Source organism: Haematobia irritans, chromosome 5 (assembly GCF_050003625.1).
Source record: "Haematobia irritans isolate KBUSLIRL chromosome 5, ASM5000362v1, whole genome shotgun sequence".
Classification (NCBI taxonomy): Eukaryota; Metazoa; Arthropoda; class Insecta; order Diptera; family Muscidae; genus Haematobia; species Haematobia irritans.
In genome coordinates this window covers 167,635,977-167,708,065 of record NC_134401.1, presented here as the reverse complement: position 1 = coordinate 167,708,065, position 72,089 = coordinate 167,635,977, and the positions used below count along the sequence as shown (strand labels likewise).

The 72,089-nt window shown below is 34.5% G+C and overlaps 1 protein-coding gene across 1 annotated transcript; it reads right to left on the bottom strand.

Annotated features, from left to right (window-relative positions):
• Nucleotides 1–35,274: 35,274 nt before the first annotated feature.
• On the bottom strand, nt 35,275–37,432 carry LOC142240163 (uncharacterized). Its single transcript, XM_075311867.1, has 2 exons — nt 37,340–37,432; nt 35,275–37,308 (listed from the first exon to the last, which is right to left on the bottom strand). Exons 1-2 carry the CDS (start codon nt 37,430–37,432, stop codon nt 35,275–35,277), a joined length of 2,127 nt encoding a protein of 708 aa, XP_075167982.1.
• Between the last annotated feature and the right edge of the window lie 34,657 nt (nt 37,433–72,089).

Here is a 72,089-nt window from a genome sequence, read left to right as displayed (position 1 = left end):
CGATGTGTATTTATATGGCTACAGAAGCCAGCATTTTACCCAAATTTTTGTACTCTCCACCATAGGATGGGGGTATATTAACTTTCATTCCGTTTGTATCACATCGTATACATCGTACACATGTAATAATGGTCTTAGACACCATAAAGTATATATATATTCTGGGCCGATATAGTGATGTCCGACAAGCTATTGACTTGAAATTTGACACAATTAGTGACACAATGGGCCATATCGGACCACTCTTACTTATAGCCCCCATATAAACCCCAAATTTGGCCCGAACCCGTTGAAATGTGGTACGTGGAGTTTACATATGACATTTAACACCAATTGGTCCATATCGGTCTATAATATATAGCCCCCATATAAACCGATCCCCAGATTTAATCTCCGGAGTCTCTTGGAGCAGCAAATTTCATCCGATTCGGTTGAAATTTGCTAAATGCACTGAAAAAACAGTGAACCCACCAGGAAGAAAACTTTTGATTAATTTTAGAAAATTTTGAATATTTTTAGAAATTTTTAACTAAACAGTATTACAAGCGCTGGTCGTCGCGCCGATATCACAAAAATTTCGACAAATTCAAGAAAATTTATTAGACATAAATAATTTTTTTCACTTTTTAAAGAAAATTTTGTAGTTTGAAGGAAAAAATTGGAGTTCAAAATTGCAAGAATGTCTTTAGTGACATACGAAGTTCATCATGGACGCTTTTGTAGTAAAATTTACAAATTTGAAGAAATAATGAACTATTTTATGGCAAATACGAATTTGGTAAATCTCTATCCTTAACTTGTGTATAATTTTTATACCCACCACCATAGGATGGGGGGTATATTAACTTTGTCATTCCGTTTGTAACACATCGAAATATTGCTCTACGACCCCATAAAGTATATATATTCTGGGTCGTGGTGAAATTCTGAGTCGATCTGAGCACGTCCGTCCGTCCGTCCGTCCGTCCGTCTGTTGAAATCACGCTAACTTCCGAACGAAACAAGCTATCGACTTGAAACTTGTCACAAGTAGTTGTTATTGATGTAGGTCAGATGGTATTGCAAATGGGCCATATCGGTCCACTTTTACGTATAGCCCCCATATAAACGGACCCTAAAATTTGGCTTGCGAGGCCTTTAAGAGAAGCAAATTTCATCCGATCCGGCTGAAATTTGGTACATGGCGTTAGTATATGGTCTCTAACAACCATGCCATAACTGGTCCACATCGGTCCATAATTATATATAGCCCCCATATAAACCGATCCCCCGATTTGGCTTGCGAGGCCTCTAAGAGAGGCAAATTTCATCCGATCTGGCTGAAATTTGGTACATGGTGTTAGTATATGGTCTCTAACAACCATGCAAAAATTGGTCGACATCGGTTCATAATTATATATAGCCCCCATATAAACCGATCCCCCGATTTGGCTTGCGAGGCCTCTAAGAGAAGCAAATTTCAACCGATCCGGCTGAAATTTGGTACGTGATGTTAGTATATGGTCTCTAACAACCATGCAAAAATTGGTCCACATCGGTTCATAATTATATATAGCCCCCATATAAACCGATCACCAGATTTGACCTCCGGAACCTCTTGGAAGACAAAATTCATCTGATTCAGTTGAAATTTGGTACGTGGTGTTAATATATGGCCTCAAACTCCCATGCAGAAATTGGTCGATATCGGTCCATAATTATATATAGGCCCCATATAAACCGATCCCCAGATTTGACCTCCAGAGAAGAGCATGTTAGTATATGGTATCCAACAACCATGCAGGAATTGGTTCCTATCAGTCCATAATTATATATAGCTCCCATATAAACCGATCCCCAGATTTGACCTCCGGTGCCTTTTGGAGAAGCAAAATTCATCCGATCTGCTTGAAATTTGGTACGTGGTGGTAGTATATGATATTTAACAACCATGCCAAAAGTGGTCCATATCAGTCCATAATCGTACATAGCCCCATATAATCCGATCCCGAGATTTGGTTTTGGAACCTCTTGGAGGAGCAAATTTCATCCGAGTGAGTTGAAATTTGGTACATTGTGCTAGTATATGGTCGTTAACAACCATGCCTAACTAGGTCCATATCGGTCTATAGTTATACATGGCCCTCAGATAAATCGATCCCCAATTACACAAAAATTGGTCCATATCAAGTTCATAATTGTATATAGCCCCCATATAACCGATCCCCATATTTCAATTCTGGCTCTCTACGTACAAAAAGTCCATATCGATTCGTAATTATTTGTAGACTTAACTATACATAACTTTTTTTGTCTAATATATACCATGTATGGACTAAATCACAATTTAGAAAACGATGTTAAGAAGTTTTAAGATACCACAACCCAAGTAATTCGATTGTGGATGATAGTCTTTCGTAGAAGTTTCTACGCAATCCATGGTGGTGGGTACATAAGATTCGGCCTGGCCGAACTTGCGGCCGTATATACTTGTTTCCTCTCTTTTAGTTCATTTAACTAACGTACGCAAAAAATTATTAGAGTAAATGAAACTTTCACCAAATATAACAAGTTCATGAACTAAAATATAGTTAAATTGGCTTCAGTGAAATAGTGAGTTCACTTTTTTTTGAGTGTGGTATTAGCATATGGCCCCTAACATTGAGAAAAAAATTGGTCCATATCGGTCTATAATATATATAGCCCCAATTTAAACCGATTCCTAGATTTATCTTTCAGACCTCTTAGAGAAGAAAATTTCATCCGATTTGGTTAAAATGTGGTACATGGTGTTTATATATGACCCTTAAAACCTGTGCACAAATTGGTCCATATCGGTCCATAATTATATATAGCCTCCATATAAATCGATCTCCAGATTTTACCGCCAGAAATTCAGATTTGACCGCCAGAACCTCTTGAAAGAGCAAATTTCTTGGGGGAGTTAAATCTATTTACGAATAAGTTCACTAAATTAAATTCAATTAAATCACAATTTATAATCTGTTTGTAATAGTGAGAGCAGTATTCGGTGAAGGTATCATTAAGTCATTCCACTAGCCTGAAGCGATCACATCTTAAGAGCTTTCAAGTTTTATAGACACTGACAATGTAGTATTAAAGTAATAAAGTCTCGAAGAAATAAAAAAAAAATCTTAACTCATGTTTTATAACCCCAAAATCTCCATTATCTTTGAAGAAGCCCTTGAACTTTAAGACATAATTTTTTCTGATCCCCCAAAAACCTCCTCTTCAATTGTCCATAATGTGTGTCAGTTAGCATCCAATGACATCGTCAAAACATTTGCCCAGCACGACATGTCGGAGATTGTTCATCAACTGTCTTGGAAAGTTGGTTTTTCTTTTCGTTTCTTTAATGCTGTCGAATTCATTCCACTTTTAGTTCACTGCTTTTGCAGGGCGCCTCGTTAACTTGAAGCAATGAAATTCAACTTTTTTTTTTTTTATTTGGGGGGATTCTTCACCAAAGTCACAATTACCAAGATGTTGAGTATAGATTTGATCTGATTAATGATGGCAAATTTTCACAAACATTTATTATAATTTCTTTGGCTCAGCAGGCCTCATCATTGGAAAATTTGATATTGGTGAAAAGAGTAGCCATTAAAATTAGACCTTATTCGCCATAACTTTGAAATTGGCCCAGCAGGAGCATCAGATAGAAGTAGGGCATTAAATATAGATGAAAAGAATGAGTACGTTGTTATTCCCTAAACAACTGGCCAACTTAGAGAAGAACGAAACAAAAATAGTGAAAAGGATAAGAATGTTTATGATTTTCAAGAGTTTTCTTCGCAAAAGGTTATTTTTGAGTTGCATTGTCACTTTAGTCCCTATATCATTTTGAGCAATTTTGATGGTCCCAATAAAAAAAAAAAAAAACAAAAAAATAGATCAGAAATTCGTCAAACCAAAACGAAGAGTTAATTTTTTTAAGGTAATAGTCTGGCATGTTTTTGTGTCTGGTGTCTGGTCAACAAGTTTCTTTTTTATAAGTTTTAGTGTCTACACGTGTCTGTATAAACTTTGTTATCTATAGAAAACTGATGTTTGTTGAGTAACAAGTGATATTAACGAATAAATTCTGCTGAATACCCCCTACCATGAATGACAGAGATAAAATATTGTCAAAGACAATACATAAGGAGTTGTGGAATAATATTAAACTGCAATACAATGCGCAATATTTGCGGGTATATAAGATATCGTTTTGCATTGGAAATTTTTTTAACGATTATTTTTAATAAGGTCGACGGAAATCAGATGAAAACTGAAAGCTGGAGGCAAGAAATTGTGGAAATTATTCCCAATTTATTACTTCTAAAGTACATCCAGAAAACTTTTTTCAATATAATGCCTTAATTTCAGGTCTCAAAAAAAATGGGAAATATATAAAATTATACGGTGTGCCGATTATGCAATAAATTTAGTTTTTCTGAATTTTTTCTAAGTTTTAAACTAAATTTATTGTAAAATCGGCATACCATATAATTTTATATTATAGTTTAAAACTTAGAAAAAATTCAGAAAAGCTAAATTTATTGCAAAATCGGTACACCATATAATTTTATATTTTTCCCATTTTTTGTGACAAGGAAAAGTTCGAAGACGATATAACCATGTCCTCTGCATGTCTGTTGTAATCACACTACAGCATTCAATGATGTCCATCGCTGCTTTCCCCATCTTTCTGGCAACGGATATCGCAACGACAAAACGACTACTCTTTTGATCCAATTCACGAATCGTCCCAATTTTTGGGCTTCCTCACAAGAACGAAAATGCTGACCAGTCAGTTCATAGGTTATCGATCAGAACCAGGATCAATATCTGGGCTACACAGAAGGTGGATTAGTACTTGTCATTTGCGTGTTTCCAAATAAGTTTTTACGGATTTTGAACGTTGTCGTGCTGCAAAATTGCTTTGTCCTGACTTTCCATATATTGAGGCCGCATCAATTATAAGTTATCCAGCAAAAAAATTTGGAAGTTCTTCCACAGGCACAACTTTAAAAGCACTTCCAGAAGATGCACTCCCAATGATGTTCTTTATTTTAAGTACCCAGGAAGTTCTTTTAATTCAATTTTTTATTACTTAGTTTTTTCATACTTTTAATGGGTAATTTTAATTTTTTTGTTTCAAATAGGTTAAAAACAGAGTAAGAATTCATAAAATGGTACAAATCATTAAAATTTTGTCGAAAAACATGTTAAACCCAATTTTGAAAATATTTGGGTCAAACGTTTGCGACAAGCGTTAGAATCCATTAAAAAGAATAAAAAATTATAAAAATTATTTATTTGACAAAATATCACAGAACTTTTTAATTTACATCCAAAACATTGAATTCGGATCACACCTAAAGAAATGATGCAAATTCAGTGCAATGGCTGTTGAAATGGAGGACTTCCGTCCTACGACAAGAACATGTTAAATTCATCGCTTCTGCGTCAATTTTGCACCACTTCCGGATCCAAAAAGAACATTTTCATTACTTTTTTGGCGACGCTTTTTTTGCTGGGTAGTGCATATGTTTGAAACCCCCACAAGGAGATCACAATCTAGGTCGCACTTCAAATTTGCAAATTTGGCCAAGTACGTTTTTTTGGGTCAGAACCCTATTGATTTTAGAAAAAAAAAAAACAGTTCAGATTTAGATGTATATCCCATATATATTTTTCGCCCGATATGCTCATGTACAACCACACAGGCAGATTACCGATTTACATGAAATTTTGCACAGTTTTAGTCCAATCGAATTCAAATATGGCACAAAAATATGTTAAGGGTCTGAATAGAACACTATGCATTTTCAAAGATATCGGTTCAGATTCATATATATAGCTTCCATATATATTTTCCTCGATATACGTTAAATGTTTGCGTTAAATTTTACATAATGAGTTCAATTGATAGTGTCGTAAAATGTGCCAAATAAAAGTTTAATTTCGTATATTTTGAAATTTTTAATAGAGAGTACAATTAACATTTTAGCTAAGTGCGGTAAACTTGGTCGAAAATGGATCAGAATGGGCAAATATGACCAATATACCAAAATTTTCCTAAATCGAATACTTTGAAAAATGACTCAAATTTTTCTACACCTCTAAAGCATATCTATCGACCGATAAATGCACTTTTGCGAAATTGCATGACAATGGTTTTAGATCTAAATATTTACCCTATTTTTATACCCTCCACCATAGTATTGGGGGGTAGGTTAGGTTAGGTGGCAGTCCGATGTATCAGACTCACTTAGACTATTCAGTATTTCGTGATACCACATTGCTGAACTTCTCTCTTATCACTGAGTGCTGCCCGATTCTATGTTAAGCTCAATGACAAGGGACCTCCTTTTTATAGCCGAGTCCGAACGGCGTTCCACATTGCAATGAAACCACACCCAGAGAAGGAATATGATCACCTCAAACATGTTTTAAGAGCAAAATTTTATTTTTGGGTGGTGACCACTTAACATGGTTTTCGCAACCATGTTATTTTCTCAGAAATCATGTACCTGATTTCGGCAAGCAGGTTATATTTGACGAGAAAATAACATTTTAGTGACAAACATGTTACATGGTCACCATACAAAAATAACATTTTGCTCTTGAAACATGTTTGAGGTGATCATATTCCTTCTCTGAGTGCACTTAGAGAAGCTTTGAAACCCTCAGAAATGTCACCAGCATTACTGAGGTGGAATAATCCACCGCTGAAAAACTGTTTGGTGTTCGGTCGAAGCAGGAATCGAACCCTCGACTTTGTGTATGCAAGGCGGGCATGCTGACCATTATTCAGGGTCGTGGTGAAATTCTAAGTCGATTTAGCCACGTCCGTCCGTCTGTTGCAATCACGCTAACTTCCGAACGAAATAAGCTATTGACTTGAAACTTGGCACAAGTAGTTGTTATTGATGTAGGTTGGATGGTATTTTAAATAGACCATATCAGGTCACTTTTACGTATAGTTCCCATATAAACCGAACCCCAGATTTGGCTTGCCCAGCCTCTTGGAGAAGCAAAATTTATCCGATCCGGTTAAAATTTCGTACATGGCGTAAGTATATGGTCTCTTATAACCATGCAAAAATGGGTTTATATCGGTCCATAATTATATATAGCCCCATATAAACCGATCCCTAGATTTGACCTTCGGAGCCTCTGGGAAGAGCAAAATTTATCCGATCCGTTTGAAATTTGATACGTGATGTTAGTAAAGGGTGGTTAAAATTTCAAGGGCCGATGTTGATTTTGAATAAAACACAAACTATTTAGGAAATTATTGTAATTTTATTTTTTTATGATATATTGGTATTACTCAATTATGTATGGAACAAAATATCGGCCAAATGGGCGCCGCGACCTCGGTGGCACACCTTCATCCTATGGTCCAAATTTTCGATGACGCTGAGGCATAATGGAGGTTCTATGCCGTTAATGTGCCGAATTATCTCATCCTTTAGCTGTTGAATTGTTGCTGACTTATCGATTCTATTCTTTCAAATAACCCCAAAGAAAAAAGTCCGAGGGTGTCAAATCACATGATCTTGGCGGCCAATTGACATCGCCATTGCGTGAGATAACACGGCCATTTAATTTGTTGCGCAAAAGAGCCATTGTTTCGTTAGCTGTGCGGCAAGTGGCACCGTCCTGCTGAAACCACATATCGTCCACATCCATATCTTCTAATTCGGGCCATAAAAAGTTCGTTATCAACTCACGATAGCGAACACCATTCACAGTAACTGTTTGACCGGCCTCATTTTGGAAAAAATACGGCCTGACGATGCCGCCAGCCCATAAACCGCACCAAACAGTCACTCTTTGTGGGTGCATTGGTTTTTCGAAAATCACTCTTGCATTCTCATTTGCCCAAATGCGGCAATTCTGTTTATTGACGAATCCACTGAGGTGAAAATGTGCCTTATCACTGTAGATGATTTTCTTCGAAAATTGATCATCCAATGTTGCCATTTCTTGGAAACATTTAACACGTTGTTCAATTGTGTATCTCTCCATCGTTCAAATTGAGTAAGTCTGAAATAGAGAAATGTCAAATAAAATTCGGAAAAAAAACTTGGCGTTTAGGTGTGGTTCACATTCAACATCGGCCCTTACAATTTAACCCTTTATATGGTCTCTAACATCCATGCAAAAATTGGTCCATATCGGTTTATAATTATATATAGCCCCCATGTAAACCGATCCCCAGATTTGAACTCCGAAGCCTCTTGGAAGAACAAAATTCTTCCTATCCATTTGAAATTCGATACGTGATGTTAGTATATGGTCATGCAAAACTTTGTCTATATCGGTCTATAATTATATAAAGCCCCCATATAAACCGATCCCCAGATTGGGTTTTGGATCCTTTTGGAGGAGAAAATTTCATCCGATTCAGTTGAAATATTATATTTTGTGTAAGTATATGGACACTAACAACCATGCAAAAATTGGTCTATATCGGTCCATAATTATATGTAGCCCCATATAAACCGATCCCCACATTTGACCAACGGAGCCCGCCCGAATTCAGTCTTTCCTTACTTGCTTTCGTTTGGGGTTGTCGTAGTTGATCCGCTTTTCAATACCTTTTTACCTTTGGAGCAGCTGTTCGCAAGCTTCCCGGAAATTCTATTTTTGTGGGAACAACACTAAACTTTTAATTTTTGATGGCGCAATTATATGCCGTTAATTATTTTGCCGTTAGTCCTTTTACGAAAGCCACAACGGTATTAACGAAGACACTGAGATGAAAGTGTGGATAAAGGTGGATTTCATTAAAAATTGCACATCCGCAGTAAAATACAAATCAAATATTTAATAATTCATCGCCAATTTGTCGAAATTTTTTTTATTTAATTAGAATTTATTATTACCATTTATTTTAAATATTTACTCTGTTCGGACGTTGTTAAAAAAGTTTTAAAAAATTACCCCCTCACTCTAGAAACTCAAACACGTGTTACAAGTGGTCGTTCGAAATATCAATGAGTTTGAATATGAGAAAAAAAACATAATTGGCTCTTGAAGGTCCTTATTATAGTCTTACGCCTTTGGAAAGTGTATACTGGTATTTGTGGTATCCTCCCAATATTGAATAATGCTGAGCTGTGTTCGTAGAAACTGAAACCACTTGAACTTTCTACCTACAACCTAACAACCTAATTGACTAAAGGTATTTTAATAAAATTCTTAACATTTGAGTGTTTGAAAAAAAAAACTTGTTGACCTGCTGTTGGTACTTTAAGAAGAAAAATCCAATATTTTTATTACATGTGATATAATTAGAAACCAAACAAAAAAGAAGACGTAAAGCACACGTGTCCTTGTTGAGAGATATGCAGTCATTATCCTTAAAGAAATAAAATTCCAAAGGGTTTTCTCTGAAGAGAATCTTGCCGCAAAAAAAAGGGACACGCATCGTAAAAGAAATTTGAACATTTCAAACGTTGACAAGTATATATTTCAAAATGACAACGAATTTACTCACTCGCGTATACCATCAAATCCTCGTATAGACCAAAAAAGAGCACATGTCAAGTGATGTGCTCTTTTTTGGTAAAAACGAAATCCTGCAGTTTGTGTACAAAGGCCGAAAAAAACTAAACTAAAACTTGAAACATCAACATTCATTTGTCAATTGATGACAACGGCAAGGACAAACGACATTGCCAGTTAGCCATCACCTTAGTCTGAAATGACTATGCCTTGTAGATTTGACCTAAACCAAGGACTTAGTCAGCCTGTCCTGTCATTTGACGACAATGAATGATGCTAGAGTAAGATCTCATCGAAAAAAACTAAAAAACTAAAGTTATAAATTCCAAAACAATGACATATCACAATGAAGGAGTTTTTATTGAAAATGATAAATAAAAAGTAGTGAATGCGATCGATAATTTTGGGCGGAGATCATAGGTCCATGCTATTGTAGAGTTTACACAGAACGGAACGAAAATCTTACTGTCTTAATTTCTGAAAGCAAACTAAAGTCACCACGAGGGAACACGCAAAAAAAGTAGTTTCTTCCGAAATTTGAGACCAAGCCTTTTAAGTTGCTGTAACAACACAAATAGCCAAAGCATTCTGTATACGTTTAACCTCAAAAATGTCTACCAAATAAAAAATCATATTTTGCAGTGTTTGATTAAATTTCTATGGTTATTATGGCACAAAAAATGCTTCTTCAAAAGAATGGTTTTATTATTTTATTTTAGAAGCCCATTTATTAGTTTTTTGATCACATGTAATAGAGACAATTTATTTGAGTGTATAAATATCCCTGGAATTGTAAATGTGTCGAAATTTTAAATATTTTTTTTAATTGCACCAACAAGAGAAAGATACTAGTACTACGAAATGGATGAAAAGGAGACTGCCATGGTATGGCCTAAAACAAAAATCAAAATTTTTAAAGTCATTGACTTAATGAAAAATTTAGTTAAAATTTTAATATAGAAAAAAATTAAATTTTGTTTCTATAGAAAATTTTCTTTTATAGAAAGTTTTTTCGAAATTTATTTCCATAGCAAATTTTTTTTTTCAAAATTTTATTTCAATAGAAAATTATGTAAAAATATTATTTCTATAGAAATTTTTGTCAAAATTATATTTCTATAGAAAATTTTGTCAAAATTAATAATAAAAATGTTATATAGAAAATTTGGTCAAAATTCTATTTTTAGAGAAAATTTGTCAAAATTTAATTCCATAAAAAAGTTTCTCAAAATTTTATTTCTATAAACAATTTTGTCAAAATTTTATTTCTATAGAAAATTTTGTCAAAATTTTATTTCTATAGAAAATTTTGTCAAAATTTTATTTCTATAGAAAATTTTGTCAAAATTAATAATTAACAATGCTATTTCTATAGAAAAATTGATCAAAATTCTATTTTTATAGACAATTTTGTCAAAATTTAATTCTATAAAAAAGTTTCTAAAATTTTTTTTCTATACAAAATTTTGTCAAAATTACTAATCAAAATGTCATTTCTATAGAAAATCTTGTCAAATAATAATCAAAATGTTATTTTTTAGCAAATTTTGTCAAAATTTTATTTCTAAAAAATCAAAAATTTTATTTCTATGGAAAATGTGGTCAAAATTTGATTTCAATAAAAATAAAATTTTTGTCAAAATATTATTTCTATAGAAATTTTTGTCAAAATTTTATTTCTATAGAAACATTTTTCACGATTTTATTTCTATAGAAAATTTTGTCAAAATTTTATTTCTATAGAAAATTTTGTCAAAATTTTATTTCTATAGAAAATTTTGTCAAAATTTTAACAAAATTTTCTATAGATTCAATTTTGATAAAATTTTCTATAGAAAATTTAGTCAAAATTAATAATCAAAATTTTATTTATATAGACAATTTTGTCAAAATTTTATTTCTATAGAAAAAATTTATCAAAATTTTATTTCTATAGAAAATGTGGTCAACATTTAATTTCTATAAAAATTCTTGTCAATATTTTATTTCTATAGAAAATATTGTCAAAATTTTATTTCTATAGAAAATTTTATCAAAATTTTATTTCAATAGAAACTTTTGTCAAAATTAATAATCAAAATGTTATTTCTATAGAAAATTTGGTCAACATTTTATTTCTATAGAAAATTTTGTCGAAATTTTATTTCTATAAAAAAGTTTGTCAACATTTTATTTCTATACAAAATTTTGTCAAAATGAATAATCAAAATGACATTTCTATAAAAAAAATTCAATTAATAATCAGAATGTTACTTTTATAGCAAATTTTATCAAAATTTTATTTCTAAAAAAAATTTTATCAAAATTTTATTTCTATAGAAAATGTGCTCAAAATTTGATTTCGATAAAAATTTTTGTCAAAATTTTATTTCTATAGAAATTTTTGTCAACATTTTATTTCTATAGAAATTTTTGTCAAAATGTTATTTCTATAGAACATTTTATCAAGATTTTATTGCTATAGAAAATTTTGTCAAAATTTTATTTCTATAAAAAAATTTTTGTCAACATTTTATTTCTATAAAAAAAATTTTTGCCAAATTTTATTTCTATAGAATATTTTGTCAAAATTAATAATCAAAATGTTATTTATATAGACAATTTTGTCAAAATTTCATTTCTATAGAAAATTTTATTTTGACAAAATGTTATTTTTATAGCAAATTTTGTCAAAAATTTATTTCTATAGAAAATGTGGTTAAAATTTAATTTTTATAAAAAATTTTGTCAAAATTTTATTTCTATAGAAAGTTTTGTCAAGATTTTATTTCTATAGGGAATTTTATCAAAATTTTATTCCTATAGAAAATTTTTTCAAAATTTTATTTCTGTAAATAAGTCTGTCAAAATTTTATTTCTACGGAACATTTTTTTCAAAATTTGATATCTTAAGAAAATTTTGTCAAAATTTTATTTCAATAGAAAATTTTAGCAAGATTTTTTTCTAAAGAAAATTTTGTCAAAATTTCTATAGAAAATTTTATCAAAAGTTGAATCTATAGAAAATTTTGTTAAAATTTTATTTCTATAGCAAATTTTGTCCAAATTTTTTTTGTGAAGAAAATTGTGTCAAATTTGTATTTCTATAGAATATTTTGTCATGATTTAAAAAAAAAAATTATCAACATTTTATTTCTATCGAAAACGTGGTCAAAATTTGATTTCGATAAAAATGTTTGTCAAAATTTTATTTCTATAGAAATTTTTGTCAAAAATTTTTTTTTTCTATAGAACATTTTATCAAGATTTTATTTCTATAGAAAATTTTGTAAAAATTTTATTTATATAATTTTTTTTTTAATTTTATTTTTATAGAAAATTTTGTCAAAATTAATAATCAAAATGTTATTTATATAGACAATTTAGTCAAAATTTCATTTCTAAAGAAAATTTTATTTTGAAAAAATGTTATTTTTATAGCAAATTTCAAAAATTTATTTCTATAGAAAATGTGGTTAAAATTTAATTTTTATAAAAAACTTTTGTCAAAATTTTATTTCTTTAGAAAATGTTGTCAAGATTTTGTTTCTATTGAGAATTTTGTCAACATTTTATTCCTATAGAAAATTTTGTCAAAATTAATAATCAGAACTTTATTTCAATAGAAGATTTTTTCAAAATTTTATTTCTACGGAACATTTCTTCAAAATTTGATATCTTAAGAAAATTTTGTCAAAATTTCTTTCTATAGAAAATTTTAGCAAGATTTTATTTCTTAAGAAAATTTTGTCAAAATTTCTATAGAAATTTTTATCAAAAGTTGAATCTATAGAAAATTTTGTTAAAATTTTATTTCTATAGCAAATGTTGTCCAAATTTATTTCTAAAGAAAATTTTGTCAAATTTGTATTTCTATAGAATATTTTGTCATGATTTTATTTCTGGAGGAAATGTCTGAAGTACCTCTTAGATGGAGAGAAGTATGTTATAAAATCCACCAAATCATCAAGAATTCTAGCAATCTACCAAACAGTAAAATATCCCCTATTTTAGGTAGAATTCTGCCATCTGTGGCAACCGTAATGGCTGCACTAAGGTTGCCCAAAACCGCCAAATAAAGGGAATCCTCGTAATATTTGTTTACGTTAAATTGTTCCCTGCAATAATATTTTTTTCTCCTTGTATAGTTACGCCAATGCCATTCATGACGGGATACCCAAACTTGATTGTTGTCATAATCCATTGGTAAAATGAAAAATCATGTTTGTTTTCACTTGCATTGTTCCTGTAGCCTATTGTTTGGCGTTGCCTAACTTTTTCTCGATGTATACACTGGACCAGGTATTAATCAAAAGGCAAAGTCATTATTGGTTCTTACGCTTCAAATTGAATGTCCTCAGTATCATCAAACATGCCATTGTTTGGCAGGCTCCCACTTCTGATATTGATTGCGAATTAGGGATTGCCATTCGGAATTGATTGTAACAACAGGGAATCGAAATTTTTAAATAAATAAATAAATAAAATTAAAATAAATGAGAAAGAGCTAATAGCATAATGAATTTTTGATATTCGGAATTAGATATTGTTTTCAAAATTAGGTCGAAAACCTTAGTTGTTAGTGCCTTCATTTTTTTTTGTATTTATTTTCATAATTTATTATGATTTTAAATAAACTAATAATAATAATAATATTGTTTTCAAATTTTTAATATTATTTTTTTTTCAATATTAGTGATTTTGTGGATGGTGAAAGCAAAACTAGATCGCATTCAATACTTCTATCGTGTAACAATATTAAATTTCGAAGCATCTTCTTCAATAATTTCAATCGTTTCCTTTTTATTTCTCCATAACGACATTACAAGCTTTGCTTTCATGCCGCAAAACTCTGAAAAAAATTAAATGATTAAAAAAAAACAATGAACCCACCAGAAAGGAAAATTTTGGTTAACTTTTGAAATGTTGAGATAAACTGTATTACAAACGCAGATGTCGAGTCCATTTCACAAAATTAAGTAAAGATTTTTCAACAAATTCAAGAAAATTTGTTAGACATAATTATTTTTTTTTTTTTTGCTTGTTAAAGAAATTTTCGAAGTTTGAAAAAACATGGAGTTCACAATTGGAAAAATGTCTTTAGTAACGAAGTTCATGATGGCGCATGGACTGAAATTTCATATTTTCAAACGTGTCTCCAATTGGAATTTCCTATTTTTCAAAATTTCTCTTAAGCTTATCAAGTTTATGCAACTGCTAGCTTAAATTCTGAATCCATTATAATGAATCCTGTAGTCATTCCACATATTTTCCTCCGAATTGGAAACCCTAATGAGTATCAATGGTCGATGATGGACTAGCAAGAATTGTTTTAGTTTTTTTTTTTTTTTTTGGGAAAATGAAGAAAAAACTCTTAAGTAAAATTGAACATGCCTATCATGTAGTACGTCATGCTTTTCTGTTCTAGTTCCTCTTGCTTTGATTTAATGTCCTTCAAACTTCCCACACAATTCATGGCATGCCTACCTTCCTTCCTCTTGACACTGATGAAGTGTCAATGATATTGGGATTAGTCTGAACGATGGTACTCGTAATGTTGGCTCTGTGGCAGAGAATTGTTTTCTATTGAAAATTTTTGCGTGCTGATCATTCGTCATCATAAAACCAGAAGATAGTGACGTTTACAAATTATGATTGATTATCTCAGGCACAGTGGGGTACAATGGGAATAGTAGGTAAAGGTGTATCATCATGCGATTCCAATATGCCTCTCCCTTTGACTTTTCATGACTCTCCCATTCATTTAGAAATTACAAAAAAAACCGTTTGTTAATACATCAAAATGGCAATTGTCAGTGGATGTAGATGTAATGGAGATAATATCCAATGAATGGAGCAATTCAATTTCAATTCGCCCAATAAAACAAATGACTGGATACAAAGGCTATGACAGCCCTATTGTATGCTATGATAATTGTTTAGATAAGAGCATAACCCTTAAGGTATGCCATTGTTGCCAATGTAAAACTAATTGTGTTTTTTTTATCAGTGACATTTTATTACCTACGGTAATTTATTTTGACTTGTAGAACTCCTGTAAGTGGGCCTAGTAGTAGTGGAAAGGCAGACAAAAGGAAATATTAATTTTTCATTAGGTAACTCTAATCAGATGAAAATTCCATTAATTCAATGACTATTCTCATTATTAATATACATTCGATTAATGAAAATATGAAATATTGATAAGTAAGAACAATGAATTATTATTCTTTTGTATTGATTTCTATAGGTTTCATCACATGACTGGGTACATTTGGAAAAATCCATTCATCTATTCAGTTTTAGTAGAATTCTAAAAAAATATTGACTTAATATGAAAGGGTATGCAAGCCAAATTTTGTGTCACGAAATTTTAGAAGATAAATTAAATATATAATTTTTAAATAATGATATTTCAATAAACAGAAAGTTTATGCAATTTTGCTTCAAAAAATTTTTCGTTAAATTTGGGACAAGAATCTTGTAAATATTTATCTTTCTGTTAAGATCGTATGTCTACCAACTATGAAAATTCCTTAAATTTGAGGAAAAAAGAAATCGTATTTAAATTTATTGGTATAAAGGGTGATACGGTCAAAATTTGTTCAATATAAACTTGACGTATTTCTTTCAATTTTGCATTTAAAAAACCTGAACACCCCTCATTTTGAAGGTGTGTGTGTGTAGAATGTTGCTCCTATTTTGATTTTGGAATTCACTCTTCAGTTGTCAAAATGCCGTCCAACCAAGAAGAGCAGCGTATCAAAATTTTGCTCGCGCATCGCGAAAATCCGAGCTACTCGCACGCAAAGCTGGCAAAATCGATAAAAGTTGCCAAATCAACCGTTACGAATGTAATTAAAGTGTTTGGGAAACGTTTGTCGACAGCCAGGAAGTCTGGATCGGGGGGAAATCGAAAACCGGAAGCCGCAGAGACGACAAAGAAAGTTTCCGGTAGTTTCAAGCGAAACCCTAACCTCTCTATCCGAGATGCCGCAAATAAGCTGGGTGTATCGTCTACAACCGTGCACCGAGCCAAAAATCGAGCCGGACTATCGACTTACAAAAAGGTAGTGACTCCAAATCGCGATGATAAATACAATACGACGGCCAAAGCGCGATCTCGGAGGCTGTACACGACGATGCTGACGAAGTTTGACTGCGTGGTAATGGACGACGAAACCTACGTCAAAGCCGACTACAAGCAGCTTCCGGGACAGGAGTTTTATACGGCAAAAGGAAGGGGAAAGTAGCAGATATTTTCAAGCACATAAAACTGTCACAGTTCGCAAAGAAATATCTGGTTTGGCAAGCCATCTGTACCTGTGGCTTGAAAAGCAGCATTTTCATAGCTTCCGGGACTGTCAACCAAGAAATTTACGTGAAAGAGTGTTTGAATAAACGTCTGCTGCCTTTCCTGAAGAAACACGGATGTTCCGTACTGTTTCGGCCGGATTTGACATCTTGCCATTACGGTAAAAAGGCCATGGAGTGGTACCCCGCCAACAACGTGCAGGTGGTTCCCAAGGACAAGAACCCTCCCAACACGCCAGAGCTCCGCCCAATTGAGAAATACTGGGCTATTGTCAAGCGGAACCTAAAGAAGACAAAAAAAAGTGCTAAGGACGAGCAGCAGTTCAAGGCAAACTGGCTTTCTGCGACGAAGAAGGTGGACAAGGCAGGTGTCAAGCGTGAGGCCCGGCAATTCGGATTTGGAAAAGCGAAAGCCTAACTGAATATTTTTCCTGAATTTTATACTAATTGAACTTGAAAAAGAAATTTAATTTGATTTTTTAAATAAACGATATCACCGATTTACACGCGTTTTCCCGATATTCAGAATCGGACAATTTTCGTTTCGTTTCTTAAACCTAAATCATACAAATTTAAATTTTGGCTACATAGTCCTCTCTGATAAGAAGTAAAAGTACAAAGTGAATTTATGGTATCTCCATTTTTTCTCTATAAGAGAAATAACTTCTTGTAATTTGGGATTTCGAATATCGGAGCATGGGGGAGTGAATTACTCCTTCATATAAAGTATTTTCTTTAAAAGCAAATAAACCCAAATTTATGATAAGTGATTCAATGATTATCTCTGATCTTTTTTATTTGTTGTTAAAGAAAATTTTATAGCGATAAAAGAAATGTTTCTTGTCTACAATTTCACCATGTCCATCCGTCCGTCCTTACTGGTGAAATCAAGCCAACATTCGAAAGATTTGAGACGGGCATAAAGACTTCCTACACCGATGAAAAAGACTGTTCCTCACGTGTTTGGGTGCAAAAATTATATGTTTGGAACTCAAATTTTTTAACACAATATTTTTAAGTGCAAGCATATAATGTTCGTAAACTAGCATAACATGTTTGGGACATATATGTTAATATGTTAGAACATATTATGTTTGGGACATAAAATGTTTGTAAATATGAAATGCTCAGATGCAAACATATGTTAATTTCGAAATAGCCTATAAACATATATATGTTTAGAAAGAGAGACCTAGGGAGTATGGTGCAAGTAAAATAATGGAAGTAACCAATTGGCGCCTTAAAAAAATATCCACACAAAGAAAATTTCATTAAAATTTTTTCTACCAGTGTATGCCCTAAGGTGAAACATAATATATTTGAACAATACAAACAATATTATTATTTTTTTTTTTTTTTGACTAATCCTGAAAATATATATGCTTGAAGCAAAATGTGTTTGGGGTGTAGGTTACAGAAGCGATTTTTTGAGGTTGTATTGGCTTTTGTAGGTCGCTGCATATTGCAAAAGGGGCATGTCGGACTCTACACTAATTACGTTCCAAATCGTAAATGGACGGCAACAAAATGTAAAGGAAACATTCACGAAAAATCAAAACGGAATTTTCACGGTTTCATCCACGGCCGTTCAATATTTCATGAACGACTTTTGTTATTCTTTGGCCATGAAAAGTCTCAAAATATTTGTTAGACGTTCTTATGGTAACTCCGTCCGCGGTGCAATGTGCTAAGGCGGTGTCATTTTATTGTAGTCAGATTGACACCGTCGGTTCACCGTATGATATAATTAGATGTAGCAATGCAGTTATGACTGGCCGGATTTAGTAGAATTTTGCGCGCAATGTACGGTGGTGGGCATATAAAATTCGAACAGAGCAAATTTTCAGCAATATACACTTTCAAAACTTTAGTTATCTGGATGAAATATTAAGTCGATATGTATGTGTCAATATTTGTAATCACGCTATAATATAATCATAATAAATCACGAAATGGAGCTAACGTGCGTAAAGTTCGGAATATAATTTCGTTGGCTACAGAGATGTTTTATACACAGATAGCCCTTTGGGAGAGAGAGAGAAATACTGGCTCAATTGCATAATGCCACTAAACCTAACCTAGGTTAGGTTAGGTGGCAGACCGATGTATCAGGATCACTTAGACTATTCAGTCCATTGTGATACCACATTGGTGAACTTCTCTCTTATCACTGAGTGCTGCCTGATTCCATCTTAAGCTCAATGACAAGCCGAGTCCGAAGCAGGAATCGAACCCACGACCATGTGTATGCAAGGCGGGCATGCTAACCATTGCACCACGGTGGCTCCCAAACCTAACCTAACCTAGCCCTTTAAATATCTTTCACCATAGACATAGTTTAGGTTAGGTTAGTGGTAGCCTGATATTTTTGGCTCATTAGACTATTCAATATCTCACTTCCAGAATATTTTAAATGTATTTTACAAAAATCTCCTAAAATTAGGCAACAGATTTTTTTTTTCAGATAACTTGCTGCCTCAATATTACATTACAAAGTAAACAAATAAAATAAAAACAAGTATATACAGCCGCAAGTTCGGCCAGGCCGAATCTTATGTACCCACCACCATGGATTGCGTAGAAACTTTTACGAAAGACTGCCATCCACAATCGAATTACTTGGGTTGTGGTATCTTAAAACTTCTTATTCCTGCATGGTTGTTGGATACCATATATTAACATCACGTACCAAATTTCAACCGAATGGGAAGTATTTTGCTCTTCCAAGGGGCTCTGGAGGTCAAATCTGGGGATCGGTTTATATGGGGCCTATATATAATTATGGACAGATATCGACCAATTTTTGCATGGGAGTTTGAGGCCATATATTAACACCACGTACCAAATTTCAACTGAATCAGATGAATTTGGTCTTCCAAGAGGTTCCGGAGGTTAAATCTGGTGATCGGTTTATATGGGGGCTACATATAATTATGAGCCGATGTGGACCAATTTTTGCATGGTTGTTAGAGACCACATACTAACATCACGTACCAAATTTCAGCCATATCAGATGAAATTTGCTTCTCTTAGAGGCCTCGCAAGCCAAATCGGGGGATCGGTTTATATGGGGGATATATATAATTATGGACCGATGTGGTCCACTTTTTGCATGGTTGTTCGAGACCATATACTAACACCATGTACCAAATTTCAGCCGGATCGGATGAAATTTGCTTCTCTTAGAGGCCTCGCAAGCCAAATCGGGGGATCGGTTTATATGGGGGCTATATATAATTATGGACCGATGTGGACCAATTTTTGCATGGTTGTTAGAGACCATATACTGACACCATGTACCAAATTTCAGCCGGATCGGATGAAATTTGCTTCTCTTAGGGGCCTCGCAAGCCAAATCGGGGGATCGGTTTATATGGGGGCTATATATAATTATGTACCGATGTGGGCCAATTTTTGCATGGTTGTTAGAGACCATATACTAACACCATGTACCAAATTTCAGCCGGATCGGATGAAATTTGCTTCTCTTAGGGGCCTCGCAAGCCAAATCGGGGGATCGGTTTATATGGGGGCTATATATAATTATGGACCGATGTGGACCAATTTTTGTATGGTTGTTAGAGACCATATACTAACACCATGTACCAAATTTCAGCCGGATCGGATGAAATTTGCTTCTCTTAGAGGCCTCGCAAGCCAAATTTTGGGGTCCGTTTATATGGGGGCTATACGTAAAAGTGGACCGATATGGCCCATTTGCAATACCATCCGACCTACATCAATAACAACTACTTGTGCCAAGTTTCAAGTCGATAGCTTGTTTCGTTCGGAAGTTAGCGTGATTTCAACAGACGGACGGACGGACGGACGGACATGCTCAGATCGACTCAGAATTTCACCACGACCCAGAATATATATACTTTATGGGGTCTTAGAGCAATATTTCGATGTGTTACAAACGGAATGACAAAGTTAATATACCCCCCATCCTATGGTGGTGGGTATAAAAACGTATTGAAAACACACTATGTTTTCCATTCTTTTTTATTTTGGATCCTCCTTTTTTTTCATTTCACAATCCAAAGGGAAATAGAAACATTTGGTAGCTACCATTAATCATTTTTAATGGCCCTAGGTTCGTCTAGCAAATCAAAACCAAACGAAGAGAATCACTTATTCTGTCCAAACATGTACACTCCATAAAACTTCATGGAGTACATTTCAGAGGCTAAACACAATGACAGTCGGGGAATCACTTCTGGTGTTAGTTTCATAGGCCTCTTGCTTTGGCCACCAATTTTAGTTTAGTGTTAATAAAGCAGTAAAAAAACTGGAATGAAATTCTTTGCCAGCCATGGAAGGAAGAGGCAAGAAATTTGTAGGAAACGGATGTCGAAGAGGGCCACATAAAAGAAATGAAGGAAAACCCCTGCAATAGGGAATGAAGCAATAAAAAAACCGCCATGTCAGCCTGTGTTGTAAATATGTGACACGGAAGTAAATCAAATTTGACATACTATCAGTTTGGTGATCCATGGATGCTGCCCCATGCTACCGTTTTCTACCGTTCGTGGACACTACACTGGATATTACTCAATTTCATTGCCCAGCCATTTAATCAAAGTCGCACATCGAACCATTTTCACAGACTTTGCAGAAGTGGCTTTGTTTGCTTTGGTCTTGGCCAAAATCTCTACTTGGCCAAGCAATTTTGTCAAATGTGACCATCTAAAGTTCATTGACTACCACCAAAAAGTCAGCGCAGAGAGTGGATGTAGACAATAATGAAATTTATGGTCTTTGGATAATACGACTTGGGTACAATTTAGTGTTTGCTCAAGATGGGAGCTGATTGATTTCGTGCTAGCGATTGTGGAATATTTATCAAAATTTTGTGAAATACATATATCTGTGGATGTAGTTGAAATGGGCAGTAAAGTGATAAAGATAAAATGTGTCTGATGTCCTTTGTCGGGCTGAAGTATGTCTGGATTCATAATGGCGATGAGAAATCTAAACAATAGCCTTAAAATATGCAATGATTTTTGGGCGCCCATAGCTATTACGAAATCCTTGAACTAGGCTGTAAATTTCATTTAGAATTTCCAATTACGTTGTGAATTTTATAAAATATTTGGTAAATGTAAATTTGATGAATATTAAAATATCGATTATAAATGAATACAAAAAAGACAATGTGCAAACAGACCCGTCTATGGTTATCTCTATTAGAATACTATTGAAAAATAATTTTTCAAATACCCTGACGGTATGCAATTTATTTTTGATACTATCATTAAAAAATTAATTTCGCGATTGAATAAAAAAAATGTTTGTGTGCATATTAAATTCATCATCCAAAAATAACATTTTTAGTACTTTTTTGGCGACGCTTTTTTGCTGGGATGTTGGTGGAAGGCAGAAGAAGGCTCTGCCATTAAATAGGATACTCCATTATTTGAATGGTCAAATCCTCTTTACATACCATTTGCTTAATCACATACCCAGCAAAAAACATTTGCACTGAAAAAAATATTGTCGTGAGGTCAAAGATTTCATGTCTTTAAAATACGAATACAAATTTTGCTTAGCATAGAAGACGCATTTCTCTAAAATAGAGTTATTTTCCTTGTCCAAAAGTCGATAAACTTTTCAATGAAGTCGTATTGTCCTTATAATTAAGTGGTTAAGGTTAGCTTGGGTGGCAGCCCGATGTATCAGGCTCAGTTAGACTATTCAGTCCATTGTGATACCACATTGGTGAACTTCTCTCTTATCACTGAGTGCTGCCCGATTCCATGTTAAGCTCAATGACAAGGGACCTCCTTTTTATAGCCGAATCCGAACGGCGTTCCACATTGCAGTGAAACCACTTAGAGAAGCTTTGAAACCCTCAGAAATGTCACCAGCATTACTGAGGTGGGATAATCCACCGCTGAAAAACTTTTTGGTGTTCGGTCGAAGCAGGAATCGAACCCACGACCTTGTGTATGCAAGGCGGGCATGCTAACCATTGCACCACGGTGGTGTTAACTCGTAATACACCCGAGTTTTTTCGTCGATATGTAACAACGGATGAAACATGGCTCCATCACTACACTCCTGAGTCCAATCGACAATCGGCTGTGTTGACAGCGACCGGTGAACCGTCTCCGAAGTGTGGAAAGACTCAAAAGTCCACTGGCAAAGTAATGGCCTCTGTTTTTTGGGATGCGCATGGAATAATTTTTATCGATTATCTTTAGAAGGGAACAAGTATATACGGCAGTAAGTTCGGCCAGGCCGAAGCTTATGTACCTATATAAATTTATTCTATAGAAATAAAATTTTCACAAAATTTTCTATAGAAATAAAATTTTCACAAAATTTTCTATAGAAAGAAAATTTTGACAAAATTTTCTACAGAAATGAAATTTTAACAAACTTTTCTATAGAAATAAAATTTTAACAAAATTTTCTATAGAAATAAAATTTTGACAAAATTTTCTATAGAAATAAAATTTTGGTAGATTATTTTTGGCTCGAGTGGCAACCATGATTATGAACCGAATAAGATTTTAACAAAATTTTCTACAGAAATAAAATTTTGACAATGATGAAAATTTGATTATGAACCGAATAAAATTTTAACAAAATTTTCTATAGAAATAAAATTTTGACAAAATTTTCTATAGAAATAAAATTTTGACAAAATTTTCTGTAGAAATAAAATTTTTAAAAAATTTTCAGTAGAAATAAAATTTTGGTAAATTATTTTTGGCTCGAGCGGCAATCATGATTATGAACCGATATGGACCAATTTTTGTGTGATTGGAGATCGGCTATATATAACTATAGACCGATATGGACCAATTTTGGTATGGTTGTTAGCGGCCATATACTAACACCAAGTTCTAAATTTGAACCGGATCGGATGAATTTTGCCCCTCCAAGGGGCAAATCTGGAGAACGTTTTATATGGGGGCTATATATAATTATGGACCGATGTGGACTAATTTTTGCATGGTTGTTAGAGACCATATACCAACATTATGTACCAAATTTCAGGCTGATCGGATGAAATTTGCTTCTCTTTGAGGCTCCACAAGCCAAATCAGGGGATCGGTTTATATGGGGGCTATATATAATTATGGACCGATGTGGACCAATTTTTCATGGTTGTAAGAGACCATATACCAACACCATGTACCAAATTTCAACCGGATGGGATGAAATATGCTTCTGTTAGAGGCTCCACAAGCCAAATCTGGGGATGGATGGGTTTATAGGGGGGCTATATATAATTATGGACCGATGTGGACGAATTTTTGCATGGTTGTTAAGGACCATATACAAAGACCATGTACCAAATTTCAGCCGGATCGGATGCTTCTCTTTGAGGCTCCGAAATCCAAATCGGGGGATCGGTTTATATGGGGGCTATATAAAATTATGGACCGATGTGGACCAATTCTGTCCAGATCGAGTGATATGCAAATATATGTATTTGGGAGAAACCTTTATATATAGCCCCCAACACATTTGACGGATGTGATATGGTATAATATAAATTTAGACCTACAAAGTGGTGCAGGGTATAATATAGTCGGCCCCGCCCGACTTTAGAATTTCCTTACTTGTTTTTTTTTTTGCAAAGTTTCAAAATTTTCTTTTGACTCCAATAAAATTTCTTTAAATGCAAATAAAAAATTAGGGACAAGCGTTACAATGTTTTCTCATTAATTCGGGTTACTTGAATCTCAAAGAAAACCTCTCAGAAATTAACAGTCACCAACATTTCATTTACATTCGAGAGGTTCCCTTTTATGAGAGCTTCATTTTAATGTAATACTATAGCAAACGTCTCACGAAAATGATCCACTTTTGTGAGGTATCTACTTTTCAGAGTTTCCAAGTTAAAGATATTTCACTGTACTTTACAAAAAAAGGAAATTTCGTATGACTAAATTTTCGTTACGAATGAAAAAAATTCTTTGGGTGTACTATGTATCATAAAACTATAGTATGCATCATAAATCCTTGAACGTAACCCAACGAAGTGTAAAGTGAATATACCACCGATTTATAAATTATTCTACTTGCTAATATGATTCTCGTTATAATATGGAAAATTAATTAACAATAAAGTGTCATGTAAAATGTCATATGAAGGAAATCGAATATTAATTAATAGCCTACATTGTGAATGCAAAAGGCATTGTTCAATAAACATATATTATCGAGCAATTAAATCTATAATAAAATCAAAGCTAACAAATGTCAAATTGTAATATTTTTCTCTAATTGGATAATATCTACACAAACACAGCATACACAAACCTAAAAATATGCAACACATTTAATTATGCATGCCCATGAGCATATGCTTCAAGTTGTGATAAGCTTCAATACTAATATGTTTTTTTTCTGGAATTTTGCTATTTTTTTTTCAAATTGCTATTCAGTTTATTTTGCTTTAGTGTAAAAAAATATATTTAGTTATAATGCCAAATGATTTATGTTAGATTTGACTGCATTTTTATAACATCCATCCCATCCCTTCCCATACCATATTCTATAATTTTTTCTACATTAACTTTCTTTGGATAATTTCACATTGCTTCCCAACCTACATCAGTACCAGAGTTACCATTTCGTTTTATTCATGTGGCTGTGTGTGTGTCTGTGTAGATGTTAAAATTGAATTTTAATTTTGTTTAAATATTGCAAATATTGCATAATTAATCATGCTGCATAAAAAAGTGTCATCCATTGTAGAACACAGTACCAGAAGCAGTGGCACATAGCTTTGCTAGAATCTACGCGAAACTGGAATTTGCTACAACCAACGAATGCGGAACAAGAAAAAGGCCACAAATAAAAATGTTCTGTGTAAAATGTTCGTTTGTCACCATCACTTGTGAGGATGCAGCTGTTGCCATGGCTTGAGGACAAAAGTAAAGTGAAAATGAAAATAAAAAGAAATACAAAATATTCCGGATAAAAAATGAGCGCCGTTAAGAGAAGGCAAAGTGCTGATAAGAAATGTGACCAACTATAAAGATATAATTTTATTTACCGCAAATGTCCAAAGTATGTCATCCTTTTGGGAAACCCATTATTAATTATAACAAAATTTTATCAAATTTATACGGTGAAGTTTTTAGTTTAAGTCACCTAGGTTGGGTCCTTGTGAAAGAGTTTTCCCGAAAAATAATTATAGTATTTTCATAATAGAACTTCATGATGAACTAAAGTAAAAAAAAATATACACTCAGAAAAAAGTGAACCCTGTATTTCACTAACTTTATTTTAGTTCTTTAGTTCAATTTAACTTTAGTTCAATTTAACTTTATTTTAGTTCATGCAATTATAATGTTTGGAGAATGTTTCCTTTACTCTAATAATTTTTTGAGTACGATAGTTAAAACTCTAATTAAACAAGTAAGGAAAGTCTAAAGTCGAGCGGGCCGACTATATTATACCCTGCACCACTTTGTAGATCTAAATTTTCGATACCATATCACATCCGTCAAATGTGTTGGGTGCTATATATAAAGGTTTGTCCCAAATACATACATTTAAATATCACTCGATTTGGACAGAATTTGATAGACTTTTGCAAAATCTATAGACTCAAAATTTAAGTTGGCTAATACACTAGGGTGGAACACAATGTTTGTAAAAAAATATGGGAAACATTTAAATCTGAAGCAATTTCAAGGAAACTACGTAAAAGCTTATTTATGATTTATCGCTCGATATACATGTATTAGAAGTTCAGGAAAATTATAGTCATTTTTACAACTTTTCGACTAAGCAGTGGCGATTTAACAAGGAAAATGTTGGTATTTTGACCATTTTTGTCGAAATCAGAAAAACATATATATGGGAGCTATATCTAAATCTAGACCGATTTCAATCAAATTTGGTACACATAACTATATTACTAATTGTACTCCTAGTGAAAAATTTCAACCAAATTGAGCCAAAACTCTGGCTTCTGGGGCCATTTAAGTCCATATCGGGCGAAAAATATATATGGAAGCTATATCTAAATCTGAATCGATTTCAATCAAATTTGACACACATGACTGTACTACCAATTGTACTCCTTGTGCAAAATTTCAAGCTAATCGGGATAAAACTCTGGCTTCTGGGTCCATATAAGTGCATTTCGGGCGAAAGATATATATGGGAGCTATATCTAAATCTGAATCGATTTCAACCAAATTTGGCACGCTTAGCTACAAGCTAAATCTACTCCCTGTGCAAAATTTCAACCAAATTGGGCCAAAACTCTGGCTTTTAGGACCATATTAGTCCATATTGGGCGAAAGATATATATGGGAGCTATATCTAAATCGGAACCGATTTCAATCAAATTTCACACACTTGACTATACGACTAAGTGTTATGTTTGTACAAAATTTCAAGCAAATCGGTATAAAACTCTGGCTGCTGGGTCCATATTAGTGCATATCGGGCGAAAGATATATATGGGAGCTATATCTAAATCTGAACCGATTTCTTTCAAAATCAATAGGGTTCTATTCTGACCCAAATTAGGAACATGTGCCAAATTTGAAGGCGATTGGACTTAAATTGCGACCTAGACTTTGATCACAAAAATGTATTGACAGACAGAGGGACGGACGGACGGACATGGTTATATCGACTCAGGGACCCATCCTGAGTATTATTGCCAAAGACACCATATGTCTATCTCGTCTCCTTCTGGGTGTTACAAACATATGCACTAACTTATAATACCCTGTTCCACAGTGTGGCGCAGGGTATAAAAACGGGGAAAAAGTTATACACAAGCACAAAGATTTACTAAATTCGTATTTTTCACAAAATAGTTAATTTTTTCTTTAGATTTGTAAATTTAAATTTAAAATATAGCTGATGGCCTTAGCAGCCAATGCTACTTTTCCCTTTTCTTTTTTATCATACATTTACTGTATGATTAAAATAAACAATAAAATAAAAAATAAATAAATAAAATTTTAAATAAATAAATAAATTTTGTAAATCCGTCCATCATGAACTTCGTATGTCACTAAAGACATTCTTGCAATTTTGAACTCCAATTTTTTCCTTCAAAGTACAAAATTTTCTTTATCAAGCGAAAAAAAATTACTTATGTCTAATAAATTTTCTTGAATTTGTCAAAAAAATATTTACTTAATTTTGTGATATTGGCGTAATGCCAGCGTTTGTAATAAAATTTTCTAAAATTATTAAAAATTTTCTAAAATTTACCAAAAGTTTTCTTCCTAATAAGTTCACTGTTTTTTCAGTATAACATAAAGTATGGATTTGCAAATTACATCAATAGCCCAAAGTTTTTTCAGCCATTGCGGTCATGACGGCCACTGAAAATATGGCTCCCATGGAAAAGAAAAATACTTTTTCAAATATCACATATTCGATATATTCTCCTTTCGTTCATCAAATAAATTCCACGACTCTGATGTAAATTATTGGATTTGCAATTCGAAAAACTGAAACTGTAATCTTAGCTTTCAAAAGCGATATAACTATGCGATATAAGAGACAAACAAAAATATATAAAACACTTATTCTCTATATGAATTTATTGCATTTACACACAGTCACACGCATACATAAGTATGAGTGAGTGTGTGTGTTGGCTCAGAAGCGTGTGAATGTCAAAACAAAACATTCGCAACAAATCAAATTTACATCAGAATTTCATTTATCTCTCAGATGAGTGTTCCTTAGTGACACTTGCTGCGAAAAAATTTTCTCTCGTTTTGTTTTTTTTTTTTTATGGAAATTCCCATTTTATCCGTTTTCCTTTTTCTCAATCCCCAGAACATAAGCTTGCAGCAATTTTTACAAGTAAAGTAAAAGCGAAATGTTTATAAACAAGCAAACAAACAAAGCTTGTGATTATGAGATTTTATGAGAAAAAGGAAAACCCAGATAAATATCACAAACCAAAGCCAGCGATATCCTCTAGTGGTGAACCACAGAAAAATTGCAAAATAAATGCAGGCTATTTGCATGCGAATGGATGGGGACATGTTCGATTGTATTGGAAACAGTTTAAATACACTCAAGAAAAAAGTTTATTGAATTCAAAGATGTTAAGCTTCCTTTAAGGGTTTTGGTATTGATTCCGAGCCAAAGATTCTGATAGAAGATAGAGCCTAGGCTCTATAAATTTAAAATTAGGATACAGATCTCATTTATCGAATTGTCTTTAAGCTCTCTTCGAAATTCTAAAAAAAGTGTTCTTAATTAAAACAAGTAAGAAAAGTCTAAATTCGGGCGAAGCCGACTTTATTATACCCTTCACCCCAACGTAGACAAATATTTGTGTTACCATCTCAACTACTTCAAATTTGCTGGGAGCAATATAAAGGTTTGCATATCCAGACACAAATACTTTTAATGGAGACAATTTTTTGTACTTTTACAAAAACTCTAGAATTAAAATTTAAATCGTCTAACGCCCTGGAATGAAACACAATGTTAGTAATAAAAAAATATGGGAAGTATGAAGCGAGAGAAATTTTAATGCATTAAATATATTCTCTATGGACACTATCCAGTCGATTGGAGGAAAATTCCTTTGAAAATGGGTTTAAAATAAGAAACAGTCTACCATATTTCCACAAATATGGTGTATATATATATATATTGAAGCTATATCTAAATCTGAACCGATTTTGACTAAATTTGGCATGCATAGGTAGAATATTAATTCTGCTATCTCTACAAAATTTATCGTAAATGGTAGATAACTTTGGCCCCCGTGGTTATATGGATGTAAATGGGACGAAAGATATATATGGGAGCTATATCTAAAACTGAACCGATTTCAACCAAATTTGGCACACTTACCGATACTTTTAAACGTACTCCTTGTGCAAAATTTGAAGCAAGTCATGGCTTTTGAGGCCATATAAGTCCAAATTGGCGAAAAATATATATGGGAGATATATCTAAATCTCAACCGATTTTAGCTAAATTATACCATTAAACGTACCTCTCGTGCAAATTTTAAGCAAATTACGGCAAAACTCTGGCATTTGAGGCAATATAAGTGCAAATCGGGCAAAATATATATATGGGAGCTTCATCTAAATCTGAATCGATTTCAATCAAATTTACTAAGCATTTGTAGAATGTTAATTCTACTCTCTGTGCAAAATTGCACGAAAATTGGTGGTAAACTTTGGCCTCTGTGGTCATATGAGTCTAAATCAGACGAAAGATATATATGGGAGCTATATCTAAATCTGAACCGATTTGGCTGATACTTTGCAACTTTTGGAGGCTCATAAAATATTCGGATGTACGGAATTTGAAGAACATCGGTTGATAAACACGCCAACTATGACCAGATCGGGGATATATATATATACCAGCTACATCTAAATCTGAACCGATTTTTTCCAAAATCAATAGCGATTGTCTCTGTCCCACAAAACGACCCTATGCCAAATTTGAGAACGATCGGACTTAAACTGCGACCTGTACTTTGCACACAAAAATACAAGAAAAGACGGACGGACAGACAGACGAACATCGCTAAATCGACTCAGAATTCAATTCTACGACGATCGGCATACTAAACGATGGGTCTCAGACCTTTCCTTCTTGGCATTACATACAAATGCACAAACTTATTATAACCTTAGCACAGTAGTGGTGAAGGAATAAAAAAAATATTAACTAAAAATGCAAAATCCTCAAAATAAGAACTAGCCTACTTTGCATCTTTTTTTTGTATACCCTCCACCATAGTATGGGGGGTATATTAACTTTATCATTCCGTTTGTAACACATCGAAATATTGGTCTAAGACCCCATAAAGTATATACATATTCTGGTTCGTCGTGAAATTCTGAGTCGATTTAGAGTTGTCCGTCCGTCCGTCTGTTGAAATTACGCTAACTTTCGAACGAAACAAGCTATCGGTTATTGATGTTGGTCGGATGGTGTGCCATATCGGATTTCTGTTATGTAGGTTAGGTTAGGTTAGGTTATGTGGCAGCCCGATGTATCAGGCTCACTTAGACTATTCAGTCCATTGTGATACCACAGTGGTGAACTTCTCTCTTATCACTGAGTGCTGCCCGATTCCATGTTAAGCTCAATGACAAGGGACCTCCTTTTTATAGCCGAGTCCGAACGGCGTTCCACATTCCAGTGGAACCACTTAGAGAAGCTTTGAAACCCTCAGAAATGTCACCAGCATTACTGAGGTGGGATAATCCACCGCCGAAAAACTTTTTGGTGTTCGGTCGTAGCAGGAATCGAACCCACGACCTTGTGTTTGCAAGGCGGGCATGCTAACCATTGCACCACGGTGGCTCCCTTCTGTTATGTATAACCCTCATATAAGCCGACCCCCAGAATTGGTTTTCGGAGCCTCTTAACACCCATGCAAAAATTGATATTTAATTTAATCCCCATAATTATATTTAATCCCCTATAAACCAATCCCCAGATTTTACCTCCGGAGCCTCTTGAAGGCCAAATTTCATCCGATTCAGTCGAAATTGTGTACGTTATGTTAGTATGTAGTATCTAATCACCATGCAAAAGTTGGTCCGTATCGGTCTATAATTACATATAGACCCCATATAAACCGATCCCCAAATTTGGCTTCCAGATCCTTTTTGAGGACCAAATTTCATCCGATTTTGTTGAAATTTGGTGCCTTGTGTTAGCTTATGGCCGCTAACAACGATGCCAAAATTGGTCCATAACGGTCTATATTGATATACCCCCCAGATAAACCGATACATAGTTGTTTTTTCATTAATCCAATGATTCAATATCTCCGTGAATTTAAAGATTAATTCTTTAAATCAAAAATGTTATTCACTACTTATTAGCCATATTTGAAGAATTTACGTTTTTAACGGAGGGGCGCAAATTTCAAAGATATGTGTCCTTAATCTAAATAAAATAATTTTTAAAGCAAAGATGTTTATGTTTTTAATTAAAACTTCTTTATTTTACAGAAATTTGTCCTTAATGTTGTGTAAATGGACTCTTCTAAAATTTAGGTTGTATAATCTTTCATATTAAGTGAATACTTTTTCAGAGTAGCTCACAGAATGTTACTCTATTACGAATGTCTTGAATGAAAAATTTGTTTTGACTATGTATTTTGAAGAGTTTGTTTATGGTAATCTTGTAGCATAATTGTGGTGTATACTTTTAGGAGAATAAAAATACGTCAAGTTACTGCTAGGTAGGATAATTCTTTGATATTACGTCAATAATCTTTCAGTGTAGCTCACATAATGTTATTCTCTTAGGAATGTCCTGGATGGAAGATATTTGTGTGTAAGTTTAACTATGTGTGTGTTAACTTAAGGCAAACTTATAGCATAATTATGGTGTTTACTTTTAGGAGAAGACAAAAAAATTAAATTACAGCTAGTTAAAAGGGGAAATACATAACTTATATAAGGCATGTCAATAACTAATTACTTTTGTAAATATTCACTCTTATTTTTATTAACATTCAAAAATCTATTGGGAATTAAATCGCTGTTTTTCCACAAAATATTTCATAACAATTTTTAATGTCAATTAAATCTTTTTAAATACATATGACAGTTATGTAATTTTATGCATTATTAAAGTATTGTCGATTCAGCTATTATAGATAGCGAATAACACGTAGTCCTGTCCTGTCATAATAGTTAAAAGTCATTGGATAGATTTACAATGTTGTTTGAAATCTAGTAGCAAAAAAACATAATGCTGATATCAAACCTATGCACGAGACAACTAACGTATGGTAAATACGATTATAACCAAACGTTAGAGTTTGTTATATTAAAGTGGGTAATACAATATATTAAATATTAAAATTCGAATTTCAATTAAGTTATAGCTGTCCGTCTGTCTGCCATATATAGGTGTTATACACAGAAAAAAATTTTACGAAGTTTTTTCCAACGAAAATCTTAATTGAGTTTTAAAAAATATTCAATTAAAAATTTTATTGATTTAAAAAATAGTTTAATTGAAACAAAAATCAATCACAAAAGTTAATAGTATCAATTTATTTTTTAATTGACTTTCAATTATTTTTAATTGATACTATCATTACTATGATTGAAGGCATTTCAATTAAACAATAATTGGATCAATTAATGTCGTGATTGAATCAGAAAAAAATTTTTGTGTGTATGCAAGATTCGCAGAAAAAAACCCATATTATACTGATGATAAACTTAACTAATTTTATAGGAAGAAAATTATTTGATTATCATTTATAAATGCAATTTTCTTTATCGCAGTATTTCTTTAAAAATTTACTAAACCGGGGTATAAAGGGTGATACGGTCAAAATTTGGTCAAGAGAAAACGCGTGTAAATCGGTGAAATCGTTTATTTAAAAAATCAAATTAAATTTCTTTTTCAAGTTCAATTAGTATAAAATTCAGGAAAAATATTCAGTTATGCATTCGCTTTTCCAAATCCGAATTGCCGGGCCTCACGCTTGACACCTGCCATCAGATTTTGTACAGCCACCTTGTCCACCTTCTTCGCCGCAGAAAGCCAGTTTGCCTTGAACTGCTGCTCGTTCTTAGCAGTTTTTTTTGGTCTTCTTAAGTTCCGCTTGACAATAGCCCAGTATTTCTCAATTGGGCGGAGCTCTGGCGTGTTGGGAGGGTTCTTGTCCTTGGGAACCACCTGCACGTTGTTGGCGGCGTACCACTCCATGGCCTTTTTACCGTAATGGCAAGATGCCAAATCCGGCCAAAACAGTACGGAACAACCGTGTTTCTTCAGGAAAGGCAGCAGACGTTTATTCAAACACTCTTTCACGTAAATTTCTTGGTTGACAGTCCCGAAAGCTACGAAAATGGTGCTTTTCAAGCCACAGGTACAGATGGCTTGCCAAACCAGATATTTCTTTGCGAACTTTGATAGTTTTATGTGCTTGAAAATATCTGCTACCTTTCCCCTTCCTTTTGCCATATAAAACTCCTGTCCCGGAAGCTGCTTGTAGTCGGCTTTGACGTAGGTTTCGTCGTCCATTACCACGCAGTCAAACTTCGTCAGCATCGTCGTGTACAGCCTCCGGTATCGCGCTTTGGCCGTCGTATTTTGTTTATCATCGCGATTTGGAGTTACTACCTTCTTGTAAGTCGATATTCCGGCTCGTTTTTTGGCTCGATGCACGGTTGTAGACGATACACCCAGCTTATTTTCGGCATCTCGGAGAGAGAGGTTAGGGTTTCGCTTGAAACTAACGGCAACTCTCTTTGTTGTCTCAGCGGCTTCCGGTTTTCGATTTCCCCCCGATCCAGACATCCTGGCTGTCGACAAACGTTCCCCAAACACTTTAATTACATTTGTAATGGTTGTTCAATATTGTTACGGGGTTGTAACCAATATATTTGTGATTAGGAATAACAAATATATGAAGAAAAATTGAGACTACGGAGTTGTAGTTATTTAAGTAAAATTAAATAGACCAAATTTATAGACAAAAATTTTATAGAAATATTTCGAAAATGAGACATTCGGAATATTTGTGAAATGGAGCAGACTTATAATTTGCCTTTTGAATGAAAGACGTGGAGGTATGAGTTCACAATTTATATATTCATTGAGTGCGTTTGTTGGTACATTAGAGACTTTGTACTTACATATTATGAGATCAATGGTGAGCTGGTGAAGGAAATCAACCTCTATGTTGGGTGTGATGATGAATAGAGAGCGAGTCAACTTCGTTAACGCACCAAGAAGCCTCGGTCTCAGCCCATCATCCCCCCAACAACAGTGCAATTTGCTTCATTGCCACATTTACGCAAAAATAATGGGATATTACATGGTTGAAATTCATACAACTTATTACTAAACATAGCTCAATACAATTCAAGAAAAATTCAAAATAATTAATTTAAAAAATAGGAGAAACCGCTTTAAACATCCTGCCTCCCTTGGCCTAAAAGGGCAAAATTACAAAAATCGTTGAAGTTGGGATAGTGCACGCAATGCGACTTCCAAACACCGTTGTGGATTCTCGGAAGATATATTAGCTTTAACCTCTGGTCGTCGTGTAGTTTCCATTGGATTTGACCTCTCCGATTCAGGAATACGCGCTTTGGGACGTCCCACCTGCCGCTGTCGATTAGAACGTCTAACTGGATTACTTCGTCTGGTTCGAGGATAAATTCTTCGTTGAAGTGGCTCATGGAGCAATGTATGATGTTCTTTTCCACATCGTTGACAGACATCTGGTGAATTACACTGTATTGTTTTATGTGATCTGGCCAAGCAGTTAACGCAGTATTCATGACGAACAACAGCACGACGACGATCTGTTATGGACATGTTCAAAAATTTCCTGCAATATCTAAGAGAGTGATATTTTTTACAAACCAGGCACTGGTTGAATTTTGAACTTCTGCGATCCCTGGAGAAGAAAAAGATGGATTGTTTGGTAGTCAATTTGATATTTGTATTGTATAGCTTAGGGTCAAAGGGGGGCAAAAAGTAAAAAAAAAAACGTTTTTATTTTTAGGGGTTGTTTGGTAAAACGCAAAGTTTAGCTATAGCTCTCGTTACCGTCCCGTTTTTAGTTCTCACATCCGCTACTCGCACAAGGCCGTCCGAACCGGGATAAAGTTTTTTAATGCGACCCAAACGCCATTCACATGGTGGTAAGGAATCATCGTGAATTATCACTAGTTGCCCCACACTTACATTTTTTTCTTGTTGTTGCCATTTATATCTATTCTGCAATTCTTTAATGTACTCATCCTTCCACCTACGAGCGAATTGATGTTGAAGTGATTTGAGTTTATCCCATTTGTCTGCGAGAGGAAGAGAATCATCAGAGACTTCTGGCATTGCCATAAGAGGGGCACCACGCAAAAAGTGTCCTGGAGTTAAAGCTAACAACTCCAAGGGGTCGTCGGTCATTGGCGAGAGGGGGCGAGAATTTAATACAGCTTCTATTCGCACTAATAGGGTACAAAACTCTTCGAACGTGTATTTTGTATTTTGGGCAATTTTTCGAAAGTGCATTTTAAAGGATTTAACACCAGCCTCCCAAATACCTCCCATGTGTGGTGCATTGGGTGGTATGAATGACCAGTGAAACCCGTGGGCAGTGTATTTTTCTACAATATCCTTGGCAGAGTTTTTAAGAAATAGAAGATATTCATTATGAAACGCACGATCAGCTCCGATAAAATTAGTGCCATTATCGGACATGAGTTTCTGAGGAAGTCCCCGTCTACCTACAAATCTTACGAAGGCAGCTCGAAATGAAGAGGTTGTCAGGTCAGAACAAAGTTCAAGATGTATGGATTTGGTCGAAAAGCAAATAAAAATACATACGTAGCCCTTCATGTAGGTAGCTTGACGAAGACGAGAAACTTTTATCTGAAAGGGTCCAGCAAAATCTAAGCCCGTTACAGAAAATGGGAGCGAGAATTTACTTCGTTCCTGAGGTAATGCAGCCATAAGTTGGGATTGGAGACGCTGCTTGTAGACTACGCATGTCTTACAATGATGTATACACTTTTTTATTGCCGAACGAAGTCTAGAAACATAGTATTCACTGCGAATTGTTCGAATCATCAGATTATGTTCGGCGTGCATCAGAAGTGTATGAGAGAATTGAATCAATAACGAACAATACTTAGATTTCACGGGTAAAATTATTGGGTGGCGTTCGTTATAAGGAAGATCTGCATTAGAAATTCTTCCGGATGTGCGTAACACGCCGTTTTTGTCTATAAATGGATTAAGAGTATATAGCGGGCTCTTTTTACTGATAGACTTTGATGCCATCAGCAAATTGTACTCATTGCCATAATACTGTTTCTGTGACAACATAATGAGAAGATTTTTAGCATAAATGAACTCAAAATGAGATATAACATCAGGGAACAGAGGATTCGTGTTAAGCCTTTTCTTGCTCACTCGATAATAGAAACGTAGGACATAGCATATAACGCGGATTCCCCGATCCCATCTAGAAAATCTTTCTAAAGGATCAAAGGCTTCAAGAGTTGTGTGAAAAGAAATAATTTTCCTTTTCTCCGGAGGGTCGCCCATAGTCGCTGATGATTTCGGCCATTCCTCCGGGGGCAGTACAAGCCAGGTTGGTCCATTCCACCACAGAGAATTAGAAGCAAGTTCTTCAGTGTTGCATCCCCGGGAGCCTAAGTCAGCTGGGTTATCAGCAGACCTTATATGACGCCACTGCACATTGCCAACATTTCGTATTATTTCCGCTGTCCTATTTGCAATGTAAGTCTTCCACGTAGTTGGTGATTTCTCTAACCACCCAATGACAATCGATGAATCACACCACAGGTGTAATTCATACTTTTGAATGGGAAGATGTGAAGTAATTTTTTTTACTAACCTTGAAAGTAGAACTGCGCCGCAGAGTTCGAGCCTAGGTAAAGTGATCGGTTCTAGGGGGGCAACTTTGGTCTTAGACACCAATAAATTCGATTTAACGGATTCGCAGTTTTGGACTCGCAAATATATAACCGCACAATAAGCCTTCTCGGAGGCGTCACAAAATCCGTGAATCTGAGTTGGGAAAAGGGGAGCAAATTCTAACCATCGAGGTATTTGAATGTTGGGAATAAGATGAATGTCTTCTACTAGTTGATTCCATTTGAGCAATGTATGCGGTTTGAGGCATTCGTCCCATTTCGTTCCTTCCAACCAGAGTTGTTGAAGGAGAATTTTCGAGCGAATAATGATAGGGGAAATCCACCCAGCCGGATCGAAGATCCTTGAAACAATAGAGAGAATCTTTCTGGTCCTTCGAACCTTTATTGAACACAGCTAAATGGTTTGCCCTCTAAAATAAATATTTCTAATATCACGACAACCCTATTTAATTTGACAGCTCGCCAAATACGAATTTTCAACAAAGCAGAACTAATATTGATAATTTAAGCAAACACATTTCATGCTTCATTAATTTGGACAATTAATTGGTGCTAAAACAATACAGGATATACTTCTCTCCTGACAGTATTTTGCATACTGCAAACTTGCATCAAAGATAGTAATAAGAAAAACAAAATAAGACGAAATCCGTAAAGATCGCCACTTGGAATATACATGACCATTCCAGAACACGTGTGGCCAACGGTACTTTATATTGGTCACAAGTACAGATCAACAAAAAGATCATAAGACACATGGTTAAGTCAACCACAGGTATATGGAGACCATAGGTAACATTTCTAGATTTGCCACACAAAATTGTGTTTTTGGTTAGAATCTCACATGTCAAATAATTTAACAAACTTTTACATTACTTGTAGAACGCCAATTCCATCAATGATTACTGCGTTGTAAGTACACAGCTTGTAATTGAGAATAATTCGTAAACTCTCTGGAAGAGATCCCCTACGACAATCATCAAGTACACAAGGCAAAAACCTCAGGTACACGAGTTGTCACCAAACTTCACATTAAACATTGAACACCACACGGATGCAAGAAAATTAAAAAACTGGGTCAAAATCGCCGTCTGTCTGAATAAAAACGAAGTCAAAACCACTAACATACATTTCATAAAAACTGATTCTAACATCACTCATCATTGGTTTTCCCTTGGATTTCAAATGTAAGTCATACTCTTTATTCATTCAGTGTCATGAAACATTTCATTGTTTATATTTGATCCAATTACCATCAAGTCACATAGATGGTAAATCGCAATAAGGAAATATCCATATCTAAATAGCGTTGTATAAAAATATTTTATTTGTATCGTTTTCGACCAAAGACAATCAGTTTTAAATCATTCACAATACGATTTGCGGACCAAACATTGTATTAAATCACACCCCATAACAAAACGTGACATCTCTGTTTATCCCAATCACACTCATATATACCCATATTCAAAATTTGGGATCTAAGCAAATTTAAAACTAAATGAATAGATTACTTATGCAAAAGTAAGCCTAACACCCAATTCATTCGCTGCACAATAATTACCAATAATTTCGTTTACCACCATCACCATCAATCTACGTAGACGGACAATCACAATAACAGAAAATTCATCCTTTTTATACTAAATACCATTGTATGGAAGTAATTTATTTGCACATTTGTTAGATAAAATAATCAAGTTCGAATCATTCACATTTCGAGTTGTAAATTATATTTTGCATTAAATCCCATCCCATTATAGAACATTATATCGTTGATTCATAGCAATCACAAACTTATCAATAAAAATTGCAAATTTACGATCTAAGCAAAGCAGAAACCAAATATTTAATGAGCCTGAAAGTATGCTGCACAAGTTAATGGTGTTTTCTTGAAAGTCATTCATGATAAGAAAACCCTTTGACGATAATTTCGGTTTCGTGGCGAGTTACACAACCAATTGTGAAGGAATAAGCTTTGCATGAAACCGTACTCCGAAGTTCGAGCGAAATTGTTGTGAATTCGCGTTATCAGATAAATACTAGTTTTCAAAACTGCAGAGGTCCATATCATATAGAAAACAATTATCTGGATTTATATTTATCTATGTTTAATATAAAATAACCAATTTCGAATCATTCACGTTTCGAGTTGTAAAATTATACTTTGCATTGAATTACAACCCATAACAAAACATTATATCTTTGATTTATAGCAATCACAATCGTATCCAAATCAATTGCAAATTTACGATATAAGCAAAGAACAGACCAATTATTTATTAAGTCTGAAGGTATGCTGCACAACTTAATGGTGTTTCTTGAAGACAGATTACGATAAGAAGAGCTTTTTGAAGATAATTTCAGTTCAGTGACGAGTTACACACCAATTTGTAAACGAATAAACTTTGTATGAAAATATAGTTCGAGATTCGAGCGAAATTGTTGTGGATATTATTTACTCTGTGAATTCGCCTTATCAAATAAATATTTGTTTTCAAAACTGCAGATGTCCGTATCATATATTTATCTAAATTTATATTAATCTATGTTAAATACATATCCCTAATATTATGCTACAGAAATTCATATTCTTGAAACAGTAACTAATGATATACAAGTTCAACTTTTAAATAAACGTGAAAACTAAGAAATTAAGCGACCTGATTTATTTCCAAAGTACTGGTGTTACTCATTGAATTCAGAGATTTGGGGATTGTAGTATATTGTATCTATAATATATACAAAATTTATAATATTACTTTGCCCGTGAAGGAAAATTCATTTTATATTCATTCCATTATGGAGGAATTTACATTTTATTCCGATGACTTGGTAATATTTTGTTCCGAATTTAGCAATTTGTCAAAGAAGGATATTACGGACTCCATTCTGGAAGTCAAACTAGGTGATTTGAACCAAAGGTGGTCCGATGTAAAAAAGTCTTATAAGGAAGTGTTTGTTAACAGTCCTGATCTTGATTCCAAGTCACGGGAATCGGCAAGGGGCAAGTTCGGAACATGCACAAAATGTTACCATGAATGCAAAGCTTCCATGCTAGATTTGCAAAGAACATTTGTCACTCCCTTGAATCAAAGAACCTCAATATCTTCTAATGAAATACCACCGGTAGATATACCAATCACCGTCCCGCCGTGTGACACGGAAATCTTTTATGGCGGATATGAGGAATGGCCGGCCTTCAGAGACATGTTCTCTGCCGTATATGTAGACCACCCTAGGCTACCGCCCGTACAAAAACTGTATCACTTACGTCTTAAGTGCCGTGGTCAGGCAGGTGAGATCATACGGAAATACAAGCTGTGCGGTGAAAATTTTTCTTTGGCTTGGGAAGCTTTGCGCGCGAGGTATGAGAATAAGAGAATTCTGGTAGACAACCAATTAAAAATTCTCTTGAATTTACCTATTATAACTTCTGAAAGTTGTGAATCCCTACAACACTTACAGAGTACTGTTAATGACTGTATATCAGCTCTTAGGGCCCAGAATATATCAACAATAGACTGGGACCCAATTCTCATATACCTTTGTTCCACCAGGCTGCCTCATGAGACACTCTCGCTGTGGGAACAATCCTTGAAGTCCCATAAGGATCTACCAACCTGGCAACAGATGGACATGTTCCTTTCAAATAGGTATGAGGTAGTGGAACGTTTAAATAGTATTCAGGATACCAGATCAATTGTCTTAGAGACACCCAACATTGAGCAGAGTATAAATCCAACGAGAAATGATAAAGTCACGATATTTCCATGCAAAATTTGTAATTCGAACCATGCTTTGAAATTCTGCCCGGAATTCAAAAGACTTGATCCCCAATCAAGAAGCGCGTTCGTCTCAAGTAATAAAGTGTGTTTAAATTGCCTTTCGTATACCCATATTCGAAAAGACTGTACGAGTAAATTTACGTGTGGCATTTGCAACAAAAACCACCACTCTCTTCTACATTTTGATAAAAATAAACCTATTTTATCTCAAACGAACTCTGCTCAACGAAATAATGATAGCCAATACAGGGATTGTCGTGAAACGAGTCAGGAGCCGTCCCAGGCTCATCATACTAATGTCAACATGCAGACATCTATGCAATTTAACAACAATATACTCTCTGGTTCTAATGGTAACACTTTATTACCAACTGCTGTTGTTAACATTAAGCAACAAGGAGATATATTCACTGCCAGAGCCTTTCTTGATCAAGGCTCTGAGCGATCATTTATATCCAAACGCCTTCAGCAGCGATTAATGTTACCAGTTGAGCACAAGAATTTTCAAATTCATGGTATGGGAGGTGAAATAGTGGCCAATGCTAACTATCTTTGTTCTCTGACACTTTTTTCAAAGAACCATTCAACAGATTTGAAAGTGAAAGCAATAGTTGTCCCAAAAATTACGCGTCTCCTGCCGAATTTTCAAATTTCGAAGCCAGAGGCTTTTCTCGAGGATCTGAATGATTTTGATCTTGCTGATCCTGAATTTTATTCCCCTGGACCTGTAGACTTACTAATTGGTAGCGATTCGATACCATCAATTTTACTAAATGGGGTTCGTAGAATAAACGACTCATTACTGGCCCAGGCAACGATATTTGGTTGGGTAATAAGTGGTCCTATTGCAAGCCACTCATTCTCAACATTTTCTCTAGGAACGACAGAAGTTTCCGATGACATTGTTGGTTCTCAATTGAGACAATTTTGGGAGCAAGAGGAGATTCCAAATAGAATGCCGCCTTCAGAGGACGATGAGTATTGCGAAAGACTCTATGAAGGAACAACTTTTAGAAATAGAGAAGGTCGATACGTCGTAAGGCTTCCTTTTAAGCCAGGTTTTCCGCACGATATTCCTTTAGGCTCTTCTAGATCACACGCTCTTATACAATACATAAGAATGGAGACTTCTCTTAAAAGGAATCCCACTCTTGCTGAAACATATCAAGATGTACTCTCAGAATATATTACTTTGGGGCATATGGGACCCACAACATCACATGAAATATTATATCGCGACTCCTTCCGCTCATTTTATATGCCCCATCACTCCGTTTTAAAACCCGATAGCCGAAGTACTAAGGTAAGAGTTGTCTTTAATGCGTCTCGGAAAAGTAACTCAGGCAATTCGCTAAACGATATCTTATTTGTTGGCCCAACTCTTCAACTTGACCTTATGACTCTTATTCTTAATTGGCGATTATATCGATACGTTTTCAGTGGCGATATAGAGAAAATGTATCGCCAAATTTTAGTGCACGAAGAAGACATCCAATTTCAAAGAATTGTATTTCGACCTAACCCTTGCGATCCTATACAAGATTTTGCGTTAAAAACAGTCACGTTCGGGGTGAACTGTGCGCCTTACTTGGCAATACGTACTCTACTTCAATTGGCCAAGGATTCTGAGAAGACGTTCCCTCTTGCAGCCCATATTTTACGAAATGAGACCTATGTGGACGATATTTTATCAGGAGCTCATGACGTAGAATATGCGAACAATGTACTAACACAACTAATTACCGTTCTCGACTCTGCGGGATTTCGTTTGCGAAAAATATCATCCAACAGTAAACAAATTATTGGCACTGTTCCCAAAGAGGCTCTCTTAGATTGCGATTTTCTTAGGTTCGCCGAAACGAGCTCCACGAAGACACTTGGCGTACAGTGGAATGCTCTTTCGGACTGTTTTTCGTATAAGGTGCAACCCATTGAAGAACGAGATAGGGTAACGAAAAGAAAGATTCTCTCTATTGTTTCAAGGATCTTCGATCCGGCTCGAAGGACCATGTTCAATATTGTTACGGGGTTGTAACCAATATATTTGTGATTAGGAATAACAAATATATGAAGAAAAATTGAGACTACGGAGTTGTAGTTATTTAAGTAAAATTAAATAGACCAAATTTATAGACAAAAATTTTATAGAAATATTTCGAAAATGAGACATTCGGAATATTTGTGAAATGGAGCAGACTTATAATTTGCCTTTTGAATGAAAGACGTGGAGGTATGAGTTCACAATTTATATATTCATTGAGTGCGTTTGTTGGTACATTAGAGACTTTGTACTTACATATTATGAGATCAATGGTGAGCTGGTGAAGGAAATCAACCTCTATGTTGGGTGTGATGATGAATAGAGAGCGAGTCAACTTCGTTAACGCACCAAGAAGCCTCGGTCTCAGCCCATCATCCCCCCAACAACAGTGCAATTTGCTTCATTGCCACATTTACGCAAAAATAATGGGATATTACATGGTTGAAATTCATACAACTTATTACTAAACATAGCTCAATACAATTCAAGAAAAATTCAAAATAATTAATTTAAAAAATAGGAGAAACCGCTTTAAACAATGGTTGATTTGGCAACTTTTAGCGATTTTGCCAGCTTTGCGTGCGAGTGGCTCGGATTTTCGCGATGCGCGAGCAAAATTTTGATACGCTGCTCTTTTTGCTTGGACGGCATTTTGACAACTGAAGAGTGAATTCCAAAATCAAAATAAGAGCAACATTCTACACACACACACCTTCAAAATGAGGGGTGTTCAGGTTTTTTAAATGCAAAATTAAAAGAAATACGTCAAGTTTATATTGACCAAATTTTGACCGTATCACCCTTTACTATTTACTGACCACAAAAATACGTTAAATGTGAGCTAAATCAGAAGAACATTTTCTCAATATTCCCAAATATAGTAATTAGCACGTCTGCCTTACATACAATGTTTCAAGGGTTCAGTTCCAGTTTCGACAAAATATCAAAAAGTATTTAATGGGTGGTTTATCCCCTCTCAATATCGTTGGTGATATTTCTAAGTGTTCCATTGCTTCTCCAAATGGTTCCACCGCAATGTGAAACGCCAGTCAGACTAGGCTATGAAAACGAGGTTCTATGTCATTGAGGTAAACATAGAATCGGGCAGCATTCACTGATAAGATTATTTCTCTACCTCTGGCATTACGATGGACGGAATATTCTAAGTGAGCCCCAAAATATCCCCTAAAATGTTGGCGCTATGAATATGGCCCCTAAAAATATAAATAAAATATAACTACCAACAAATTATATGGAGTACAACAGCTCCAATTTTTTACGTTTTTTGTGTAAATTTATTTTATTTTTGGGCCCCATTTGCATTATGACAATAAACCCAAATATTCAACTGTACACGCTTTTATTTTGAGCGGGCTTTAAAACATTATTTTATGGACAGAGTCTAAGGTTGGCTAGACATAAGGGATGAAAAAAATTAAAAACGTGGGCTGCAGCGGCACTATGGATATGGGCCCCATGAAAATGATCCTCAAACCCTACATGAGATAGAACTCTGAAAAATTATATGGAAAACAATAACACAAAATTTTTATGGTTTTTGGGGTGTAATTTAATTTAGTTTTGGGATTTAGTTTCATTTTAGTTATGAAACTAAATCCCAATATTTCAAATTAAATGAAACCCAATTTCCTTTTTTGGGATTATGCTTCGATTTCAAGTGGGACCTATTTTCGCTTCTTGGGATTTGACAATGGTGGCAACTATACACAATTGTTCCGAATATCATCAGACATTCGTTTTGCGCCCCTGGCCTTAGGCCGAGATTTTGTGACTTTCTCCTATGGGCGGAGTCCAAGGTGGGCTAACGCGATTCCAAAAAGATTCGTAGTCAGTATCACATGTTTAATTGTTTTCTTAAAACTTCATATTTTTCCGATCTATTATAGTCAATTTTCACATGATCTTTAAATCAAACGAAGAAATCGATTTTGGGGTCGATTTTCATGCTTCAATTACATTTTATTGTAGCTCATTTGTGGCCCTGTGTCATTTGGGTTTGGGGTTCATTTTCCTCGGGCTCATTTTTATATCACCGCCTAACGCGATTCCAAAGGGCAAAAGTGGACAGCCTTTGACCAGTCTTTTCCTTGTTTAAAAGTCGATAAACTTTTCAATGAAGTCATGTTGCCTTTATAATTAAGTGATTTGACTTAAAAGCGGGTATCAAACATGAAATAATTTTTTTTTGGGCTGGCACCAACTTGACTTTAAAAATGCAGAAAAATTCTTTAAAATAGTGAAATTGTCTTTAAATTTGTTGTCTTTTTGCAACTTGACTACAAAGCAAAAAATCGTTCAAAATTAGCAAATGTTTTTTAACACTTTATTTTAAAGACATTTTTTACTTGAAATATATAATATAATTTCTAATGGAATTCGAGTCTGAATTTTGAAAATAAAGTTGTCGTTAATTTGTTTTTAAAGAACTTTGATAGCATATGAAGAAAAAAAACTGAAAAACGAAAAATTAAAATTTGATTCCTAGAATCAAGTAAACAAAACCTAAATTTAAAAGAGAATTGTGTCTTAGAAGTATCCTTACTTGAATTCTCCCCTTATTTGGCTCGGAATAAAATTGCTAAAGTAAAGACAAAATCTTTGGAACCGGGCATGCTTTTCTTTTTAAGGTTATGAACAGAATTCAAAGTAGGCTAATGCGATTCCCATGTGATATGAATCGACTGATTTAATTTTTTGGTGTTAATAAAACCTTATTTTTACATCCTAAAACAAAAAATTTTCCTCTTTTCAAAATGTTGGCGTGCTAATGCATAACTACTGAGGCATTTTTTCATATTTTGAAGCTTTATTTTAAATTTTGTTATGAAGATTTTAGTCATTATAAAAAATACCCCAATTTTTAGGGACTATTTCATTTTCTCTTTGAGGCTTATTTAATTGGGGCGTTATTTTGTGGAGCTTACTTTCCCCTGTCCAAAAAAGGACTATCGCAAATATAAACTGACTTATGTGGATCCATTTGAAGGCACCATAAAATAAGTCCCTTTGAAATAACTTCCCAAAGTGAAAAATTAAATATACCTCCAATTTACTCTGCAGGACCAAAACCTAAGATTTTTGGGGTATTATTTCATATTTTGGGGAGTTATTTCATTATGAAATAACTCTTCTCTTTTTCATCTTCTTTGGCTAAATCTTTAATATAAGGTCAATATTAGTTTCTGAGTATGAAGCGTAGCCCAAAGTTTGGGGATCTGTTCCATGTAGAATCTAGTGCTCATTTGAACTCTTCTAACTCCTTTCTTATTCATCTTCTTTAAATTGTTGTGTCCTTAAATTGAGGTGGCAGAATTTTTCATATTAAGTCTATATTTTTCAGTATAAGAAGCAACGCCCCAATATTGTGGTTCTGTTTCATTTGGGTTTTGGAGCTCACTTTCCTGGGGTCCATTTTCATACCACCAACAATTGAGGACAATTTCCTACAAATCATTGACATTCTACCCTTCTCAATGTATTCTTAGCCATATATATAATTATGCCGCATGTCAAAAATATGACATGGTATAACATATTGCTCTATGACCCTTTTGTTCACATAATCATTCCAAATTAAATTCTACAATATAGTTGCAAAAAAAAAATAATAATAAACAAAATACACTGCGAACAAAGTTTTTATTTCATGCGCTTCTATTTGATTTAGTTGACCATTTAAAGGATGAGTACATGAACAAATGGCAGGATAGCAGGAATAAATTGTTGGTTGGTTGGTTGATTTGGTTGCACTACCAACAATCAGTGGGCGGAAAATGAAATGCAAATTGGAAGTAAATAGAAATCACCACCATTAATACCGTCACGACAATTACCATCACGTTTTAGTTATTAACACTAAAACTTTTGACAACAATCAAAATGAATGCCATGGAGTACAATTTCCTGGATAGTAGGACACGGACACGGATGACACCAACTTCGATGTCAACAGGAGTAATGGCCAATGCAAAAACCCCAGGATTTTTGTTTTCATTCTTTTCATGGAACCTTAAAAAAACCAAAGGCGGTGCACAATGGGATGGGAATGACTTGATTTGATTTTTGAAAGAACTTTTTTAATTTGTTTTGATAAAAAGACTTTTTTTAAATCAGTTTAGACCTTTTATGCCTAGGCCGATTCGATAATGAATTCAAGAAATAATTTCATCGTTATAGAGCTCCGTCTCCCATTACTTCCCTCGCCATGGCCGTTTTTATAGAAATTGACCAAGAGCTACTGTGCCAACCACCCTATTCAGTCCGTCTAATATTTTAACAAATTAAAGAAAAACAAGTATATACGGCCGTAAGTTCGGCCAGGCCGAAGCTTATGTACCCTCCACCATGGATTGCGTAGAAACTTCTACTGAAGACTGTCATCCACAATCGAATTACTTGGGTAACACTTGCCGATGGCAATGTATCTTAAAACTTCCTAACACCGTAATATATAGTACATAGTCCATACGTGGTATATATTAAACTAAAAAAGGCCGATTAAATACGTATATAATTAAGTTTAAAGTTTCTATAGAAATAAAGTTTTGACAAAATAAAATTTTGACAAAATTTTCTGTAGAAATAAAATTTTGACAAAATTTTCTATAGAAATAAAATTTTGACAAAATTTTCTATAGAAATAAAATTTTGACAAACTTTTCTATAGAAATAACATTTTGACAATGTTTTCTATAAAAATAAAATTTTGGTAGATTATTTTTGGCTCGAGTGGCAACCATGATTATGAACCGATATCATATGCTGACACCACGTACCAAATTTCAACCGGATCGGATGAAATTTGCTTCTCTTAGAGGCTCCGCAAACCAAATCTGGGGATCGATTTATATGGGAGCTATATATAATTATGGACCGATATTGGTCCATTCCTGCATGGTTGTTGGATACCATATACTACCAAATTTCAACCGGATCGGATGAATTTTGCTCCTCTAAGACGATCCGGAGGTTACATCTGGGGATCGGCTTATATGGGGGTTATATATAATTTTGGATCGATATGGACCAATTTTGGCATGGTTGTTAGAGACAATATACTACCACCACGTACCAAATTTCAATCGGATCGGATGATTTTAGCTCCTCTAAGAGGCTCCGGAGGTCAAATCTGGGGATCGATTTATATGGGGGCTATATATAATTATGGGCCGATGTGGAACAATTTTTGCATGGTCATTAGAGAACATATACCAACACCATGTACCAAATTTCAGACGGATCGGATGAAATTTTCTTCTCTTAGAGGCTCCGCAAGGCAAATCGGGGGATCGTTTTATATGGAGGCTATATATAATTATGGACCGATGTGGACCAATTTTTGCATGGTTGTTAAAAAACATATACTAACACCATGGAGCCACCGTGGTGCAATGGTTAGCATGCCCGCCTTGCATACACAAGGTCGTGGGTTCGATTCCTGCTTCGACCGAACACCAAAAAGTTTTTCAGCGGTGGATTATCCCACCTCAGTAATGCTGGTGACATTTCTGAGGATTTCAAAGCTTCTCTAAGTGGTTTCACTGCAATGTGGAACGCCTTTCGAACTCGGCCAGAAAAAGGAGGTCCCTTGTCATTGAGCTTAACATGGAATCGGGCAGCACTCAGTGATAAGAGAGAAGTTCACCAAGGTGGTATCACAATGGACTGAATTTTGGGGGTCCGTTTATATGGGGGCAGTACGTAAAAGTGGACCGATATGGACCAATTTTTGCATGGTTGTTAGAGACCATATACTAACACCATATACCAAATTTCAGCCGGATCGGATGAAATTTGCTTCTCTTAGAGCAATCGCAAGCCAACTTTGGGGGTCCGTTTATATGGGGGCTATACGTAGAAGTGGACCGATATGGCCCATTTGCAACACCATCCAACCTACATCAATAACAACACTTGTGCCAAGTTTCAAGTCGATAGCTTATTTCGTTCGGAAGTTAGCGTGATTTCAACAGACGGACGGACGGACGGACATGCTCAGATCGACTCAGAATTTCACCACGACCCAGAATATATATACTTTATGGGGCCTTAGAGCAATATTTCGATGTTTTACAAACGGAATGACAAAGTTAATATACCCCCATCCTATGGTGGAGGGTACAATAATTTGATGGCTCAAATAACAGTCGAATCGATTAGTCGAAAAATAATCTTTCTACTTTTTCATCCTGAGGTCGATTCGAATTTCAATTCAAAAAAAAAAACACACATTTTTGAGGAAGAACAAAATGCTTTTTCATCGTTATATGAGTAGCGGTCCAGTTCACAATTCCTCCCTGGCCATGGTCCAATTAATTGAATTGATCCATAAGCTTTCATACCATACACCCTATTCACCAGCTTTGGCTCCATCTAACCTTTTCTAAAGTAAAAACAAATCGGTTGATGTACACATATCCACGAGACTATGGTTTCACCGGAGACTTCGTGATAGCCTGTTATTTCAGACAAATTAAAAAGTAGGATAATCGCTGCGATAATCGTGCAAATTTAAATGGAGATTATATCGTCACTTTTCCAACATATTTGTTCTTTGGTGTTGTAGCTTAAGTACTTAACGAACAACCCCCGCATAACCATTCGATATCTTCTCCCCTACTGGACATTTTTGTCCCACTGTGCACCGAACAAATAATGGAACAAATGTTTTATGCTCTGTCCGTGTTCACGCTCATGTTGTTTTTTCTCTTATGCCTTTACATTAGAATCCTTGTAACAAAGTCCATCCAATTGCCATGCCAGTAGATCATACACAGACAACAGACATCCTGTACTGGCAGTTTAGAGCAATGGACAAAACTTGTTCGTTCATTTTAACAAATTTCTACTCCAAAAAAATAACAAAGAGGACAATATTATTTGCTGAACTTTTCGTGATGGCTAAGTGCCATGTGCCCCCAGAAAGCACATGATCGAAAAACTAAAGCTTAATGGGACAATAAAAGTGAGGAAGAGAGGAAAAAGGGTGGAGGGAGGTAAGTACAATGCTAATGTTCTTTATTAGTTAAGCCTGTTGCGTGAATTGAATGTTCTAGGACATTGCCCTTTGTACACATTTTTGGTCATTTAGGGAACCACATTGAATGAAGAAATATTGGATGTATTTTTATGTTGTTAACTAATAAAAATATGACATAGTTTTTAGTGACGTGACAGTTGCATACTTTTAGGCGCTTAGGAATAAATGCATTTTTATAAAATGAAAGGTTTGGTTGCAACATCACAGCTGGGGTCTAAGACTTATCTATAAAGAAAAATGTACGTGGCATTATAATGATTAAATAAAAACCTTATCTATTTAATCCATTTATCAAAGACCTGCCTAATGAATTTCGTCATCGATCATATAACATTTTGACTGAGACAAGACAATCGAAGAATTTAGGAGACCACGCTGGGTGAAGATGTATTGGGTGTATTTTTATGTTAAACACGTAAGGAAAGACTAAAGTCGGGCGGGGCCGACAATATTATACCCTGCACCACTTTGTAGATCTAAATTTCCGATACCATATCACATCCGTCAAATGTGTTGGGGGCTATATATAAAGGTTTGTGCCAAATACATACATTTAAATATCACTCGATCTGGACAGAATTTGATAAACTTCTACAAAATCTATAGACTCAAAATTTAAGTCGGCAAATGCACTAGGGTGGAACACAATATTAGTAAAAAAAGTATATGAAACATTTAAATCTGAAGCAATTTTATGGAAACTTCGTAAAAGTTTATTTATGATTTATCGCTCGATATACATATGTATTAGAAGTTAAGGAAAATAAGAGTCATTTTTACAACTTTTCGACTAGGCAGTGGCGATTTTACAAGGAAAATGTTGGTATTTTGACCATTTTTGTCGAAATCAGCAAAACATATATATGGGAGCTATGTCTAAATCTGAACCGATTTCAACCAAATTTGGCACGCATAGCAACAATGCTAATTCTACTCCCTGTGCAAAATTTCAAATAAATCGGAGTTAAAAATTGGCCTCTGTGGTCATATGAGTGTAAATCGGGCGAAAGCTATATATGGGAGATATATCTAAATCTTAACCGATTTCAACCAAATTTGGCACGCATAGCTACAATGCTAATTCTACTCCCTGTGCAAAATTTCAACTAAATCGGAGCAAAAAATTGGCCTCTGTGGTCATATGAGTGTAAGTCGGGCGAAAGCTATATATGGGAGCTATATCTAAATCTGAACCGATTTGCCTGATATTTTGCAAGTTTTTCGAGACTCATAGAATATTTGGATGTACGGAATTTGAGGAAGATCGGTTGATATACACGCCAATTATGACCAGATCGGTGAAAAATATATATGGCAGCTATATCTAAATCTGAACCGATTTTTTCCAAAATCAATAGGGATCGTCTTTGAGCCGAAACAGGACCCTATACTAAATTTTAAGACAATCGAACTAAAACTGCGAGCTGTACTTTGCACACAGAAATACACCAACAGACAGACAGAAGGACAGACAGACGGACATCGCTAAATCGACTCAGAATTTAATTCTAAGCCGATCCGTATACTAAAAGTTTGGTCTATGATTACTCCTTCTTGGCGTTACATACAAATGCACAAACTTATTATACCCTGTACCACAGTAGTGGTGAAGGGTATAAAATAACACGCACAGAAAAAACATGTTTGGACATGGTTGCCGCATCCATTTAATGCTTATTTAGAGTATGTAATTGTCGCGAAAACCATGTATTTTGTCTTTGTAAAAATAATTTTCGAGCGGAGAAAAATATATGTTGGCAATAAGCATTTAAATGGTTCTCAAATGTCGCAAACATGTTCTATTATTTAAATGATAGAATTTGAGACCATTATATGGTCAGGAAAATCATGTATCTGACCATTCAAGTTTTTTACTTTTTTGCAGAGAAAAAATATTTTTATAGTTTACGTATAGACATGTCTACAACCACTACATGGCCATAAAGACCATGTACATTGTTTTCGTGACCATTTAATTTTTTAATTTTTTTGCAGCGACAAGAATTTTATAAAAACATTGAGCAGGTACACACGATTTTCATTTTGCGCGTCAGTCGTGTGTTGATTGTTTCTTGGAATGGACGGAGAATACGGAATTATTGTGTTTTGTGTTAATTTATTTATTCAGAAATGGCACGTGGTTTTATGTGAATACAAAAAAGGAAAGTGTAATTGAAAAAAATATACCTGGTTTTTGTTCTGCATTTTGATATATGGTATAATTTATTTTTATTTGCAGTTACATGATGTCTGCGTTTGTACATTTGATGGGCACGAAGTAAATATGGAATGATTACTTATTGTTGAAATTGAACCAAACTAGAGTGTGTAAAAATATGTGAAGTTTGCTTGCACGACATTATAAATACAAATAAATAATGAATTAGTTTATAAATAAATAAAAACAAATAAATAAAGTTGATTTTGTGTTTTCTTTTCTCAAGTCCTTTTTTCGACGACGAAAAAAGTTTTTTCATAAAAATCAAAACATTTTAGGTTGTGACCATGTTCTTTTAACTAGAAGAAAAACATTTTTGACGAATAACATAACATTTTAGATCGTGACCATTGTCTTTTAATGGAAACAAAATTCTTTTTATCAATATAATAACATTTTAGATGAGGACAATTGTATTTTTCTTAGAACCATGTTCACTGAGCCAACATGGTTGCAGGTTAAAATGTTACTTGGTCGCCGCAAAAATAGCTGCTATCATATTATTTTGCTCTTCGAATATGATTGTGGCAATCATGTTTCTTCTCTGCGTGAAATAGTATACTTTTTTGTGTTATGACAATCTTGCATACTTTTGGGTGTCTAGAAATCAATTCTACCTATGGGATTTTTTTGTAAATGCAATTTTTATCGGAGACAACGTTGGTTGCAAAGACTTATCCCCTTATCATGGTTAAATGAAAATTTTGGCTAATCCATTTGTAAAGGACCAATCTAATGAATTTCTTCACCGATTGAGAAAAGTCATAAATCACAATGACCTACCAAAACATGTATATTTTGGTTTCGAAATTACAACTGAGACATTGGAAAAAATGTCTTGGACTGAGACAATACAACCGAAGAAATTGGACATATTGAGTGAATTTTTATGTTATCAAAAAAAATTGCATAATTTTTGGTGTTGTGACAATTTTGTATACTTTTTGGCGCCTAAGAATCAATCGTACTTATGGGATTTTGTATTCTTTTTTTTTTTGCAAATGCCATTTTTATCAGAGACAACGTTGGTTGTAATATCGCAGCTGGGGGCTATGACTTATCCATACGATTTAAAAAAAATTAAATGACATTATCACGGTTAAAGGAAAATCTTGGCTAATCCATTTGCCAAAGACCTGCCTAGTGAATTTCGTCATCGATCTAAATAAGCTCATAAATCTCAAGGACCTATAAAAAAAAATAAACTTCAAATTTCGAAATCACAGCTAACGGCTACTCACCATTAGAAACATTTCTTTGATAGAGACAAACTCAAAGAATTCCAAAAAGTTATGCCCTGTCCCTCTATCTCATACGAAAACTTTTCTTTGTATTTCTAAGGAATGAAATTTTATTTTTATTTATTTTTTTTTTTTATTTCGAAAGCCAAGTCACTTCATATTTTGCTGTCGAGTAGGAGTCGAACGTATATACTATGTGTTAAGATAAAATAAAAACATTTTTAAAATGTTAATGAATTCTCAGGCCAAAATTTTTAAAATACCCATTTTGAAAATGTTGTACAAGCGAAATGAACCTTCAACTATAGTAGAACAAAATTGGTTGGAATTCAAGTGGCAGATTGTCTTTCGAATGGGTTTAAGACGATTTATAAGAACAGAATGATGCATTAGTCATCATCATTCGATTAATGCAAATCCATGGCTTATCCATTTGGCAAGGATTTGTTCAACAAAATTATTTATCAATTGAGACAAAATCAATTATATCCAGAACACCCCTAACAACCGGGAAAAATTTGGGGTATTTGCTACAACCAATGTTTTTTATTATTAAAACTTAAAAATTAATTTGAATTATTTCACAAAAATCCTAAAAGTATGCACTTTTTTCACATTTTTCCCTAACACCTAAAAGTATGCAACAAAACTATGTTTTTATTTTGTCTGCACCGAAAAAAACACATCTATTACAATTTACGCAAAACGATGCATATGCTTAAGACCATAGGAAGCCCAAAGCAAATAAATTTTCATTTCTCAGTTTGATTAAAAACCAGAATGAAAATTGCACAGCGACATACAACCATAGGGGTCACGACATACACTCCCAGAGAATGTCCAGAGGCATACATCCGGAGCAGAAATTAAACATTATATTGAATGAACGATTGGCTGAATAAATAATGAACGTAATGAACAATTGTTTGATTGATTGTATGGTATCTGCTTATTTATTGTAAAATGAGGAAAATTTAAACGAGCACGTTCAAAGGATTAAAATTGAAAAATAAAACAAAACAAAAAAAAAATGGTCGATCACATCAATGCTTGATGCTTATATAGATTGGTGGCCCATCACTGGTAGAAAAAGTTTCGTTATATTAATGAAATGTGTCATTAAAATTGAGCCAATGAAACAAATTTATTAATATAACGATATTTTTCGTTATTATAACGAATTTTCTGTTAGTCAACGAAACGTTTCGTAGTATTAACGAACATTTTCATTGTCTTAATGAAAATGTTTCGTTGTATCAATGAAAAATTTTCGTTGGCTCAATTTTAATGAAATTTTCTCTGTGTGATTGCTGGTAGAGTTATTGAGATGAGTATGAATACTGCAGGACGATTTGGCCCGCCTGGTCAATTGGGTAGAATAAAATATCATCTTAAAAATAAAACCATCATATCTGAGCAGTATTGTGCCCTACAGCTTATGGCATGGGAATTAAAACAAGTGGAAACAAGTGCTTAATGAGCCAAATTAGTTTTGGTGTATAAAACTTACAACGTTACGAGTGTTATTTGTGTTATATACAGCGACTTAAGATTTATCTCGCCCAAAAAATTGAATTAAATCGTGAATATTTTCGTGTAATTATTGTTTAACAAATTCCAACGTTGCTTAACTCAACAGCAATGCATCGATGAACTGAATTCAATTTTTGCCGATGAAGCTCCGTCAAGGATCAATTTTTATCAATTGATTAGAAATCTAAATTCTGCAGATTTTTACTTCAATTATTCGAGAAGCAAAATCTGGAAATTTTACTATTAGTTTCGAGAAATTTGGATGACCAATGCCATTTAGAAATGAAAGCACACTGGTGAAGAAGTGAAATCGAGAGATAGGACTACATGGAGGCTTTTCCCGCTTTATCGATTAAAATTAAATCCGATACGGTTTTCAGGAAAATCGGATAAACATAGGGGTTTCTAGAAGTCCAAGACACCAAATCGGGGGGCCGCTTTATATGGCGACTAAATGAAAACCAATATAGCCCATCCTCGAACTTGAACTGCCTGCAAAAACAAAACAAATTTGTGCCAAATTTCAGGACGATAGCGCCATTATTAAAGACTACAATATACAGACGGACATGATTATTTTATCTGGAAATTTCTTCGTGCATATGGCAAATTTATCACCATTCTATGGTGATGGGTATAGAAACAAAGGAAAGCAGTTTTTCGAGTATTGGAAAATAGCCGTCTGTGGCGACGCTGGGGGAGTTTTTTAGTTTGAGGCCAAATCTCAAGAATGCAGGAAATAGAATAGATCCTCATAGCCCAATCCACCAATTTTACTAGACAGGACGGAGGCGTGAGTTGGTACATTATCATGATGAAAACACCTGCTATTCTTCGCTATGCGACGCATTTGTTTCCAATTCGGCATCGAATCTCCCCCAAAAAATTTGGCAAAATAAATCGTCGAACAGATATCTTTGATCACTGTATTATACTTTGTGGTCATCATCTTTCCGGCTGATGGGGCAGTCTTAGCCGTCATTGGAACACATTTTTGAGGGAACAACCTTGGTTCTAGACAAATCTAGATTCTATAAAATTCAAAGAAGAATGCAGTTCTGATTGGCCGAAATTCTGGGTCGTGGTTAAATTCTGAGTCGATCAAGCGATGTCCGTCCACCATGCTCACCAGAGAACAGCTGCGATCTACCGCAACCGACCAGTGTATTTAGTAAACACCAACATTTGCAATCTTAAAACACCAATTGGTAAAAAATTTCAACCACTAATATCCAATGCAACCGACGACAGTCGGTGAGTGTTGAACTCTCGAAAGCACCAAATTGGCAACACTGCACTTGAGTGCCAACCTCGTTTTTTGTTTACCGAGCGTTGTTACGATGTCGATTGGTTTAAGATTGCAAGACACTGCATAGCATACGAACATTGTTATATACTATTGGTGTTTTTATTCTCGCATTGGTATCAATGTAAAAGATCGCATGGTAATTGATGTCTTACTCACTGCCACCGACATTTTCTGGGTAAGATTGCAATACGAAAGAAAGCCATCGGTTGCAGTTCTCTGATGCTCACCGTCCATCCAGCTGTTTCATCCGGCTGTCCGTTCATGCGGCTGTCCGCTCATCCGGTTGTCCGTCCATCCGTTAAAATAACTCAAACTTCCGAACGACATAAGCTATCCACTTTAAACTTGGCACAAGTAGTTGTTATTAATGTAGGTCGGATGGCATTGCAAATTGGCTTTATCGGACGAGTTTTATGTATACCACCCATTTAAACCGAATATTAGATATGGCCTGCGGATCCCGTTGAGGGAGAAATTTTATCCGATCCGGTTGAAATTTGGTACGCGATGTTAATATACTCGTACGCCCTCAAAACTTGCTCCATATCGTTTCATAATCGGCCCCATGTAAACATTTGTCATGCCGAGCCTCTTAGAGGAGCAATTTTCATCCGATCCCGTTTAAATTTGGTACGTTGTGTTACTATGTGGCCTCTAACCACCATAAAAACTGATCCCTAGATTTTAATTCTTGAACCTCGTGTAGGACCAAATTTTCTCCGATCGGATTGAAATTTGATACGTGATATCAGTATATGCTTTCTTCTAACCATACATCGGTTAATAATTTTATAGAGCCCGCATATAAACCGACCCTCAAAATTTGACTTTTGGAGCTTCATGAAGGAAAGAGTTTCATCCGATCCGGTTGAAATTTGACTACCTAATTATATCGCGAAAATTGATTATCGATGACAGTTTTTAGTAGAACTTTGTATGCAATTCATGGTGGAGGGTACATACGACTCAGTCTGGCTGAACTTACGGCCGTATATGCTTGTGTTTTTCATATCAATATTCCTTAAAACACCCAGAAAAAAGTGCCTTCGAAACTAAAGGAAAAAATTTTCATCAATATAGTTTATCCATTTTATTTCCATTAAGGTAAATTTTTGTGAAAAATAATAAAATTTACTCGTTTCAGTAAAAAAAATCCTAAACTGTAAGCAGTTAGGAATAGTTCATTAACTAGAATAAGGCATGGAATTTTACTCATACTATTTTCTTCGCTGGGTATAAGAATTTACTACTGAAAAAGAAAATTTTATTCACCGATAACAAAGCATTCGTAAAAATAAACAAAAACCGAACTAAAACCAAGTTTCTTCAAAATTAGTAAAATTTCCTATAAAATGATAATTGCGACTTCCTTTATAATAGAAAGTTTTTCATACATACGAACAACACTTGGCATAGAAAAATATTTTAGTTCATTCGTACTAAGAAGTATGCAATCCTTTCAAAACTTAAGGAAACACACTTGTTAGAATATAGGAAATTTTCCTAAATTTCTATTGTCTACCTGTAATCGATACCTGTCATCGTAATCGATGTGTTTGCGCGTGGGTGTAATCGATATATTTGCGCGTCGGTTGTTTTTTTAGTTGGAATCGCGTTGTTTTGGTATACGGAGAGATTGTTAAAAAATAATATGGTAAAATAATATAATAAATAACAAATAAAATATATAAAATATTTGTTATTTTAAATTAGTGAGAAAAATTTTCGTTTTTTTAAATAAATCTATTAATGTTCGTGATAGTGTATAAAGAAAGAAAACACCAGCAGAATAACAACCCTTTCATTTGTCTTCATTTTGGAATCTTCAATTATCAGGTAATATTCAGTGACGCTAACCTTTTGCAACAAAAATGTTTTATGATTTTTTATATTTGTAGGTATTGAAATTGTAAAAGGAGGACAAAATCATTAGGCAGCAACTTATTAAAAGTGAAAAGTACAAGAAGAAGAAAAAGTGCGTTTTACAGTTGATAATATCACACGGAAATTGGAAATAGTGGAATAATAAACTAATATTTCAAAGAGATTCGATGCTGTTGATTCTTAATAAATATATTCAATATATTAATAAAACATGTCTTTTATTGAAGATAAAATTGCTTATAGAAATAAATAAAATTGTATTTAAAAACGAAGGTAAGCAGTTCTAATTATGAAGTAAAAGTTTTACCACAAATGTGTAAGATTTGTCGAAATGAATGAAAAAATTTCAATAAAATCATTCCATATATGAATTCAAATTAGTTAAATTTTTTCATTCTGTAGTATAGTGGTATATAAATATAGGAAAATGTTAACTAATATATGGAAAGCATTATTCCTAATTTCTACGAAAATCACATCGTTCAAACAAATAAAAATGTCTTTGGCGCTATACGAAGTTCAACTTTCTTCACAATGAGTTCATTTTAACTTAAAGAAGGGGTCACTTTTTTCTGGGTGAATAGCAACAATAAATTAAACCCTTCATTATAATCCCTACAAACCCCAAATGTTGTCCTCAAACATTTTACAGCATATTAAAAGTAGTCAAATTGATCGATTATTTTACGTGATAGATTTAATAAAAGTATTAAAAAAAACACCATCCCCAATAATCTTCACGACATCCAATGCCATAATTTATCCTTTACACAAAACCTTCCATTAAAATGTCCAATGTGGTCTTAAAAAAACCAAAAAAAAAAAAAAGATGGAACATTTCTTAATGAATATCTCAGTTTGGCATACATCACTGTTGGTGGGGCAAAAACGATTTGTTCACTTTAACCATTTTCTTGGTATTATAATTAATTTTTTACTATTTTTTATTGTTTGTTCGTGGTGAAGAAAAAGCCAGGGACAGCCACTACATAAACTCCTGCACAATCTATGTAGTAAGACGTTAATGCAGCCACATGAAGGAAAACATCGCACACATACACACAACGCCATACAAATAACCAGGATTATGAGTAAAAAAAACCTTCAGTTACGGAATTACCGATGGAGATGGAACGATGAACTTTTTAATTTGATTAATGGAATTTTGCGGTGATACTGAGATCCAAAAATGCCATACCAATGGAAATTAAATTTGTGGATGAAAAAAAAATACATGTAAAAAAGGAAAATAATTAAATGATAGAGATTGTAGGGATGACCAAAAGCAAAAAAAAAATGGTAACAGCAGAAGAGGAAAAATGCCTAGAAATAGAACATTCCCAAGAAAATTAAACATCTTATAATTATGGCTATTACATAAATGATAGAACACAATATAAAGTCGTGTAGATACCACACTGAAAAAAAACGATATTGTAAAGTCAAAAGATTTGATGTAAAAGTACAAATTGAAACCAAAAAAAAAAAAACAAGTATATACAGCAGTAAGTTCGGCCGGGCCGAATCTTAAATACCCACCACCATGAACCAAATATTAGGGTTTCCTTTGAAATGTCAGGAGGGCTTGAGGACTTGAGGACACTTCCCGAAGATAAATTTAAGGATTTCACCTATGAGGACTATATCAGATTCTGGATTTATAAGAACCATTTTTGTTCGAATTTTAGAGGAATCGTTAACATCTCTTGTAAGTGTGCAAGAAAATTATAAAATAACGTCTTGATTTGAAATCTTTAATCTGTAGAATTTTACATTGAGTTTCAAGCAATTTTCCGATAAAAACTTAATCCGATACACGTTTTTGTGAGCCTAAAATACCAGAATATTTACAATTTCAAGCAAATCAGATAAAAACTACGGTTTCTAGAAACCCAAGGAGTTAAATCGGGAGATCGTTCTTATGGGGGCTATACTAAAATATGGACCGATACTCACCGTTTTCGGCACACCTCTTTATGAGCCGAAAATACCTCTAGATTTCCAATTTCAGGCAAATAGGATAAAAACTTCGGATTCTAGAAGCTCAAGAAGTAAAATCGGGAAATCGGTCTATATGGGGGCTATACCAAAATATGGACCGATACTCACAAGTTTTGGCACACGTATTTGTGATCCCACAGTACCTCCAGATTTCCAATTTCAGACAAATTGGATAAAAGCTACGGTTTCTATAAGCCCAAGACCCCAAATCGGGACGTCTTTTTATATGGGGACCATACCAAAACATCGACCGATATTAACAATTTTTGGCACACATATTTGTGGTCCTACAATACCTCTAGATTTCCAATTTCAGGTAAATTGAATAAAAACTGCGGTTTCTATAAGCCCAAGAAGTAAAATCGGTAAACCGGTCTATATGGCGGCTATACCAAAATATGGACCGATACTCACAAGTTTTGGCACACGTTATTGTGATCCCACAGTACCTCTAGATTTCCAATTTCAGGTAAATTGAATAAAAATTGCGGTTTCTATAAGCCCAAGAAATAAAATCGGGAGATCGGTCTATATGGGGGCTATACCAAAACATGGACCGATACTCACCATTTTTTGGCACACCTCTTTATGGTCATAAAATACCCCTAGATTTCAAATTTCAGGCAAATTGGATAAAAACTACGATTTCTATAAGCCCAAGACCCCAAATCGGGAGGTCTGTTTATATGGGGACTATATCAAAACCTGGACCGATATAGCCCATCTTCGAACTTGACCTGCCTGCAGACAAAAGACGAGTTTGTGCAAAATTTCAGCACGATTGCTTCATTATTGAAGACTGTAGCGTGATTACAACAGACAGACAGACAGACAGACATACAGACGGACAGACGGACATCGTTATATCGTCTTAGAATTTCTCCCTGATCAAGAATATATATACTTTATATAGTCGGAAATCGATATTTCGATGTGTTACAAACGGAATGACAAACTTATTATACCCCCGTCACCATTCTATGGTGGTGGGTATAAAAATATATATGGATATGCTTGGTTCGATCTTTTGAAAAAATTTTGTTCAAATTAAAATTTTTGTCACAGCACTGAAAACAACCGTGTTTATAATTTTAACTTATGCTTACTCACAAAAAAATTATCTATTTATTCTCCATTTGTTACCCACAGTGTGGTGTACTTTTCTCGAAAATTTTATTTTGCTATAGCTGATGTTAATAAAGTTGGACGATGATGACTGTTTTTATTCACTAGTGACCATTTTCATTGCACATACTTTGCTGATGGTAGTGAGCTTTATGTTTCCTTAATTAATATAAATATTCTAGGTGGGTATATTATAAAAAATTATTACATCATGAAGTTTTCAATTTGAACGAAGTTCATAAAACGTTTTAAGTCAACTTTAATGTTGGCGACAGTGATAGTTGGTAAATTAGGAGATTTTGAGAAATTGAAATTTATTTAAAAAACAATAAATTTTATGGTTTCCTAGCATCACGATGAGATGTCCGTCCGTCTGTTGAAATCACGAAAACAAGTACTACGCATTGGAAACGCACTTCCCGGGGTGTGAGATCAGAGATACAACGGATATTCTTGTTTCTATGGACCACAGAGGAGCTGAGAAGGACATATTAGATTTGGTGACCATGGACAGCGTTAAATGGGCGATTGACAGCTTCGGTCCATATAAATCTCCAGGCTTGGACGGGGTATATCGATGTATGCTTCTGGAGTCTTTCGATCTCTTGGGTGAATCCTATGTGGAGTTGATGGGGGCCTCATTGCGTCTTGGATATATACCAAAGCCTTGGTGGAAGGTTAAGGTAATCTTCATTCCTCAAGCGGGGAAGATATCACATGGAACGGCGAGGGATTTTAGACCAATAAGCTTATCATCCTTCTTGCTAAAGACGATGGAGAGGATACTGGATGATCATATTAGGAACCAGTTAGACAGGAAACTATCAATCTGTCAGCATGCCTATATTAAGGGCAGATCTGTAGAATCTGCCCTGCACTCATTGGTGCATCACATAGAGAGATCCATGACATATGGCGACTATACATTGGCGGCGTTTCTGGACATTGAAGGTGCTTTTAATTATACGAAAATTGATAAGGTGGTACATGCATTAGAGAGGAATGGTGTTGAGAAATTCGTTATAAAGTGGATCGAGTTGATGTTGCTAAGAAGGGACATGGTGGTCGAGCTAGCGAGCTCCACAAGAAGGGCTAGGACCACTAGAGGATTGCTTGGGCTGACAAGTAAGGGTATCAAGGTAGTGGCATACGCGGATGACATTGTGATAATGGTATCGGGGAAATTCCTCGATTCTATTTCGGATGTGCTGAACGAGTCTTTGCAGTATCTCTCGGAGTGGACTCTAGGATGCGGTTTAGGGGTGAACCCTGGTAAGACGGAGTTGGTACTGTTCACCAGGAGGAGAAAGGTTATCGGGTACAAGTCTCCTGAATTCCAGGGCATGAAGTTGACGCTCTCGAAATTAGCAAGGTACCTAGGACTTATTTTGGACTCCAGGCTGAACTGGATGGAGAATACTGCCGATCGCATTAAGAGGGCCTATGCGGCACTATACTCGTGTCAAAAATTGGTCGGGCAGAGATGGGGAATGAGACCTTCTCTTTTTGGCTGGCTTTATACCGCGGTTGTAAGACCTGTGGCCACATATGGCTGTTGTGTTTGGTGGACAATCGTGAGACACCAAAATCATATATCGAGAATAAATAGGGTAAATAGGACTGCACTCATCTATATGACAGGTGCCATGAGGACCACAGCCACTGCCGCTCTGGAGGTACTGATGGGATTTATCCCACTCGATTTACACGTAAGGAAGACGGCTGAACTGACACTTCTGAGACTTAGGAGCTTGAACACGCTGGAGAGGACAGCCTGCAGGCATACTGAAATTCTGGCCGGGCAGTATAGAGAGACGGACCATACGTCCACGGAGCATGTTTACCATCACAAACCGACATACATTATACCAAGTATGGAAGAGTGGGAAGACAGGAGTATGAACATGTATACGGACGGATCAAAGATGGAGGAAGGAACGGGCAGCGGAATCTATTGTAGTGAACTAGGAATAAGCGAGTCTTACACGCTGGATAGTGATTGCCGTATTTTTCAGGCTGAGATTTCTGCGATCACGAAGGCTGCTGAGTCGCTGTTGATGAGACCGTTATTCAGAAGCGATATCAGCTTCTTCATCGACAGTCAGGCAGCTATAAAGGCATTGTGCAGTGCTGACATAAGGTCTAGGGTAGTCGGACGCTGTCGTCGAGAACTCAAGGTTATCACTGAACAGCATAATATAACTCTGTGCTGGGTACCTGGGCACTATGGGATAATAGGAAATGAGAAAGCGGATGTGCTGGCTAAGGAGAGCGTTTGTGGAACGAATAATGTCCTAGCGGACGTTTTTCCTCCACTGTCTTCTTATCATTACAGGCTAGAGGTAAAATATGTCGAACTATGGCGAAGACACTGGGTTTCTTCGGTTGATTGCTAGCAAACCAAGTTGAACAGGACATAACACACTTGGGAAACACATGGTAAGAATAGGACTTAAAGACGATGATATCTGTAGATGGTGCCTGGACCCGGAAGTTAAGGAGGACTCGTACCACTTCCTGTGTCAGTGCCCAGCTTTATCCTTTAGAAGAAACAAGATACTGGGCTCCTTTTTCTTTCAGACTCTCACTGATCTACGGGAGTACGGCTTGAGGAACATATTTGAATTCATCAGGGCCTCTAGTTGGTTATTCTGAGATTTCTTTCAAAGAGAACGAGCAGGTGGAAGTTTCTGGGACAAAGCGGACGCATCGGAAGGAGAAAGATTGAAAAATCACATCGAGGGATCACAATGGACCTATACTGGTCTAAGTGGGCATCAATACAAGAACATTGATGTCACCCTCTACAACCTAACCTAACCTAACCTAACCTAGGTTAGGTTAAAGTGGCAGCCCGATTAATTTTCAGGCTCACTTAGACTATTCAGTCCATTGTGATACCACATTTAACTAAAAGCACCTATTACATATGGGCACTTCTAGTCTTAACCACTGAACCTTCTCTATTATTTACTTTTGTGGAACCAACCAGATTACTCCAAAAACATTAACAAACTGCTTAAGTTAACGTTTTCCAGGTCAGCCAGTAATCTAAAGCTATATGCTCCTAAAATTCGCTTACGCCTTACACAAAAAGCAGGACACTCACACAAGAGGTGTTTAACCTAACCTAAGTACTACGCAAATTCATTTCACAATCTTACTAAATATGAATATGTGTCTTGAACTTTATATGATGCTAAATAGATGTTTGAAAATTTATCTCAAAACAAAGAGGAATAATTTTTCTTCAACATAATTGAAAAAATAACTTATTTGATGCAAATGCCTCTTGTATTATTTTCAGTTAAATTTCTCTAAAATAAGCTTACATTTTACATGTTATGGTGGGAACTCAATTAGTACATATTTCAAATTCTTATATATGTATATATGTAAATTTGTTATATACCATTTTCCCTTAGAAAACTTATATTCTTTCGGATCTTCAACATTCCTTACCAGCACCCTTTTCTCGCAATGAAATGCTAAATTCTTAAATAACTATTTACTAATAAATACATTTGTTTCATGTTGCAAAATATTTATTGCGTATAGGGAAATGCTTCAATTTCTAAATATATAACATAGATTGACCCATTGATATTTGTAACACCTTGACCTTTCCTAAGAGCACACAGAGTCGAACCTTTTGTTTTCACTGACAAATACTTTAAAAAGCGAAAATAGATATACAAAGTAAAAAATCTCTATGAATTTATGAGGTGATGGTAATAGGGACAAGAAGTATGTGTTGTATTTTATTATTTATTAGTCTCATCATTAGAGCCCCAAAGTGCCATAACATTTCATAAATATTCTATAAAATGCAGATCACATCAATGTACACATACACACACGTACAACCAATGGTCAATGGTTGACCATATGACCTAAGGCCAAGCCTAACAAAAATTGACCCAAAACTGAAAAAGACATTGAATGTTAGAAAAACAAATCACTATAATGATAAGAGAATATCTATCTCCCACTTTCGCTCTCTCTCTCTCTCTCTACAATTTTGTTAATAATTTATTCATGTGACATTTCTTTCTCTTTTGTAACCAAGCGACTGGTTTATTATTGCTACTAAAGAACAAACTCTCTATACGCACATACATATCTATATACAACGCTTATAAAAACACAAAGAAATCTCCATAAACTGTTAGGATTATGCAAATGAATCCAACGATGTCTTTTTTATTGGAAGACAAAACCATAAAAATAGTTTTTTGTGTAGAAAGAAAGACCGACCCACCACCAGTTGGTTACAAGAAAGTCTCTTTTTCTTGTTTTGTGTTACGCACCAAAGTGAGATACTCTCACTCAATGGTCTAACACACATAAACACACACACTCATGTATAGCGAAGTGAGATGTTGACGTTAAAACGTTTAGGAAACCCGTTGATATCTTCTTGTTTGTTTTTAGTATGTTTTTTTTATGAATGAGACATAGTCGGTTTCAAGTTTCCAACACAAATCCACATCCACACGCACAAAAAATTCAACTCATACGCATTCTTAGCAGAAGCACACACATGTCAGCGATTAAGAATTTGACTTAAATGTATAAATATGCATTAGGCGGTGAGTGCACAGTGAGTTAGATACAATTTTTATACCCACATGTCCGTTGTTGAATTAGTGTGCAATTTTTTAGACTTTTTGAGAAATTGTCCCCAGTAGAAACATAGATGTCACACCGATTTCACAAAACTAAGTAAATAATTTTCGACAAATTTAAGAAAATTTATTCGACATAATTAATTTTTTTCACTTCTTAAAGAAAATTTCGAAGTTTGAAGGGAAAACTTGGAGTTAAAAATTACAAAAAGTTATTTAGTACCATACGAACTTCATGATGGGCTCATTATTGGTAAAATTTAACAATTTTAATAAACTCTGAACTATTTTGTGGGAGACCCGAATTTAGTTCATTTTGATTCATTTGTGTATAATTGTTTCCTCGGTTTTAGACAAGTTAACTAACGTATGCAAAAAAATTACACTAGTTTACACTAAAAATGTACGCTTGATGAGAGTTGACTTTTCTTATGTATTTTGATCTGCTGAAATCGAAAAAAAAAAATGTTTAAAAATTTTTATGGAAGAGTTTTTGAGATATCCCTTTATTTTTAGTTTTTCGCTCTTTTTTCACTAAACAAATTATATCTCGATTTTTTTGGCCTTGTAGGTTAAACCGAAAAATTTCTCTGGAAACACTGCCTCTCGGCCACAGAGAAATGCATTTTTGTGTGGGTGAGTTGCTCATTTTTGCATGATTTGACATCATTCAATTGCTTATAACTTTGTCATTTTTTCCGGTCGTTTTTCTTCTAGTTGGCCGATATTTTTTACACCACTTAATTTATCACAGATCCATTTATAAACGATTATTCGTCATCGTAATACCTTTCATTGAAGTACTAACAACGATATAATCGGACTTTTCTAACTCGAGATATAATTGTTTAGTGAAAAAAGAGCGAAAAACTAAAAATAACGGCAAATCTCAAAAACTGTTCCATATTTTTTTTCTAATTTTAAAATACATAAGAAAAGTTGCCTCTCATCAAGTGTACATGATTTTTTTTTTGTGTAAACTAGTGTTATTAACGTCATGGAAAAATACTTGTTAATTTTGTTAATTTTTTCTTCTGTTTCACAATTTTTAAGCGCAATCTGACCGAGTTGCTACAATAATCTCCGCGGTTCGATTCTCCGTACAGGCGAAAGGTAAAATTTAAAAATGTTCAAAAATTTAATAATTTCTTCTACATTGTTTGTATTACAGAAAAAGGCGCTAAGAACTAAAAAACCTCGTGGAAGTGAGAAAGATGTGAGGGAGAATGTAATTAGCCGGAAGAGATTGTTTTTATGTTATACCCTCCATCATAGGATGGGGGGTATATTAACTTTGTCATTCCGTTTATAACACATCGAAATATTGCTCTAAGACCCCATAAAGTATATATATTCTGGGTCGTGGTGAAATTCTGAGTCGATCTAAACATATCCGTCCGTCTGTTGAAATCACGCTAACTTCCGAACGAAACAAGCTATGGACTTCAAACTTGGCACAAGTAGTTGTTATTGATGGAGGTCGGACGGTATTGCAAATGGGCTATATCAGTCCACTTTTACGTATAGCCCCCATATAAACGGACCCCAAAATTTGGCATGCGGAGCCTGTAAGAGCAGCATATTTCATCCGATCTGGCTGAAATTTGGTACAGGGTGTAAGTATATAGTCTCTAACAACAATGCAAAAATTGGTCCCTATTGGCCCATAATCCCTGATCCCCAGATTTGGTTTGCGGGGCATCGTCGTCTTGGTCATAGAAACTTATCTGACGTCAAGAAATTAACAAATTTAGTGGAAGGTGTTTCTATCAGTGATTGTCAAGATAAGAAATTTTGCGATACGTGTGCTGAATCGAAAATGACCAAAATTCCATTTCCAAAAGAGAGTAAAAGTAAGTCTTCAGAGATTTTGGATTTAGTACACACTGATGTTTGTGGTCCCCTTCAAGTAAGTTCACGCTCAGGGAAGAGGTATTTTCTTACTTTTATCGATGATTTTTCTCGATATACTAAGGTTTATGTATTATCAAAGAAAAATGAAGTTATACAAAAATTTAAGAAATTTTGGCTGAAGTTCAGAATTTTACTAAAAAGAAATTAAAAGTACGCCGTTGTGATAATGGAGGTGAATTTTTAAATGAAGAAATGAAATCTATTCTGAAAAATTCAGGCATAATTTTGCAAACTACAGTGCCTTATTGCCCCGAACAAAATGGTGTTGCAGAGCGCAAAAACCGTACCCTAGTGGAAATGGTACGTTCTATATTGAATGACTCGAACCTTCCAAAGAATTTATGGGCTGAGTGTGTTATGGCTGCAAATTATATACAAAATAGATTGCCATCAAAGAGCATTGATAAAACTCCTTATGAAAAATGGTTTAAAAGAAAATCTAACATAAGTAATATCAAGGTATACTGATCGAAGGCATTTGTGCAAATACCGAAATGTAAAAGGCAGAAGTTAGATAATGTAGCTTTTGAGGGAATTTTGGGTTGGTTATTGTGAAAATACAAAAGGATACAGGATCCTAAAAAAGGATACCAATGAAATAGTAATCAGCAAGGATGTACGATTCGATGAACAATTCCAAGAACAGATTAAAGGCCGTTTAAAGGAAAATGGGATTTCGTTGGAAATCGAAAATATAAATCAAACTGATAAGGTGGACGAAGAAATGGATTTTGAATCTTTTGAAGAAGATATGGAAGATCCACAAATTGAAAATGAAATTATTAATATGGTATACTGTCCTACAAATGAGCAATTGGCCGATTTTTAACAAAACCTTTGCCACTACCTAAATTTAAGATTTTAATAAAGGATATTTTTAAATAATGTTTTGTTGAGAGGGGGTGTTAGAAAAAATACATTATATATTCTATCTTACAACAAAACACTGTACTTGGACACATTTGATTTGATCTAAGTAGCATTATTTTAAAATTGTCAACTAATACATTTCTTTCTATAAATAAAATTTTATTCCTCTGTTCAAAGCGTTCAAAGTCGGTGTGTGTTTTTATTTATTATTCGGAGATTTCTAATAGATTTGACCTCCGGAGCCTCTTAGAGGAGCAAAATTCATCCGATCCGGTTGAAATTTGGTACGTGGTGTTAGTATATGGTCTCTAACATCCATGCAAAAATTGATCCCTATCGGTGCATAATTATATATAGCGCCCATATAAACCGATCCCCAGATTTGACTTCCGAGGCCTTTTGCAGGAGCAAAATTCATCCGATCCGGTTGAAATTTGCAACGTGGTATTAGTATATGGCCGCTAATAACCATGCCAAAATTGGTCCATATCAGTCTATAGTTATATAGTCGATCTCCAATCACACAAAAAATTATCCATATCGGTTCATAATCAAGGTTGCCACTTGAGCAAAAATAATCTACCAAAATTTTATTTTTATAGTATTTTTTTTTTTTAATTTATTTCTATAGAAAATTTTTTCAAAATTTTCGGCAAGTGTTACCGCAACCCAAGTAATTCGATTGTGGATGACAGTCTTCAGTAGAAGTTTCTACGTAATCCATGGTGGAGGGTACATAAGCTTCGGCCGGGCCGAACTTACTTAATTAAAAGAATAAACGTTTATCACAAAAAGTATATACTTGTCTTCCAAATAAACTTCCTTACAGCAAAAAGCAAATGAGAAACGAACTTTGTTTGTCTAGAATTTCGTTTGGGATGAAAGAATTATTTTTTTGGGTGAGTACCACTGTTGCATGTGTTTAAACCAATTGTCGAATCACTTTTTGCCACACAGATTGAGGTTCGCCAAAACATGCATTCTGAACGCATCAACCGAAAAACTTTGACCTCTCATTTTATTTTTTTTATATACGGGAATAAAAAGAATTAATTCGGTGCCAAGTCAGGACTATGTGTAAGATGTGTGAGAGCTCATAGGCTCATATATTTAGCTTTCTTTTCCTTGCTTCAACTTTTTTCTTTTTGTTAAAATCCTAAATATAAAATTTTAAATTTTGAAAATTATAAGAAACTATTTTTTGTTTTTAGCCCACTGTGCACACCAATAACATATTATGCATATTATTGATCGCAACCTATTCAAAATTGTTGTGTTTTTTGTTGTTAAATATTTGAAAACAATACAAACTACTAAACAATCATGTAACGGTGTGCTTTGCCTCAAACAACCAAAAGCAAAGATTTTTTCATAAAATAAATTTGGAAATTGGATTTTTAAAATCTGATGACCCAAATTCTAAACGTAAACCCATATTCATCGAAAGGCATAAAATTGTGTTGTAAATTTATTTACGATTTTAGTTCTCCGTGTAATTTTCATACGAAAGCACATAAAAAGGTCTTAAAACCAGATTAAAAAGTAAAAATATATTAGAAATGTGAAAATTAGTTAAATTCGTGTAAACAAACATTCAAAGATCCATTTTTCAATTTTTTTTTTGGCAAACTAAAGACAAAATGCTAATGCTACGAATAAAACATTGCCAATGTATTAGTGTACTCATTGCAACGTTTCTAATCGTCCATGTAATATGGTCAACAAATGGCACAAGGTGTTCGAATGTTGATGGTAGGTGATAGTAGTGGTGATTCGCTAATGTTTTGAATGGCAAAAAGACCTCAAGCCGCCTAATATAATAAATTTCCAAATATTTGGAGCATGAAAACAATAGCCTTCTTAATGGCCAGGTGATTAAAAGTGGATTATTAAAATCGTAGATCATAAATTAGACACTTTAAACAGTGAAGAACTTGTGAAAAGATTCCGATCATTAGAAATTTGTGATTGACTTTAAACGCACACTGTTTATCAAAATTTTATTGCAAATACTTTCGTATGTGAAAATTTAATTTAAATATCAATAAAATCTAAACTGAATATCTGGGACATAAGTCGCCATACACAGTGGGGAGAAAAATATTTGGAGATGTAATTACAACCCAATAACTAAGACTAAAATATTTCACATGTATTTGAGATATGTCACTGTGACCATAAAATCATTAACCAACACTTCATATTGTAAGTCAGTCAAATAAACCGTTCAACCGGTTTTGATTCCTTTAAATTCGGTTCACCATTTTTGTAATTACACTGATAGAAAATGTTTCGTTATATTAACGAAATGTGTCATTAAAAGTGAGACAATGAAACAAATTTGTTAATATAACGAAATGTTTCGTTATTATAAAGAATTTCCTGTTAATCGTGTCGTACTATTAACGAATATTTTCATTGCATTAATGAAAATGTTTCGTTATATCAGTGAAAAGTTTTAATTTTAATGAAATTGTCTTTGCATGTAATTTCAATACTTTGTTGAAGAGTTTTTCGTTTCATTTTTATACCTTGAATCATTTTAATGCCCTGTGTTTTTCACTCATATCCAGAAGGATATGAGTTAGACACATGGTCTCTTTGGCAATATTGCTCAGGAAGCCTGAGTCGATCTACTCATTTCCCGTCTGTCTGTGAACAAATTATTGTAATCGAAGTAGAGGTCGCAGTTTTAGTCCCATTGACTATAAATTTGGCGCAGGTATCTACCTTTGGGTCAGAATATAACTTTATTGATTTTCGGTTCAGATATTTCCCATATATGCCCTTCCCTAGATTTGCACTTATATACAGTGGTAGAAAAAACTTCGTTATATTAAAGAAATGTGGTATTAAAATTGAGCCAATGCAACAAATTCATTGCTATAACGAAATTTGTCGTTATTAGAACAAATTTTCAATCAATCAAAGAAACATTTCGTACTATTAACGAATATTTTCATTGTTTTAATGAAAAAGTTTCATTGCAACAAAGCAAATTTTTCATTGGCTCAATTTTAATGAAAATTTTCCTTCCTGTTGGATTTACTGTTTTTCAGTATTATTACATTAATGACTGTTGATCAAATCTTAAGTAATAAAGTAATAAAAAAAATGCTACTTTAATTGATTCAAAATAACATCTCTTGTAGAAAACCCTTGATTAATATCACGAATGTTTACTCAAATTGGAAACAAAATATTCATTAAGAACCTGAAATTCTTCAGAGCTATATCGCGCGACCAGCGGTTCCAATTTGGACTTTTTCACGCTAGATATGGATTCTTAAAAAAAAAAAACT

Excerpts from the sequence above, each read along its gene's own strand:
- LOC142240163 (XM_075311867.1), bottom strand. The coding sequence starts at position 37,432 with ATGGGACGAATGCCTCAAACCGCATACATTGCTCAAATGGAATCAACT. Across the intron at positions 37,309-37,339 it reads AACATTCAAATACCTCGATG|ATTCACGGATTTTGTGACGC; the intron begins GTTAGAATTTGC and ends TTCCCAACTCAG.